The 72,089-nt window shown below is 36.0% G+C and overlaps 1 protein-coding gene across 1 annotated transcript; it reads left to right on the forward strand.

The window, feature by feature from the left end:
* The first annotated feature begins 19,131 nt into the window (after positions 1-19,131).
* LOC149173651 (subtilisin-like protease SBT5.3) lies at positions 19,132-44,413 on the forward strand. Its single transcript, XM_089426783.1, has 13 exons — positions 19,132-19,471; positions 24,993-25,188; positions 32,834-32,933; positions 33,142-33,239; positions 38,218-38,315; positions 38,486-38,668; positions 38,786-38,897; positions 39,897-40,452; positions 41,421-41,518; positions 41,628-41,873; positions 41,991-42,102; positions 42,195-42,408; positions 43,869-44,413. Exons 1-13 carry the CDS (start codon positions 19,132-19,134, stop codon positions 44,411-44,413), a joined length of 2,898 nt encoding a protein of 965 aa, XP_089282909.1.
* The last annotated feature ends 27,676 nt before the right edge of the window (positions 44,414-72,089 follow it).

Consider the following 72,089-nt stretch of genomic DNA (forward strand, 5'->3'; position numbering starts at 1 on the left):
TCTTAAAGACAAAAGGTAGCAGAAGTGAAACCAATGGCGTGTAGACTCGACTCAAACCACTACAAAGATGCACCTAAGATGATTTACGCTACTTTCCTTTGTCAATGAAATTCTTAACTAAGAGAGTTGAGAGATGCAAATTTTATAGAAAACCACTTCCTTAGAAAAGACAATCAAAGAAACAATTCTCTTTATCTTTTCAAGCATACAAACATGACCACTCCTTACGTGCACGAAAAACTCTTTTTCTTTCAAAACTTTTCAAAGCTACTTGAAACAAAACTTTTCAAAGGAGATGTTTTTGTATTTTCTCTTTTTAATTAAGCATATAAACCTATCTTAACAAAAAACAATCTCAAAAGCTATAAAATCTATGAAAACTGGACTCACAAGCAAATCAAAAGGGAAATTACTCTAAGCAAACCTAACAAGGCAAAAGCTCACAAAGATGATTCTAGGTTGTTTTACTTGACCAAAATCAAATCAAGGACCAGCTAATGCAGAATCAAAAGACTAATCAAAACAAAACTCAAATATTTTTGTTCTTTTTTGTAAAATGGAATTCAAGACTTAAACAACAAGCACTTCGAAATTTGCCCAAAGAGGCAACTCAATGGTAAGTTTCTCTCACAGGTAGACTTTATGACAGGTCTGACTTCTTAGAATGCTGACAAAACCAGAGAGAACTAAGGCTTGACAACTTCTACCGCCAAAGTCACTACAAGACCTACTCAAAATCAAACCCTAGGGCTTAAACTTCCATGAAATCCACTAAAACACTCAATGCTATCGAAACAAGTTCAAGTGAAGATCTTTGACAAGGGACTAATGAATCTGGGCAGTAAAAACTAAGAAAAAACAAAATCTAAGAGAAAAAATGCAAAAAATGGAATTTTCTCAAATTTTAACAGGGGACGCAGGCGACCCGTTAGAACAGGTGCGGGCCCGCTCTGTGCACACAGCGACAGTGCGTCCAGGGACGCACTGTGCAACACTCAGAGGGTGCGTCCTACTGAAAAACTCAAGAAAAACCAAAATGAATCTAATCCTAAGCTAACCCACCCAAAGACAAAGTCACAGAGCCAAAACCAGAAAAATAAACCAATTTTCTCAGAGCAAAGTTCACACAAAGGAAAAGACTTTTCACATCAATGGAGTCCCCAGTGGAGTCGCCAATTTGTCAGGCGGAAAGAGTCGATTGTGCGGACACAACCAACCTCCCTAGGAGCCTAAGACTCTCTAGTGACAAACAAGACAAACAAGAGCAATCCTTCTCTAAACATGCATTTACTATACGGGAAATCAAGTGTTTAGATCCTACCTGTAATCCAACGCTGTTGTAGCAGTCCAGCTCCGCTGATCCGGATGAGCTCCTCCTTCAATTTGAAACCTGCATACACTAACAATCAAACGATTAAATAGCACTTGATAATCTCATAGAATAAAACATATTTAACACATAGACCAAGGAGTACATGAAATAACTCATAAATAACAAGTTATTGAGAAGAATGGACTCATTTGCATTAATAGGTAACAAAAGGAACAAATACAACTTGAGCCTTGGTGTTGTGCAAGTCCCTCCCAGGGTCCATCAAGAGTTCTCCTTTACTTTGACAAAGCTCACCCACTTCCAAATAGAACAAGCAAAGATGGCAATCTCTCCTCACAAGCTTCTAAATGGGAGTCCTAATTCCTGCAGCATTTACCCTTAGAAACGTATAGCTTTCAACCTCCTCTCCTTCTGGCCCAATGCCTGTATCTATAGTGCTCAAGAAAAAGTTAATCAGGTCCCCTATTGATGGGATAAGTTCCTCTTTGGTAGGAGTGCATGAACCATCTGGAGGCACTCAATACACGTCGAACAACCTTCTAGAATGCTCTAGAACTGACCACAAGTGACTTTTTAAAGATGAAACTTGCGCATTTTAACCTTTACAGGGGGACGCACCTGCCCCTTTACATACAGAGCGTCCAAAGACGCAGCTTTTGTGAACATTGGGTGCGTACCCGCAGGTAAGGGTGAGAGAACCTGCGTCCCCAAAGATAAATGCATTTAGAAAGACTTTCTCTCTTTTTTGGAATTTGACATGGAGAGCAGAGGCATAAGACTTGCTTAAGAGGGTAGTATGACTGTTGATAGAGCCATACTAACTGTAAATAGTCATGGTGACATTTTTTAGTGTAACACATATGCTTTCCCTTCTTAGTTCATTCTTGTTGACATGCTCACAAATCTTTGTTATTTCCTCCTTGGTCAACTTCCTTTTGATTAGTTTGATGTTTTGTTTGACCAACTCCTCAACTAGTTCATAGGCAACAGGTCATACAATTAGCTCCTTCCTCCAAATGGCCAGAAATTTGAACCTTAATTGTTTGTAGATTGCCTTATCTTCTCCTAAGATTAGGGACATGATAATTTGCATGTCTGTTTTGACAAATTTTGGATGGCATGTTGTAATGCTAGTGCAAAAGCATTGAAGCATCTGAAGGATTAAGTCATCACATTCTAGATTCAGCGTAAGTATAAAGAACCTGGATTTTTCCATGCATTCTAAAATTTCTCACCTATGAAAGAAAGTAAGAAGGTGGATATTTTCCAATCCTTGGAGGGCCTCTACTATTACTAGAAAAATCCTCCCCATGACGTAGGGCAGTAGTGGCATTGTTAAGGCTAAGATTTTACTGAGACAAGTGACGACTGTGAGTTTAACCTTTTCACAAGAATGATCCAAGAACCTAGGCTACATCAAAGTAAGCATGGATTTCTTCAAGTCCCAAATTGACCCTTTCCAATCTAATTTCTCTATGACACATAAAGCTATGTATAATTTGTCTATCAATAGGAGGCGATCTTCTAATTTTGTTCTCTCCATTTTGGATCCAAGTTCAAAGAGGAACTTGCTTCTTACATCTTCCTTCTAGATATCCTTTGAACATTGAAGGATAGCATGGATATTCTGAGAGAAAGGCCTATTGTTTTTTCTTTCTTTTGATCTGAATTTTCTTACCATCTTTGATCCATCAAGGTATTGCAGCCTAGATGACCAATAGATGTACTATTATGTTGATTCATGAGTCGTTTCCAAAAGTAAAGAGATGACATTATGGCTTGGAATCAATAGGTTTTGACACTTAGCCTCTGTTCTTTCTCCCCCACTTCTTCAATAAAATTGATTTACCCCAATGAAAGAAATTCCTTTGCACTAATCTGCAAGATCAATCCTCCAATAGCCGGAAGAACATTGATTTTATCTTTTTCTTTCTTTTTTCTTTTTAATATTATAAAACTCAGCCACTTCTGATTTCCCTTTTTAAACCAAAGGTCTTCAACCACTCCATTGCAAATAATTAAATGTCAATAATTGTGTCCAAACAACCTGTATGGAATCCACCAAATATACGTTTATAATGCGTTTGGCTCAAGCAGTACAACAATTTGACCAACAATTTATCTGTGTTGGTGGGTCAACGACACCATGAAATTCAAATTATAACCATGGGCACAATACACAACGTACACTGTGGTGTTAATGCAATGGCTCGGTGAATATGCAATGGAGAATTATGTCGCAGGATTGGGAGCCATGCGTCCTTCACCAAGGTGCTACTTCCTTGTGTAATGGCGCCCTCCTGTATTACACATAGATTACGATATTCTTCTTGATGTGATGGCGCTCCTTTTGTTGATGATGCAGCCAATGAATAAGGTGCCAGATATGTGGTGATGGTCGCCTTCCATCCAACCGGTTCTACGTTCCCACATACTACTGCTCACTTCTCGAGTTCAGATCACCTCTTGTCCCCTTCACGACTATGTAAATCTCTTATGTTTCCCACTGCACTCACACTCCGATGACAAATCGATCCTTACAGTGGTGCAGATCTTCACCATTTTCTATTGGATCCATGTTAGTGTCATGAACATTAATGTGTAGCTCCCTTGCGCTGGTCATAGTGGGGAGGCTGATCCTATGGTTGCAGCACCCAACCTTCTCAATGTAAACATCATGACCCTTTCCAACGTGGCTCAAATGCCTTCTGAGGCTGCATCCCTTTCTTAATCGATTGGTGGCTTTTGGTATACAAATGAGGCTACAGTTCATTCCTTGTACCCGACTCTTACAATGATGCAATTCGATCAACAATCCCTTGACTGTGGTGAAAATTGTTTTAGGATGCGTGAGTCTAATCAACCCTATGATTTTTCAATGCACAGGGCCTTAAGGTAGCCTTGCTCCAATCAACCTGTAGAGAAGCTCCTAAAACAAATATTCTCAACTCAGATAAGGAATAAATGAGCCCTTGACCGGAAATAAGAAATATCGACCCAACTAATGTGACTAATGTGATTCGAGGACCATCAAAACTAGGTTTATTGCCTAGGGTGAAAATCAAATCCAATGAAGTTATCTGGAAGGATCTCTCCTGAAACCCTTCCTCCTTGAAATCTCGCTTGAGCCAGAAGAAAGAAAATCCTATTTTTCTTTTCTTTCCTTGGAATCCTACAGCTGGCCAAGATTGTGGCTCTGATTCCACTGTAAGATTCCCAGCAAGAAAATTTTGAAGGGATTTGGATCACCAAAACGTTCCAATTAACAAAAATTATCATATCTCATTATAATGCATTCATTTACAATTAAAACATCTGAGGAATTAATTTGCGAAAACATGGAACACACGTTAACCCAGAAATAACAACCACTTTATTTAATAAATAGCTATAGCACAATGTATGCCAAGAGGGCTACTAAACAAAAACTCGACCAACTAAATTCTGAAGCACAATCATGGACCTTGTATGGATCCACCAGACAACTACACCCTCGAGGTTTTCGTCCTTCAGATCAAACTCGAACTAACCTTGCCAAGTTATCAACGAAGAAAAAATAAATAGACAACTCAAGATGATCCCAATGCTTAGCTCTTATCCCCTTTATAGGCTCGATGGACCCTCGAGAAGTTTTATTTTATTATTTTCCCTCAAAAAACGAAGGGGAATAGCTGATACCATGGTAAATACTACAATAAATACCCTGGGTAGATTCCATATCTTTTGACCATATCTAGAAAACGGAATATTACAATCATCCTCCTCATTCTCATTATCGTCATTGTCACCACCATCCTCGTCCCCATTTTCATTATCATATTTCTACTCACTATCATTACCATCACCACCACACCATCTTTGTCATCATTGTCATTTTCCTCACCACCCAAGTTACTGGATTTGATGAACAAAATTGATTAAATTTAAAGTTCTTTGAATTTCATTCACTGGCGGACTTATTTGACGAGTTTCACAAGTGATCCAAATGGATCCAAGAACACTTTCTATGTCTTGAAAACTCTTAAAATCATACCAAAGATCAAAATCATTGCATGCCAAGAGCCCTTAATATGGTGGAAAAACACTATCGCGAGGCAAAAACCAGAGAAAACATGTGAAATCAGTGAAAATAAAAGAGTATCAGAGGCGGAGCAAACGAATGCATAGTAACCGTCAGATCTAGTCGATCAACGGTCCAGATCTGATCGGCAATCGCAATCGACATAGGCAAACAGCAAGTATCGACGCATACCACATCACACTTGCGACGGCGACCGATGGAGTCAACCAAGACCGTCGATCAAGTGCGCAGATCGATGACCCACATTGCATCGCATGATCGCTGTCGATGATTACAAAGAGTGCTTACAAATGGCCCAGGGCATGAGCGATGTGCGATTGCGATTAATCGCATCGTGATATCACATCGGAGAAACACCATGGAGTGGGACCTATATGCATGTATATGTTCGATCTAATGAATCGGACCTGACAGTTTTGTCAATGTTATTTCATAAGATTTGGAGATCCATAGATTGGTGTTTTTAAATGTATTTTCACGTATTTCATTATTTAACAAAATACAAAGGATAAGTGCCAATGCAATAAGCCAGATTCAAAAGGGTTCGTGAAGTGAAATGTATATTGTTTCAAGTCCGGGGAAAAGCCATTTCTAATACATTTTCGCAGTTTTGACGTATTTCAAAAATACAAAGGGGAACCTTGGAGCAAGGCTGAAGCGACTTGTGATAGCGATTGAGGACAGACCCGATAGGGGAATAGACCATATTTAAGGACTTTTTGAAGTCCGAATTGAACTGTGTTTTGGCGAAATTTCATAGTCGTGAATGCATTTTCCTGTGTAAAACATAAAATGACTGTGTTTGGGATTCTGAAGGATTTCAAGGGACCGAGGCACTCTTACATTATCAAATTGGTGGCCACCTCCCCTTCAGGCATTATGCAATGATTGTGTAACGCTGAAAGAGGGATTCGAGTAGACAGAGGCTCGGGAGATAGAAAGTCGGGACGGAGAAACGTAGCCCAGATTGGCTTTAAAGCCACAGACATAGAGCAAACAGGACAAGCAGTATTGCACACAAATGCCGAGACAAAGTTAGGACAGAGAAATAGAGCATTAAGAGAGTCTGTGTTCTAAGAGAGGTTTGAGAAGTTCAAGAAAAGCTCTTTTGTTACATCTGTTATGTATTGAGTCTCAAATTGAGCTCATACTATTGTAAAAAAAAAAAAAAAAAACTCTGCTTGAAGACATAATAAAGAGGCCACCACTGAAGGCTGGTCCAGGAGATGTAGCCCAGGAGTATTGGGTGAACTCCCCATTAAATTTGCTATGTTATGTGTTGTCTATTATGATTTTTTTACTGCTTCATTGTTTGTGTATTTCGCAATCTTATCGATCCATTGCATAAAATAACATAGACAAATCCATGCACATGAGTCTATAATACCTTATTAATTATCTTAGATCTCATTATCAGATCAAGTGGTATCATAGCTTCAGGTTTACTAAGGTTAGACAAGCTTGTGTTGGATTGGTGAATGATAACTAGGTCAAAGCTCAAAGTAGGAGAAGGAGAACTGGTTGAAACTAACCCAGAAATTGGTAGAGTCTATCCTAGGAGGAAAATGGCAGAAGAAAATCCCTTGGAATCAAACTCTCAGTTCATGGACAGTTTCATGACCATGAGAGCCATGGTAGAAGAAATGTATAGAGAATGTAAGAAAGGTCGAAGTGAAGATTCTTCAAACTCCAAACAACACGAAGGAATAGAGGAATCTCTTATAGATGGACATTCTGAAGGCAAAGGGAATGGAAAAGAGGCTCCTCTATCCACACCTCCTAATAGCCCTAAAAATAAAAAGAAGAAAACATCTTTGATTAAATTGGATGTTAAATTTGATTTGTCAATATATGATAGAGAATTAAATGCAGAGAATCTAGATAACTAGATTAGACAGATTGATGTGTATTGCAGGGTGCAGAATAATGATTCATATAGGAGTAAAATTCAGCTGGCCAGCCTACACCTTGGAGGAACTGCCTTAGTATGGTGGGAAGGCAAGACACAAGCTGACTTGAAGAAGCATGGTAAAATTCTTTCTGTCTGGAGTAAACTTGTTTATGAAATTAAAAGAAAAATATATCCACTAGCTTATATGCAGCAAGCTATGATGAGTTGGCAAACTCTTCGCCAATTAAAAGGGAAAAGTGTACAAAGCTACACCCAAGAATTTAGAAAAAGAGCTTTGATTCTAGGCATTTCTTTAAACTTACCTGAAACTTTGCTGAAATATATAGGTGGTCTACACAACTATTTGAGGCACACCATTCTCATGTTTAACCCTACTAGCATAAATGAGGTATCTGTTCAGGCTACCCATCTATAGGTTACAGGTAAGAATGTGAACCCAGAGATTGGGGGATCATCAAAACCCACTGCAAGCAAGAATAAGGAAAAGAGGAAGCAAAAATTAAAAGAGAGGAAGGCAAATGTTGTACAAAAGGCCAAACCATCATGCACTCACTGCAAGAAGGATGGACATGATGATGAACATTGTTGGTATTTGCATCCCGAGCTGAAACCCAAGAAGTTTGATGGAAAGAAGAAGAAGCCTACTGTTACTATACAAAAAGATTTGGGGTCAGACTTAGGTGATGAAACAACAATCGCAGCCATAGGTATAAAAGGTAAAAATTCTGAAGCATCTACTAGTAATTCTGCACAAACTATTGATAATAAAGAAAATGAGAGGAAAAGGCATGAGCTTTTTCATAATGGAGTTATTTCCAAGCATCAAAAGATTGATACTTTGTTTAATAGTGGCTCACAAGTAAACTTAATTTCTAAAGCAATTGTAAAGAAATTGGGACTACTAACCACACCTCACAATAAGCCATACCCATTAGGTTGGGTATGTGATAAAGCAAAGCTACAAGTGACTAGACAATGTAAACTTAAGTTTTTTTTGGTCAACATTTGTAGATGAAGTTGAGTTAGATATCATTCCCTTAGATATATGTGGAATTGTCTTAGGAAGTCCTTACTTGTATGATAGAAAATCCATTTTCTATAGAGCTGAAAATAAGTATCAACTCGTTAAAGATGGAATCAAATATATTGTAAGAGCTCATAAACTCAAGAGTAATTATACTCTCGTAAACTCAGGCCAAATGAAAAGAATTGTAAATTCATGCAAGTAATTTTTACTGATGGTTGTAAAGGAAAAGAAACCTGATAAAACCAATGTATTTGAAGGTTGTGATGCTAAACAACAAGCTGATTTAGAAAATGTTGTTTCAGAATATGATATCCTATTTCAAGAACCAAAAGGTCTACCACCCAAAAGGGAAATTGTACATGATATTAATTTGTAGCAAGATGCTCCAATGCCTAACATCGGAATGTACATGTTATCCACTTTAGAGAATGCAGAAATCAAGAAGCAGGTACGGGAGCTGCTTGAGAAAGGGTTCATAAGACCAAGAACATCATCATGTGGATCTCCAATAATGTTGGTGAGGAAGAAAGATGGTTCATGGAGGATGTGCATTGTTTACCAAGCAATGAATAAAAAAATGATCAAGAATTGTTACCCCCTTTCTCGCATTGATGATCTATTGGATCAGTTGAAGGAAGCTGTTTACTTTTCCAAGTTGGACTTGCATAGTGGTTACCATCAGGTCAAAGTAGCAGAGCAAGATGCATGGAAGACTACTTTCAAAACAAAGCAAGGGCTGTATGCATGGCTAGTTATGCCTTTTGGCTTAACTAATGCTCCTGCCACTTTCATGAGAGTTATGAATGATGTACTCAAGCCTTTTATCGATGATTTTGTAATTGTATATTTGGATGACATTCTTGTTTTTAGTAAAACATGGGAATAACATTTGAAGCATGTAAGGTAGAATCTAGATGTTTTGAAAAAATAAAATCTCTATGTTAAATTATCAAAATGTGAATTTGGTAAAACATCTTTGAATTATTTGGGTCATATTGTAGGGGTGGTGAATTGAAGATAGATCCCTGAAAGGTTGCAGCCATTGTAAACTGGCCTAAACCCAAGTCTGCTACAGAAGTTAGAAGCTTCCTAGGAGCAATAAAATATTGGAGAAAGTTTATTACTAACTTCCCCTTAATTGCAGCTCCCTTACATGCTTTAACAGGACTAAACAAGGTGTTTCAGTGGGGAGGCGAACAACAGAAAGCATTCAACACCTTGAAAGAAAAATTAGTACAACACTAGTACTAGCATTGCCAAATCTTCAACAACCATTAGAGATCGAAATAGATGTCAGTGACTATGCTGTAGGAGCAGTGTTGATGCAACATGGTAAACCCATATGCTACCATTCTGAGACTTTTAATTCTGCAGTAGTTAATTATCCTACATATGATAAATAATTGTATGCATTAGTCCAGAGTGTAAAGAAGTGGAAACATTACTTAATGGGCAAATAAACAATTATACATACTGATCATTAGCCACTTCAGTACTTGCACTCACAAACTAAATTGCAGCAATCAAGACACTATAGGTGGATGGGTTTCCTACAGCAGTTTCATTTAGTCATCAAATATAGAAAAGGCATACACAATAAAGTTGCAGATATGTTGTCTAGACCATTCATAAATGCATCTACTATACTTAAGCATAACTCAGTAATGCATGAAAGCTACATTGAAAAATATGCTCAAGATATAGACTTTAAAGATGTATATGGAGCTTTAAGTAATGGAAAAAAGGTAGAAAAATTGGATTACTATGTTAAGGACCAACTCTTGTATCATTTGGGAAAGCTATGCATTCCACAAATAGAAAGAGTTAACATAATTCGGGAGGCACATACTTCTCTGATATCAGGTCATTGTGGTGTGAGTAAAACAGTTGCACAGCTCCAAAGATACTGTTATTGACCAAAAATGCATGAAACAGTTTCTAGATATGTAGGAGGGTGTATCATGCGTGCTAAAAGAAAGCCCAACAATAGAAAACTAGGCTTGTACACTTCACTTCCGGTTCCTTCCCATCCTTGGGAAAGTGTTTCCATGGACTTTATTAGGGGATTGCTAAAATCTAGAAAGGGACATGACAATTTATATGTTATTGTGGACAGGTTCAACAAAATGTGTATTTTAATGCCCTGTAATAAGCATATTACAGCTGAACAAACAACGAAGTTGTTCTTTCATCTTGTCTGGGTGCATTTTGGGTTACCCACTTCCATAGTATATGATCGAGACTCCCGATTTGTTGGGAAGTTTTGGTCAAGTCTGTGGGAATTGATGGACACCAAACTAAAGAAAAGCACAACCTTTCATCCACAAACAAATGGCCAAACAGAGGTAGTCAATAGGATAGTGATCCAATTGCTCAGGGGTTATTGCAGCAAGCATCCCAAGCTTTGGGATGAACATTTATGTTATGTGCAGCATGCTTACAACTGTGCTAAACATTCTTCTACACATACATCTCCTTTTGAGACCTGTTTTGGTTTTATACCAAGGTCTCCCTTGGATTTTGTCTTTGAAAAAGGCATAACAGTTGCTAGACACAGTGATGTGGACAAAGAAACTAGATTCATTGAATAGATCCAACAAATTCACTAGGAAATGCAAGAACAGCTGGAAAAGAGCCAAGCCAAATACAACGCAAGGCATGATAAACATCGGGTGGAGCACAACTTCCAAGTCGGTGATCAAGTCTGGCTGTATATCAGTAAGGACAGAATGTAAGGTGAAGGAAAGAAGCTGAAGCCAATAAGGTATGTGCCTTTTAAGGTACCTGAGAAAATTGGTGAATGCAGAAAATTTAAGATTGTTTGAACCTTATTTAATTGAAGATCTTGAAGAGCAAAGTCAATTGCCTTCCATTGATGATTTTTTGCTTGAATACCTCAAGGAGCTGCAGGAAGATACAGTTCTGGACAGGAAGGTGAGGATTACACATAGAGGGGATGTGGAGTACCTTAGGATCGGGATGAAAGGTTCAAAACCTAGCAATGCCAAATGGATAGAGATTGGGCAAGTGAGGCAGCTCTATCCTCACTTGAGCGATGCTTGAAAACCAACTTTTGGTGCTCCAAAAGCCTTTTTTAGTGGGAAGGCATGATCCAAATGGATCCAAGAACACTTTCTAAGTCTTGAAAACTCTTAAAATCATACCAAAGATCAAAATCATCGCATGCCAAGAGCCCTTAACATGGCAGAAAAACACCGTCAGGTGGAAAAAACTAGAGAAAACATGTGCAATCAGTGAAAATTATATAGTATCAAAGCCGAAGCAAATGGATGCACAGTAGCCATCAGATCTAGCCGATCAACGGTCCAGATCTAATCGGTAATCACAATCAGAATAGCGACAACGGGTATCGGCGCAAACCACATCACACTTGCAACGGTGACCAGCGGAGTCAACTAGGACCGCCGATCAAGCGCGTAGATCGATGACCCACGTTGCATCACATGATCGCTATCAGTGATTACAAAGAGCACTTGCAAATGGCTCGGGGCATGAGCCATGTGTAATTGCGATCAATCGCATCATGATATCACATCAGAGAAACACCATGGAGCGGGACCTATACACATGTATATGTGTGATCCGATGAACTGGACCCAGTGGTTTTATCAATGTTATTTCATAAGATTTTGAGATCTGTAGATTGGCCTTTTTTTATGTATTTTCACATATTTTGTTATTTAACAAAATACAAAGGAGTAGCTTCTATGTGATAAGCCAAACTTGAAAGGGTTCGTGAAGTGAAATGTATATTGTTTCAAATTCGGGGAAAAGCCATTTCTAATTCATTTTCGCAGTTTTGACGTATTTCAAAAATACAAAGGGGAACCTTGGAGCAAGGCCGAAGCGACTTGCGATAGCGATTGAGGATGGACCTGATAGGGGAATAAACCATATTTAAGGACTTTTTGAAGTCCGAATTGAACTGTGTTTTGGCGAAATTTCACAGTTGTGAATGCATTTTCCTGTGTAAAACAGAAAATGACTGCGTTTGGGATTCTGAAGGATTTCAAGGGACCGAGGCACTCTTACGTTGCCGAATAGGTGGCCACCTCCCCTTTAGGCGTTATGTAATGATTGTGTAATGCTGGAAGAGGGATTCGAGCAGACAGAGGCCTGGGAGATAGAAAGTCGGGAAGGAGAAACGCAGCCCAGATTGGCTTTAAAGCCACAAACAAAGAGCAAACAGGACAAGCAGTATTGCAGGCAAATGCCGAGACATAGTTAGGACAAAGACAGAGAGCGTTGAGGAAGTTTGTGTACTCAGAGAGGCTTGAGATGTTCAAGCAAAGCTCTTTTGTTACATTTGTTGTGTATTGAGTCTCAAATTGAGCTCATATTGTTGTAAAAAAAAAACTCTGCTTGAAAACATAATAGAGAGGCCATCACTGAACACTGGACCAGGAGATGTAGCCCAAGAGTGTTGGGTGAACTCCTCATTAAATTTTTTGGGTTATGCATTGTCTATTATGATTTGTTTACTGCTTCATTGTCTCTGTATTTTGCAATCTTATCGATCCATTGCATAAAATAACATAGACAAATCCATGCACATGAGTCTATAATAAATTATTAATTATCCTAGATCTCCTTATCAGATCAACAAGTCTCAACTTGAACATGAACAAGTGAAACATGAACATGAATAATTTCATGAAATTCATCTAAAATTCTATTGAAATTCATTTCAAGTTTATTATGAAATCATAGGAAATTCAAAGAGGTCCGTGACAAAAAATTAAAAAACAATCATTAGGGGAATTTTGAGGTCTAAAATGGGCCTCCTTAGAAAATTATAAAATAATAGTGGAAATAATAAAATAAGATTAGATTACATCATCAAATTTTAGAGGGAAAAAAGGAAAAAACTTTTTTTCAACTCGTGTTTTCAACTTATCTCCCTATGTGTTTACTCAAAATTTGAGCAACACTCGTTGGATGCATAATTTTATTCCTCATCCATGGATTACCCATGTTGCATACCTTCGATGGACCTTGCTACACGAAAAATGGGAAATACATGAAAAACGTGATTGCAATCACGTTTTTCATGTGCAATCACGTTTTTCATGTACTTCCCATTTTTCTTGTAGCAGGGTCCATCGAAAGAATGAAAGATGGGTACTCCTTCGATGAGGAATTAAATTTTGCATTCAATAAGTGATCTTACTCGAAATTTGAGTAAAACCTTAGGGAGATAAGTTGAAAATACAAGTTGAAAAAATGGTTTTAGTATTTTATTATTTTTTAGTCTTTTCGCTTTTTAACTCCAGAAATGGTGAATCATCCCCCATGGTTGACATCATCATCTTGAATCCTATTAGTTCTTATAAATTTTATTTTGGTTGTGCATTTTTCTTAGGAGGCCCATTTTAGGCCTCAAAATTTCCCTAATGAAAACCCTAAAGGTTAAACCCTGCACACTTAAAAAAAAAAAAAATCCATGTTGTCTATATTAATGGAATGTTGTGTCTAAATGTCACAACTAGGGAGAGGCAAACACATGTTAAGTTAGTTTTGGAAGGATACCATTGTTTTGTTAATTTACATAGAACATCCTCACTTTTTTAATAATATTTTTCATGCCTCTTTATCTTTATTTTCACAATTTTGATATATTAAGTTTTGTTTATACCATACACACTTAAATTGTATAAATTTATATATTTATAAATTATTGTAATGGAAGTATAATATTTCAATAATATATAGAAGTTAAATATATAAATAAACATTTATATTAAAAAATATTTTAACCATTAACTTTTGTTGTCATCTGTCACTCTTGATTAATGCTTGTTGAGGTTAATGATGAAATGTCTTAATGGAGTGACAATTCAAACCAAACCTTAGATTAGGAGTTTGTTCCTATTTTCTAGGGTGTTGTTTCAACTTCCCTAATTGTGTGTAAGTTATATATATTTGTCATGTAATGAATGTAAGGCAAAGCATGTTTTGCAGAGGCAGTATCCAAGTGGTGTTCCACACCTGTGAGCTGCTCAGGTTTATTCAATAAATTTGATTTTGTTTTTTTTAACATGGTATCAGAGCTACAGTGCTGAGGACTGCCTGTAACTCTGAATGGAGGAGTTCTAGTGAAGGCTGAGAGGTAGAAATTAGAGCGACACATTTTTAAGGGTGATCAGTGCGGGATCCAGTGCTATAGTCATGCCTATCCAGTTATGGCCTTACGTGATTTTATTTTTCAGAATGGGACGGGTGTGCCATTCTCAAAGAGCATCAATTGTGTGAATCACGAAATTCTCCATATTGTTTTTTGAATCCAATTTTTTTTAATCCAAATTTCGGGTTTTAGATCGCTACTCCAGGAACAATTCTGCCAGGATCATTTTATTTGGCTCGCCTCCTACACTAACTGGAGCAGCTCAATACTCTCAAGAGACACCTGGTTAAGAGACAAAGTTTACACGGCTTGAGAATTATGTTTTTGGATCGCTGCTCCATGAAAAGAGAAGAGGATGAGATCGTTGTCTTGTGCTCTGCAGAACATTGATTCCACCATTACCGCATCCAAACCCGCATGATATGCATGGTGAGAGGTCTAAGATCTGCAAATGCGAGGCCTTTGTGATTTGATTATGAAACCAATGTAAAGGTCACCTAAACTGCCGTGGATGAGGTCGTAGATTAACTAAAACTTTCATTGTGATCTCACCACTAAAGAATCAGTTTCCTCAAACCGAGGATCTACTGATAGAGCCAAGACGTTGGTGGATTCAACGTTAGAGTCAACTCTCTGCACTTGTTTCTTTAGCTTCTCCAAATATTCGATGGCGTCCTCTAAAATCGATGCCTTGTCCATATTGGAAATATTGGGAACCAGAGCCCTCAGAGTGTAGAGAAACTTGTCCATTTCCTGTCGTCGGCGGCACTCGAAAACGACATTCTTGGAGAGCCTGGGTTTCTCATAGTAGAGGATATGTTGAATCCAATTTCTATATCTAACAGCGAAGCTGTATATTTCCGGAGGACAACGACATTTCCCAATCACCAATAGAGAGAACCTTGCATGCTTTGGTGAATAAAGGATATTAGAACTTTTTAATTTAAAATTTTAATTAATTTTTTTTAATTCTTTAATTAAGAAAAGGGGATTATTATTTGATAAAGGGGGTGATTTAATTTTAAGAAGGAATTGGAGTGATCTCTTAAAAATAAAGGGGATCTCGGCTCAGTTTTTTGATTGAAGTTTTCATTGGATCTAACATTTGCAGTAATTTTTAAGATATGGGGTTATTGTTTTTTTAAGTTGCTAGGGTTGAAGTTTTTTTATTCATTCAAGATGAATAATCAGTTAGCAGAAGCATACCTCAATGGGAATAACAAGCTAGATGGATCCAATTATTTTGGTTGGAAACTTAAATTGCAGACCCTACTTGAAGGACACAATGCATGCGAAATTGTGAATAATGATGACGTGAAGCTGAACATGCTTGCAGGAGGAACAAAAGCAACAATCCAAGATTGGGATAAGTTGGAGACTAAGGTGAGAATGATCCTGAAATTGACGGTCAAACATTTCATTATTCTCCATATTCGTGATTGCAAGACTGCGCCAAAAATTTGGAAGACGCTCAAGGATCTCTATGAGGTCAAGAACACCGATCGATTGTTGTTCTTGAAGAGCAATATTCTCTCCATCAAGATGGAGGAGAATGAGACAGTTGTAGCATTTATTTCGTAGATCAAGGAGATCAAGAACAATCTTGGTGACATTAGTGAACAATCTTGGTGACCTAATAATGCAATAGACTAAAGCAAAATACTTGATCTACTTCTACAACCAATTTAGTGGAAACTTAATCGAACATGAGCAACATCAATAAGAACACATATAACTGATAAAAAGGAATCAATCACACATAACACAAAATATATAACCCGGAGAAAGCACCAGCCTAAAACCCCATCTCTGTATTATCATACAAGTGGAAATATAGCCAGTATTACAAAAAGAATCAGTTCAAAAGCTATCATGCTCTCTCTACAATACCTCTGCTGCTCATAGACAGTCAAAGGTCTCTATCCAACTTCTGATCTGCCCTCCAAGCCTCCTATTTCTTTTTGCAATTTTGATTGGGGTCAAGTGCAGCCACTCGTGTGAATTGGTCTTTTCACACACTCACTAACCTCTGGTCCAACTACGCAGTCCTGAAGAAGATAAATCCTCATCATGGATGAGCTTCCTTTATAGGAAAAATATTCATCCAATTGATAGTGCACTGTCCCTTCTCTAATCTCAATTGGGTCTCTGTCTGAACTGACATGCATGAGTTATCCATGAGTGAATACTCAGTTATCTGAAATACAGTAGTTACATACATGCAAGCATTAACTAACCGAACTCTCATTAATTTAAAAAACTGTTAAATTAATTTAAGTGGACTTGACTCAGTTAACTGAGCCAACTAATTACAACTCAATATTACAACTCATCATATCTCTTTAACTGATGGATAAATTCCTCAATTAATAGATAAACTGTTGCATGTCCTCACATAGATTTCAAGTTTGATTTTCCTTAACTAATTAACTCAAGATGAATGAATTAATTAATTTTCAAACTGCTCTTAATATCAAATTCGAATTTTACTTCCTATTTTTAGTCCAGGGACTAACTAAAATAGGAATCGATCCTAAACTGCTAAAAATAGAATGCTATTTTAGCACTTCCATTTTTCATTCCCTATTGCCCAATCCAGCACGGGTACCCAAACTACTATTTTTAGCAGTGCTATTTTTAGTAGTGCTATTTTTAGCACTTCTATTTTTAGCATTTCTTGTCGCCATTTTCAACACTCCCTCTCAACAAGAAAGGCTTCAACTCAAACCTGATCCTGTACCTCAGGAATGTTCTGCATGCAACACTTCTACATAGTGTGATTGCTCCAACAACTCTCAGAACAAAAAAAAACTCCCAACTAACCTCTCTGTTGGGCTAGAAACATACTCTGATGCTGAAGCTCTACCTACTACTGACAAGTGCTCCCTCTCTGACCTCTACGCTACTACAATATCTCCATGCATCTTACACCGTTGCACACCTATCTGTGCCATCTTGCACTGGTGCAACACACTTGTGCCTCTCGCATTGCTGCAACCTGCTAGCTCTACACTGTCTTGGGATTCCTGCACGGTAGCTCTCTCTGCTGGTCCATCTGCATCTGTCTCTACCCAATCAGTCAGTTCTGCTACTCCTCGTCGGGGCTCCTGTAGCAAAGTCGAATCAAAGAGGTTGGGTACCTCAAGGATCCTGCCCATCCTCCTTGGGAGAATCACTCCACATTGCCCCACCTCCTACCTGGAGGTATGGTTGTATGTGATCCCTCTACCCACCTGACTCGAAGTTTCCCCCTACTGAAGGTCTCTGCATGAGTAGATGTCTCTACTCGATCTCCACTCATCATCTCCAATTGTGGCTCCTCCACAATTGTCTGAGACTTCTTCTGGGTATGCATGTTGAGAGGTAATGTACTCTCCCTCTCAACCACCAAGTATCTAACCTTTACCTTGCTCCTCAAGGCTTTGCATGCATCTTGTATCTCAAGTGCATATAGGTTCTTGGCTCAGCACACCAATCTATTTCCACTTTCCCCTGTCACGAAATTTTCTGGAAAAAGAGCTGATTTTAAATCAGTGATATCTCCCTCATCTGAACCTCAATTTGGCTGATTTGTTTTTTGAATTTGGGTCTTTTTCCGCAAGGAATCCAAATCTGCTATTTGTTTCTGAAAATTTTCTACAAAAATTTTTAGATCTGCTCTCCAAACTCTCGGCCCAAAACTCAAAATTTTGAAATCTCCTCTCAGTATACTATTCTTCTTTAATCACCTTTGCTTTGATACCATGTAGTAATTCCCACCTGCAGATCACTTGATAATGCAATAGACTAAAGCAAAATACTTGATCTACTTCTACCACAAATTTAGTGGAAGTTTAATCGAACATGAGCAACATCAATAAGAACACATATAACTGATAAGAAGGAATCAATCACACATAACACAAACGATATAACCCAGGGAAAACACCAACCTAAAACCCCATCTATATATTATCATACAAGTGGAAATATAGCCAATATTACAAAAAGAATCAGCTCAAAAGCTATCCTGCTCTCTCTGCAATACCTCTACTATTCATAGACAGCCAAAGGCCTCTATCCAACATCTAATCTGCCCTCCAAGCCTCCTATTTCTTTACGCAATTTTGATTGGGGTCCAGTGAAGCCACTTGTGTGAATTGGCCTCTTCATACACTCACTAACCTCTGATCCAACTACGTAGTCCTGAAGAAGATAAATCCTCATCATGGATGAGCTTCCTTTATAGGAAAAATATTCATCCAACTGATAGTACACTGTCCCTTCTTTGATCTCAACTGGGTCTCTATCTGAACTGACATGCATGAGTTATCCATGAGTGAATACTCAGTTATTTGAAATACAGTAGTTACATGCATGCAAGCATTAACTAACTCAACTCTTATTAATTTAACAAACTATTAAATTAATCTAACTAGACTTGACTTAGTTAACTGAGCCAACTAAATATAACTCAATATTACAACTCATCTTTATCTCTTTAACTAATGGATAAATTTATCAATTAATAGATAAATTGTTGCGTGTCCCCACATAGACTTCAAGTTTTATTTTCCTTAACTAATCAACTCAAGATGAATGAATTAATTAATTTTCAAACTACTCTAATATCAAATTCGAAGAGGACTGAACGATGAACCCTAACATCCTTGATGCCGCCTCCCTTCCTTCGGCTGCCGTCTGGCCTCTCCTTGGCCCGGCTGTTGACGGAGACGCACGATACAGTTATGGAATGTTGGCTTTCCCCTTCATCGGTGAACTGCAGGTCTTCCAATTGCTTCTGAGCGCCGCCCTCTCCCCTTTTTGTTTTGTTCAGATCTCTGAGGTTGCTAGATTGCGGCCCTCTGTTGCTGCTTCTCGCACCCGCCGCCCCCTTCAGATTGCAAACGCAATGGTTAAGGACGAGCAGGTAGATTTTACCCACGCTTCTCCTCAGATGGCAGCTACTGGGAAGACATTTTATGATCTGGAAGGTTGCTCAATCTTATTACTACCTCCTCTATCCCCCAAGAATAGCCAATACTCTATTTTTAATCTTCAGAATTCCCTCAGATCCCTGGATCTACCAGGATGGTCCTTCTAGAAGCTTTATGGGGTAGAATGCATCGACAGACTCATCAACGATGGGATTTTCCCATCATCTCCTCACATACCCCTGCGGCAAGTTCAGAAAAAGAAAGCCCTGCAAAGATCCTGCCTCCTCTCGTCTCAGATCTGCAGAGAAAAGAGGAACTTTGATCCTTCTGCCTCGTTTCAGATCCAAATCAAGCTCATCTCTAGCAAAACTCTGCTACAATGGGTGAGCTCCTCGGATCTAGTGCAGGACCTCAAGCATGCTCTGGAACTCAAGCTGGGGATACCTTTTGCAGCTCAACGACTTCTCCACGAAGGCAAACAACTTGAGGATCTCAGCCCTCTTTCTTTTCACATCATTAAGAGAAATGCCTCCATTATTTTTTCCCTTCGTTTGAGAGTGATCTGAAAATGGAATGTACTTGTTTAAGGGTGCAATATATCCATTCTCAATAATTTTCAACTGTGAGCTAGACACTCCAAATGACATCTAAAAATGTATAAACTTCTTATTTCTTATACAGAGATAGACTGTAGGGGCATTCACCAGACATGTCACCTCTAAAAAGAGGATGAGTTCCAGAGGCTACCTGGCCCTCTACAGGCTCTGCCTAAAGAAATAACAAAGTGAACACTTAGAAGCCTTTGACATACACATACTTGAAGTTTTATATCTTGCGGAAAAAGACAAATAACTTTCTGTAGCTGAATAGGTGATTATGTGTGTATGCAAGTTATGTATATTTGCTGTTTAAAACTTTATATCAGATTTGTTTACCATATCATCTTCAGCAAATAAAGACATCAAAATGATAAAGCAGTTCACCCCCTCCTGAGCTACATCTGCTGGACCAAGCCTCTCCAACTAGGCTTGTCCTCTTCTATTAAAATTGCTACAAAGGATAATACAAGAATATGGGTGTCTCAAAGGACAGATCTGACTGTAAATACAGAATCAGAAGATAGGAATTAGCTAAACATGCTCTTTCCCAACACTAAACAGTGAAAATTGTACCTTCATACAGTACTTTCCCCAATTGGCCCTGGTGGCTCTTCAAACTTGAATGGAGAATTTCGAGGTGAAGATGACCTCAATTGGTTCTGAAACCTCTTCCATTAGGCTCAGAAGGTCGAAAATAATAGACATAGGCTTTTGAATCACCAAAAACGGATGAACATAGCCCCCAAACAGCTCATGCACTGAAATGGCCCTGAAAGCTTCCCTGAAGCTAAACAGTGAAAATAATGCCTCAAAAGGAAAAACGAGCTGTAGAAATGGATTCATAAGGCTGGAAAACTTCAGGATTGACCTTCGTTCCACATTCACTGGCTACACAATTCCCAATGCAGCTCCCAAACTGATTTGGCCCTTGTGGCTCCTGGAACTTCCACGAAGCTAAAACACCTGCAAATGACCTCAGATGGCTATGAAACCTGTGCCAATGGCTTCAGAAGGTCGAAGAGACCCAAAATCAAAAAAATATTCGTCCAAAACGGACTTTCCTAGCCAAAGTTATGGCCATTTACTCCTGACTGCTAGTTTGGCCTAACAAAACCCCAGTTACATTTAGTGACGGCCAGTTAGGCCCGCCAAATATGGCGGGACCGCCCAAATTTGGCGCTCCGCCAAAAACTCCGCCAACTTAACTGCAGTGATAAATGCGCATGTGACCGGAATTTTCGATTGGCGGTTAGCATTGGATTGCGCACTGGAGGTTAGGGGTTAGCCCACGGTTCTGGGCACCCGGTCATATGGTGTGCGGGGGCTGGCGCTTAGGGGCTGGCCCCCTTAATTTTCCCGCCCGTAGCACAGTTTTAAATTTAAATCAAGTTTGCTTGCTCAGCCTTTCAAGTCCCGCTCCTGTGGCCTAACGGTGAGGCGTAAGGCTTGTGGCAGGCAGGTCATGGGTTCAAACCTTGCCCATGCCACCCAAAATTTTAGTATGCGCCCATACACTTGATGACGTCACCCAGGGCGTTGCTAAAAAGGAATATTCCAAATAATATTCCTTGGAATATTCTTTTTTTACTTTTTTTAAAAATTCAAATTTCTAAAGTTATTCAGCAATTCTTATTTTTGGCATAACTTTCTCATACGGCGACCGTTTTTCGAACCGTTTGCGGCGCAGGAATGGGGAAGATGAGAACTTTCCAATCATTCAAGTTTCAATCAGTTCTAAGAACTTTCATTTTTGACCATTTTACGACACTTGGTCCTGAGCCCCTGATCAGAGAGGGGGAGCTGTAGGACAGTCATCCTCAGCCAAGGCATTTTCATACAAAGATGATGTCCATGCACAGAAGTAGGAGAAGACAGTTCCACCAGTTCAGGCCCCCAAACCTTTTCTGGTGGACAAACTGGAGGAAACCCCCTCCATTGAAATAGTGCATCCAACGTTCGATGAGCAATCCCAAAAGTTTGCAGAGCATGATTTGCAGGTTCAATGGGCTATGGCCACGCACAGCAGACCTCTACCAATGGATTCACTCTAACTGGACCAACAATTGTAAGGTTCTGTTATGCTCAAAGGGCTTTTTCATTATAGTGTTTGCTTTTGATGAGGACTACCGAAGAGTCTTAAAAGCAGGGCCATGGTTCTGGGGCTCAGCAGGTCTATTCCTCACCCCCTAGTTCCGAGACTTCAATCTATCTACAACAATCATCACCAAGCTCCCAATCTGGGTCAGACTTCCTAATCTCCTGGTGCATTTATGGAACTTTGCTATATTCCAAGGGATCGGCAATTCTCTAGGCCGCTTTCTAGACACAGAGATTTATAGAGGGGAAAAGGGCCTATAAACCTTTGCCAGAATCTGTGCAGAAATAGACATGAGCAAAGGTCTCCCTGACAAGATCAATCTCAAAATTGGAGACTTTCATTGGACTCAGAACTTGGATTACGAGAACACAGCCTTCCGTTGCCGCAACTGCCATCACACAGGGCACCTTCAAAGCTCTTGTCCCTTGATGCCTACCCAAAAGAAGAAATCCAATCCTAAGAAAAAATCCAAAAGCTGGAAGCCTCATGACCCTCCCCCCATGGACGATTTTGATTTTAGCTCGGATGAAGAGGAGGAGGGTGAGGAAGGAAGCAAAGATGGCACAAGATCCACCCTTGACTGAGCCTGAGGATTTGTCTGTCCAGCCAAACTCTCAGAAAAGGATTCATGAATCCTCTACCTCGGATTCAGATAAGGAAACCTCTCAGTCAGCCCAGCTCAGTTTGCAAATCATGCCAGCGCAGTAGTGCCCTCCTGAATGGGTCAAAGTTGGTAAAAAGAAAGGGAAAAAATGCCGAATAGTTGATTCTTCCCATGTTGGGTAGAATCCTATGCTCTGTTTTTGCTCCCTGGTTCTTCTAGTTACTTCCTGCTCTCTTCTACTCTCTTCTCTTTTCTTCTAGGAGCCGAGGTGGATAGCCTATCCTTTCCGGCTGCCTGTGTTCTTGCTTCTCTTGGCTGTAACTTCTTACTGTACTATACGTTCTCTTAATAGATTTAGTTTTTACCGAGAAAAAACAAAATATCAAATTCGAATTTTACTTCCTATTTTTAGTCGAGGGACTAACTAAAATAGGAATCCATCCTGAATTTCTAAAAATAGAATGCTATTTTTAGCACTTCCATTTTTCATTCCCAATTTCCCAATGCAGCACTGGTACCCAAATTTCTATTTTTAGTAGTGTTATTTTTAGCACTTCTATTTTTAGCATTTCCTGTTGCCATTTTCAACAATTCGGTCACGATTACCATGAATGGTGTCATTTGACGAGTATTAGATGTTTATCACTGGCTTGAATGCAAGAGAAAAAGGCCCTATGTTTGAAGAATTGACAAGGATCCTCATGTGAGAGGAGGAAAGGCGGCTGACCCATAAACCTAAAAGTTTAGATCTTGCCTTAATGGCGAAGAAGAAGCCTTTCAAAGGAAAGCCAAATGCAGCATAGAAGAGCAGTGCAACCCCACAGAGAAAGATGCCCCCACCTCACAGTATGTCTTTCAATAGAAATGACTCTACGACCAAATGTTTTTATTGTGTTAGAACTGGCCATATAGCTAGATATTGCATGAAGAAGAAGTCTGATGAAGTCGGGAGGAGACACAAACAACATGCATGTCATTTTATTAATGAGGAATAGAGTCAGAACCTCAGATTGTAAATATCTGACTCTACGTTTTCGGCTAAGGATGATGAAGCATATACCTGGTTTGTGGACTCAGGTGCATCGATCCACATGAAAGCGAATAGACAGTGGTTTGAAGACTTCAAAGAGAGCAATAGTGGAGAAAACATCTACCTTGGCGATAATAGAGGGTATCAAATCAAAGGTTATGGTAATATTCATGTTGTTTTGCCTCATGGAAACATTAGACATATTCATAATGTGATGTATGTACTCAGGATCAAAAAGAATTTGATCTATGTCTCTACATTAACTAATCATAATCTCAAGGCAGAATTTTATAAATCATATTGTATTATTAAAGTACAAATCTTATTGCATCAGGTATTCGTGTGGGAGGATTGTACAAGGTAAATGTCAAAAGCATACCACATTAGGCATTGACATCATCTGCTATGACTATAATGGACTTATGGCATCAGAGGTTTGGCCATATTAACTTCAATGATCTGTTGTTATTATAGAAAAGAGGTATGGTCGAAGGTCTTCCTATTTTAAAGCCTGTTCATATTGATTGCGATGCATGTGCACTTGGAATGTTGCACAAAGATGAATTTCCTGTGAATGTTGATAGAAGGAGGAGCGATATACTTGAGATGGTACACACAGATTTATGTGGACCTATGTAGACAAGGTCATTAGGTGGTGCATACTATTTTTTACTGTTTATTGATGACTGTACTAAATTTACTTGGGTGTATTTCCTCAGGAAGCAGAGACACACTTTTGAATACTTCAAGGAGTTTAGAAGTATGGTTGAAAAGCAAACAGGTAAAAGCATCAAGATTCTCTGCTTAGATCAATGTGGAGACTACAAGAAAGCTTGTGTTCTCAAACACTGCAAAGCTCGTGGGATACAACAGCAGTTTACAGTACCCCACAGTCCTCAACAGAACAAGGTTGTAGAGAGGAAGAACAAGACCCTTGTGGAGTGTGCTCATAGTATGTTAAAGATAAGAATCTTTCTAATGGGTTTTGGGCTAAAGCAATTAATATTACAGTATATCTAAAGAATAGGAGTCCAATAAGAAGTTTAGATTTCAAAACTCCTTTTGAAGCTTTATTTGGCTATAAGGCCTGCAGTTAAGAATTTGAGAGTTTTTGGAAGTAAATCCTTTTCTCATGTCCCAAAGGAATATGGAAAGAAACTGGATTCAAAGGCCATAAAATGTATTTTTTTTTGGGTATTGTACAAAATTTAAGGTTTACAAACTATTTAATCCCTATACTCATAAAGTTTTTGCGAGCAGACATGTAGTGTTTCATGACCAGGTCAATGATGGAAGCCATGAGAGTGCTAATGAAGAATGGGATGTGCCCTTGCTGGTAGAAGAAGGAAGTGATGAATCAAGTGACAACAATGAGAAGCAGTACGAAGGGGAAGAAGATGATGCAGTTTTCAAGCCAAGTCCACAAAAGGATGATCAAACAAGGTTTAAATCTACCCCACCACTCAGGAGATCAAGTAGTAATATTCAGTTACCAACAAGATATAGGGAGAATGCTTTTATAACTAGTATGATGAATGTTGTTGAACCCTCTAGTTATAAAGAAGTCAAACAATATAGTGAATGGAGGACTGCTATGGAAGAGGAATATGGGTCAATCCTCAAAAACAAAACTTGGTATTTAGTTAAACTACTTGAAGGCAAACAACCCATAGGATGCAAATGGATGTATAAGCCTAAATTTAAAGAAGATGGGAGCATAGATAAATATAAAGCTAGGCTGGTTGCAAAGGGATATTCACAGCAAGAAGGCATAAATTATGATGAAACATTTACCCTTGTAGCTAAATTAAATGCAATCAGAATGATAATTTCTTTAGCTACCAAACACCATTTGATGATTCACCAGCTAGATGTTAAATCTTCTTTTTTAAATGGGGACTTAAATGAAGAAGTCTACTTAGTGAAACCTAAGGGGTTTGTCAAACAAGGTGAAGAACATTTAGTTTGCAAGTTGAAGAAAGCATTGTATGGATTAAAACAGGCACCGAGGTCATGGTATGACAAAATTGATTCATTTTTCCTGCAGCATGGTTATAAAAGAAGCAAAAATGACCCTAATCTTTATATCGTGTTTGATAAAGATGGGAGGATTGTTTTGATTTCTTTATATGTAGATGATCTAATCTTTATAAGGAATGTTGATAACCTCATTAAAAAAATCAAGGAGCAAATGTCACAAGTCTTTGAGATGAAAGACCTTGGGGAGCTACATTACTGTTTGGGTTTAGAAGTCCAGAGGGATTTTGGACAAACTTTTCTATCACAAAGTAAGTATGTCAGGAGCTTACTAGAAAAGTTCAGAATGGATTAGTGCAAAGCTGCAACAGTACCTTTACAACAGAATATAAAACTTCAGAATGATGATGGATCTAAAGAGGCAGATGCGACTTTGTATAGACAATTGGTAGGGAGTCTAATCTACTTGACTACAACTAGGCCAGATTTGGCTTATGCAGTCAGTGCATTGAGCCAATTTATGTCAAATCCCCTTGAGAGCCATTAGATTGCAACAAAGGGTGTTTTAAGGTATCTCCAGGGAACCTTAGATTTTGGTATTGTTTATACTGATTCATGTGATGTTAAATTGACAGATTTTTCAGACTTCGATTGGTCTGGAAATGTACATGACAAACGATCCATAAAAAGCTATGAATTTAGCATTGGATCTGGGGTCATTACATGGAGCAACAAAAATCAGAACACAATATCCTTGTCTTCTGCGGAAGCTGAATATCAAGCTATGTGTGCTGCAACATGTGAAGCAGTTTGGTTGAGGAGACTTCTCCATGATGCTGGAGAAGAATAAAATGTTGCAACAATGATCAAATGCGACAACCAGAGCTCCATCAAGCTTGCAAATAATCCCCTATTTCATAAGAACACAAAGCATATCGATCCACAATTTCATTTTGTCAGGGAGAAAGTTCAGTAAAAAGAAATCCATATTGAGTATTGTAATAGTTCTAACAATGTTGTTGATATTTTTACCAAACCTCTTGGTAGAATCAAGTTTGAATTGTTTAGGGAAGTGTTAGGTATATGTGTGAATCCATTTTTCCATTAAGGGGGAGTGTTGAGATTAATGATAAAATGTCTTAATGGAGCGATGGTTCAAACTGAACCTTAGATTAAGAGTTTGTTCCTGTTTTCTAGGGTGTTGTTTCAACTTTCCTAATTGTGTGTATATTATATATATTTCTCATGTAATGAATGTAAGGCAAAGCGTCTTCTATAGAGGCAGTCTCCAGGTGGTTTTCCACACCTGTGAGCTGCTCAGGTTTATTCAATAAATTTGATTTTGTAGTTTTTAACAGTGCTAAGAAGAAAATGAACAATGCAAAGATAAGAATCAATTCTCACGAGCTTCGAAGTGAAACTAGAGGTTGGCCTATTCCCAAAACACCTTGGGATGAAAGAATCTCTCAACTATTTGATACTAAGAGGGTTGAAAATGAAAAACATTTTTTCTTGGATTGCATTGCTCTTACTCATGCTCGTTCTCATTTCCAAAACATTTTTCACATTGTCAGCCTTCTTGACTTTCTTAGTCAACATAACTTTATAGTGATCGAGGAACAATTTTTCCCTTCCCTTTGATCATAAAAATAAAATATTAAAAAATCTTATTTAATCTCTTACAAAATTTTCTAAATAGATGTTAATCATCATCATCTTTTTCTTCATTTATTACTATTTTTTATCTTTTAAAATATAGAAGAGAATTACGATAATTCAATGTAAAATTTAATATATTAAACTTTTTTAATTATTATATGTTAAAAAGAGATATTTGAATTAATAAAAAATAGCCATTGGTTAGCTCTACGACAAAGAGTGTGAACCAGGAGGGTCTAGCTCTATAGAACACTCTACATACTCAATGTACATCACACATTATATGGCAAACACTGTTGAAAAATGTGCAACAAGAAATGTTAAATTTAGAATGTGCTAAAAATAGACCTGCTAAAAATAGCATGTCTAAAAATAGCAATTTGGCCAGTGAGGTCATTGGCCACATTGGGTGAGAGGTGAAACTGGTAAAAATAGAAAGTTCTAAAAGTAGCATTTCTGAGTCCATTCCTATTTATAGCAGCCCGCAGTCTCTCTATAGGAAGTAAAATTAATTTTGGTCTTAACAACAGTTGGAAATATTAATTGATTAATTCAGTTGAGTTAATTAGTTAAGGAAATTTGAATTTGAAGTCTTTGTGAGCATGCACATGAGTTGTCCCACTGATTGAGGAATTTATCCTTAACTTCCTCCACTCATTGAGGGAATAAGTATGAGTTCTATAATGAGAGAATCAGTTGACTTAGTTCTAACTAGTCAAGTCCAATTAGATTATTTTAACAAGTTGTTAAAATAATAAAATATAGTTTGTTAATGCTTGCATGCATGTGACAACTATTATTTTAGATAACTGAGGATTCACTCGTGGATAACTATTGCATGTCAGTTCTGTTAGAGACCTAGTTGAGATCAGATGTGGGACAATGTACTATCAGATGCTTGGATATTTCTAGTAAGCATTCCTTGCATGGAGAAGGATCTATTATAGGAGATTGGAGGACTTGTGGCCTATATATTGAGGCATAGGTAGTCCATGATTTTCATCTTCTGATTGAAGATCATCAAAGTAAAGAGAGAGAAGGATAGCTATTGAACTAATTCTTTTTGTATTGTGAAGAGGATTTCCACTTGATTGATAATACAATGTTGGGGTTTTATGCTAGTGCTTTCTCAAGTGATATATTCTGTGTTATGTGTGGTTGATGTCTCTTGATTAGTTATGCATGTTTCTACTTGATATTACTCATGAATTCGATTATGCTTCCACTTAATGTTTTGTAGAAGTAAAACAAGTATTATGCTTTAGGGCATTACATATATTGGTTTGTTCTACATGTGAAATTTCTACATGATATCGGAGTATAGGTGAGCAAGGAAGAACAATATACAAAAAGAGGAGATTTTAAAATTTTGAATTTTGGGTCGAGAGTTTGCAGAGCAGATCTGAAAATTTCTATACAAAATTTTCAAAAATAAATAGCAGATTTGGATTTCTTGCGGAAAAATACCCATAATAATAATAATAATAATAAAATCCGCTGAATCAGAGTTCGAATGAGGGAGATATCACTGATTTAAAATCAGCGCTTTTTCTAGAAAATTTCATGATGGCAGGAAAGTGGAAATAGATTAGTGTGCTAGCCAAGAACCTGTATGCATTTGAGGTACAAGATGCATGCAAAGCTTTGAGGAGCAAGGCAAAGGTTAGATACTTGGTGGTTGAGAGGGAGAGTAAATTACCTCTCAATATGCAGCCCTAGAAAAGGTCTCAGACGATTGTAGAGGAGCCATGATTGGTGCAGCAACTTCAAGAGGTTGTGGAGTAGCCACAACAGGGGAAGCTAAATGGAGATCGAGTAGAGACATCTACTCATGCAAAGACCTCTAGTGGAGGGAAACTTCGAGCCAGGTGGGTAGAGGGATCACATGCAGCCATACCTCCAGGTAGGAGGTAGGGCGATATAGAGTGATCGTCCCAAGGAGGAGGGGCAGGATCCTTAAGGTACCCAACCTCTTGGATGAGACCTTGCTACAGGAGCCCCGATTTGGAGTAGCAGGAATTGACTGATTGGGTAGAGATAGATGCAGATGGAGTGGCATAGAGAGCGACAGTGCAGGGAATCCCAGGACAACGCATAACTACCAGGCTGCAGCAATGCGAGAGGCACAAGTGTTTTGCACAGTGCTAGGTGGCACAGAGAGGTGTGAAATGGTGCGAGATGCATGGAGATATTGCAGTAGCGCAGATATTAGATAAGGAGCACTTGTCAGCAACAGGTAGAGCTTCAGCATCAGAGTATGTTCCCATCCCAACAGAGTGGTTAGTTGGGAGTGTTTTTGTTCCAAGTGTTGTTGGAGCAAGTGCACCGGGTAGATGTATTGCATACAAAACATTCCAGAGTTACAGGATCGGGTTCGAGAGAAAGCCTTTCTTGTTGAGAGGGAGTGTTGAAAAATGTGCAACAAAAAATGTTAAATTTAGAATGTGCTAAAAAAAGACCTGTTAAAAATAGCATGTCTAAAAATAGTAGTTTGGCCAGTGAGGTCATTGGTCACATTGGGTGAGAGGTGAAACTTCTAAAAATAGAAAGTTCTAAAAATAGCATTTTTGGGTCACTTCCTATTTATAGCAGTCCCTAGTCTCTCTATAGGTATTAAAATTAATTTTGGTCTTAATAGCAGTTGGAAATATTAATTAATTAATTTAGTGAAGTTAATTAGTTAAGGAAATTCGAATTTGAACTCTTTCTGAGCATGCACATGAGTTGTCCTGCTAATTGAGGAATTTATCCTTAATTTCCTCCACTCATTGAGGGAATAAGTATGAGTTCTATAATAAGAGAATCAGTTGACTTAGTTCTAACTAGTCAAGTCCTGTTAGATTATTTTAACAAGTTGTTAAAATAATAAAATATAGTTTGTTAATGCTTGCATGCATGTGACAACTATTATTTTAGATCACTGAGGATTCAGTCATGGATAACTGTTGCATGTCAGTTTTGTCAATGACCCAGTTGAGATCAGAGGTGGGACAGTGTACTATCAAATGCTTTGATATTTTTAGTAAGTATTCCTTGCATGGAGAAGGATCTATTATAGGAGATTGGAGGACATGTGGCCTATATATTGAGGTCTAGGTAGTCCATGATTTTTGTCTTCTGATTGAAGATCATCAAAGTACAGAGAGAACAGGATATCTATTGAGCTAATTTTTTTGTATTGTGAAGAGGATTTCCACTTGATTGATAATACAGTGTTGGGGTTTTATGCTGGTGCTTTCCCCAGTGATATATTTTATGTTATGTGTGATTGATGTCTTTTGATCATTTATGCATGTCTCTACTTGATGTTGCTCATGAATTCGAATATCCTTCCGCTTAATGTTTTGTAGAAGTAGAACAAGTATTATGCTTTAGGACATTGCATATATCATTGTTCTACAGGTGAAATTTCTACAAATACCATGATGAAAACTGAATATATTAACTAAATGGTTCTCCAAGTGAGATACCTGGAGAGTGTACAAATACTCATACAAGCCCACTTACATTGAGTCAAATGGGCCTCAAATATATAAGCTTTCACACTAATGAGATGGTTTCAACCACTCCCTAGATATTAGGATATGAGGTCTAAGATTAGAGTCTCAAACCTATCATCATCATAACAATAATCTAGGTTTAGCTTTCTCCATTAATTCCAACACTCCCCCTTAATGGAGAAAGGGTACTGAATAATAACATACGCCTACTGGTTTAGTCTCAGCTGGGCTTACAATTAAAACATGAAAAACTTGGTAACAGAGATTTTCATTTTGGTCTTTTTTCATGTGAGTCCATACTTGTTCATCTTGAGTCGAAGCTTCGTCTTCACTTTCCTCACCATGAGGTAGTGATGTATCTTCCCCTCATTTCTACCCCAGTGATGGAAAGCTTGAATTCTTATTCTTGCCCTTCTCAAAAGTATGACAGGATGGATGGGAGAATTTTCCCTAACTATTTCTGGTGTCAACCATCTGAACGTCAGCTATGATGTCTTCATCATTCATCGATGTAATGTCTACACACAGAAATATTAATGAGATCATCACAATTTAAATTCTCTCGAGCTTTGTCTTCTTCTGCCATGTCTTTGAAATCAGCGTCATGTGGCTCGTCCAATTGATCTTCAACACTTTGTTCCTCTTTACACCCTTCTTGAAGATCAGCTCGTGTGTCTTCAATTTCAAGATCTTGCACAACAGATTGTGCCTCTTGATTCTCGTGGTCATCAAGAGAACCACATTGTTTTTCTGAAATCTAACTTGAACATACTACTCATGCTAATGCCTTTAAATGACCACATGAGAAAATCATCATCATTACAATCAAAAATATCTAAAAATATGGACATGTTGTTAAAGTCCGTCGTATCTCGCTTTATCTTGCTCTGGGATTTCTTTTGACTCCACACAGTCCTCTAATGAGCTCCAACAACCTCGTTACCATACAGGCGGGAGACTTCTTCCTTTGGCAGCTCTTCAACTATAGAACCTTGGGGTGCACGTTGTGGCTTCTATGCCACACAACCAAATCTGAAACAAATCACCAAGACAACGAAAAGAATAACAAAGAAATTTATTCGATCATTACAAAATGAATTCGACCTTTTCAAACCTGGACTCCATCAAGACACTTAAAACAAGTAGCAACAAAAATAAAACTCAACGAAAAATTGCACATCTAGAAGAGTGATCTTTGTTTCCTCAGTCTCCTCTACGCCACCTTTTTATGAAATAATAAGCCCCTTTCTTTATATCAATAAAGAGCCTCCATATTTTTTTATAATTAAAGAATTGAAACTTTAATTTAAAAAAAAAAAAAAAACTTAAAAATCACCCATCCAACTCAAATGTTGGTTTCCTCGGAGCATAATAAAGTTTTCCATGCCATTGGAACGTTATCGGTGAAGAGAGAGCGAAGCGGCATATATATGATAATTTTTAAATATATTAAATTTAAAACCGAATCTTATTTTCAAAATGTTGACTTTTGCATTTTTCTTAGCCTTGAAAGTTCTAACCACTTGACTTCATCTACCTCTACCACTCCCGCTATCCATCCTCACCGTTAATTTTCGACGTCGTCCCTGCTATCGTTGGCCTCATGTTTAGACAATTGATACTCCTTATGGATTTCTACGAATCTTACAACTGCATCCACACTAATCCATTGCCTCCTCGATTTACTGAATCTCACAGTTATGTTTACACACTCCTATTTTAAGACGGAAACCATCCAAAATATGCCCGTCGCATATAATTCTCGCACACTAGAAGGCATGCCACCCTGTGTGTCAAGTAATCAGAATTCTATGCAGTCGAGAATGCCCTCAAAACCGATCATTTGCATTAGACACGCCACATTTATATCTTGGAATTCCGATTATCGGTTCATACATCGCCAAGGTCTTTGTATAAAAGGCTTTGAAATAATTGTGCACCATGCATCACAGAGAAGCAGCAGCAGCAGCCATGGTTGGGAAAACAAATTCATTAGTTTTTCTGGTCCTCTTTTTATCGCCATTCATAGATTCAACTGCGGGGGCTAAGAAGGCAAGAAGAAATGGCTTGTACTCTACTCTTATTTTATAGGTTCTAATGTCATCACATTATCAAAGATATGTTGTTGGTATATTTGTTTGTTAAATTCTTTTAAGAACACAATAATTTGACACTTAGAAAACAATATTTCATGAATAGGTGTTTTTTCTCTGGCTGAAACCATAGTGGGAATTACTGATCATTGTTCTTCCTGTTGCAGTCATATGTGGTATACTTGGGAGGACAACATGATGACAATGCAGACCACCAACAGGTAGCTGATTCACATCATGGGCTTCTGGGATCAGTGTTGGAAAGGTAATTGACTGAACCAATTAACATATAAATGAATATTTTTTTATAATATATTCCTATCAGTAGTGAGAAAGTAATTAACTGAACCAATTAATGTATAAATGAATATTTTTCCATAATATATTCTTAGTATTAATAAGAATGCCTTTCGTTACTTTTCCATCAATGTGTTAATAACAGTACATAATTTGTGGCTCATTTTTAGCATAATCATACTTCTGAGTGATTTTTAAAGGACGGGCCGAAGTTGTTGCCTATGAAATACCTCAGATGCACAATCATAACTGTATGTTTTAGATCGTATCCTTGTTCATGTTGTTGAATTCTTTTGTTTCACTTTAATTTTATTTAGGGTTTTTTAATGTTGATTTATAATGAATATGGTTGATTATTAAATTTTTTTTATTTAATAGTATAATTTTAATGAAAAAGTTATAAAATAAATGAAAAAATTATAATTTTTTTGAAAATGAACACTCAAAAAGTTTGAAAGTCTGTTCGGGGACAGCATAAGCCAGTCCATATTTAGGTGTTTAGTTTAACTTCCAGTTTTGGGAACAAAATATTTAAGGAATTTTGACATAGGATGGTTATACTTAAGAGGATGTAATGTTGAAAGAATAATTCTTATAATTACAAAAATGAAAAATCAAATTTACTGTATCTTTTAAAGAATTATATAAAATTATTTTTGAAAAGAAAAATAAGGTTGGTTAAAGTATACTCCTGAAAGAAATAAGTTAAGATGGATTTTGGAGTTATAATTATTTGTTGTAATAATAAATTAAACTCTTATATTTTATTAAATTAATCATTAAAAAAATGATATGGATTTTGGTTTTATTTTTGGAATAGAGATTCATTTTTGGGAGGGAGTTTTTGGTTGTCACATTTTTTTAAGAATCTTGAAAGAAATTGATCTTAATATAGGAGCTAATTAAAGAAGTTATTTTATTGTTTTTGCATATATATTGACAATTTTTTTTACATATATATTGACAAGTTAAAAGATTGTTTGAAAAAAGAAGATTGGTTTGGCGTAATTCTAATTAGTATAATAATGGTTTTTATTTTATTTTGTAGGCTAACGATATTATATCTCAACACAACAATTAATATATGTTAACGATTTATTATATAGTACAATGTTTATAGAGTGTAATGTAAGTGAATTAACATTGACAGGTTATGATAATTAAATTTTGAAAGAACACTTACACTAATTTCACTTATGATAAGGACCGGGTTAGGAATCAATCTTTATCTGAAGTTTAACTACAAATATAACATTGAGAAAATGATAAATAAAGGGTGAAAAACTTATTATGAATTTGAAAACAATCATAAATGAGTGACCCTTTAGCTATGAGGTAAAAAGAAACTCCCCTTTGAAACTATTGTTCATTTAGTATACTATATAGTTGTGGAATTTATGATATAACGTCTCTAAAGAATTGTGAAAAAAGATAAAACAAACCAAAATTACCAATCTTTTGTCGTTTCGAACCAACCAGTGTGGTTCATCGTCAGGACAAGTTGGTTCGAAACGTGTCGACAAAAGATTGGTTATGTGATTTTGCCGAAGATATCTAAACAATGTTATGGATCACAGAAGTCTAAATTCCTTAAACCAAAATTATGTTATAACAAATTTAAAGACAATCTATCCTATCCTATCTTTCTTATAAAATTGAGCCTTATCCCCATTGAGAAAATGACTATACAAAAAGCTTTTTGATAGATTTCAAAAGCTTATCATTAACAATGCTAAATCTTGGCTACATCATTGGAGGCTAGAGGAAAATGTGACATTGTAGAATAATTATAATATCAAAATTGTTACTACATAAAAAAATTAAAGAGAAAATGTGGTGCCATAAATTTTTTGAGGATAATAGAAAATTAAGATATGGTGAAGAGGTGATCAATCATAATCTAGAAAATCAAAAGTATATCTTTGTTTTGATTGGTGCAAACAAGAAAATCAACCTTACTAAAATAAGAGCAAACTAACACAAATTCCATCCTAAAGTAACATGTTATGCAATTCCTAAAATATCAGGGGCAAGAATTTATCATCCTTATAAAACTAAGATATTTTGAATATAAATCACTTTCCCTTCAAATGTCTTATGTACACCAAAATATTTATTACAAGCCTAAAATTTTATCCCATCAAAACTATGTTGATTTAACAAAACAAATTAACCAAAAAATTATTATATTTATTAAAATTTCGTAAATCAAAATTAATTTCTATAAATATTAAACATCATAATTAGCACTATAACAAATTATTTAATTATCCCTATAACATATAAAAATAAATATGTTGTAACAAATTAAAATTAATCCATTTAATAAAATAACATTTATATTTTATAATAATAATAAATAATTTCTTTTTAATAAATATTCAATTTTCATCCAAATTATTAATAATAAACAATAATAAGATTTTCACTAACCAACAATAATAATGCCATTTTGAATGTGTTCTTTTTGGGTCACACTTCTTTTATATATATATATATATTCTTGTTTATGAAGATTTCATTTTATTTGAATATATTTTTATGTATAGAGATTTATAGAAGTGGTGTTATTTTATTTTTGTAATTTTGAGAGAGAGAAGAAGGGAAGATTGTGTATTTACTTTATATAAAATAACTACTTTTTATTTTAATCTAATTTTTCTTTCTAATTGAGGTTTATTCTCCTACTCCACTATTACCTCGACCTCTCTTAATACTATCTCTTCCTCACTTCATTCTCCTACTCCACTATTACCTCGACCTCTCTTAATACTATCTCTTCCTCACTTCCTACTACCACCTTAACCGTATCATCCATCTTTTTAACAATTACTTCACATTTCCAACCCACTACTATTTGGGTTAATCATTTGGGTGTTCTTAGGTTTATAAAATATGTTTTTTTCATTACTAAATTTTTACCATAATTTTTTTATTAATCTCCTTTATATAGTATTTCTAATAAGTTATGTTTTATTTCGTAATTATTCATCTTCAATTTTTTTATTTTTTTTTTAAATTTATTTTTTTTTCCAAAATATTAAACTTTCTTATACACTATTTACTTCATTTGGTAAACATTCTTCTTTAATTTTCTTTTTTCTAAATTCATAATTTTTTTTCCAAAATACTAATCCTTATCATACACTATTTACTTCCATTACTCATATATTTGCAAACACATTTTTTTATTCATCATACTTTATATCTTAATTCCCACTTCATCTGATTAAAATACTTTCTAAAATGTTTTTGCATTTATTTTTTTAAAATGCAATCTTCATGCATTGTGTTAGATGTTTCTCCACACAAGTAATCCAACTAACGGTACTTGCAACAAAATAAACGACTCCAATTTGTCACCGGCTATATAATGTTATACAAAACCGGTTATTTGTTACTAGTCTTTTGGTTCGTTTACATTAATTTTTTTTTTTTTAACGGTTCGTAAAAGCATTTTCATATAAATAAAATTATTTTTTGTTACTTAATTGAATTTTTTTTCCATTTTATTTAAGTTTTATTTTAGCAATTATATCACAATACTTAACAAGATAAACAAAGCAAACATAAATAAGATACTTTTCCTTACCCATTGACAAATAAAACATAAATAAAATGCTTTGTCTTACCATTTCTTTATAATAATTGTAAGTGTTATAATAATTGTAAGTGTTATAAGTGATAAATGGTTGAGTACAATGCTTTGTCTTACCATTTCTTTATAATAATTGTAAGTGTTATAAGTGATAAATGGTTGAGTACTTGTACAAAAATCTAGTTGGTCAAGCATCTCGACATACCATTTAGTTATTTTTTTCATTAGAATGTTTCCAGATGATTTGGCAAAATAGGGCTATTTACCATGATAGTTCTATAAATTTCTCATGTATTATTTAAATCACAATCTTTGTGAATGAGTATCAATTAGCTAAGAGTTTCATATGCAGTGATTTCCTATAATCTTGAGAAGTGCATGCAAAGGTATACCTCTATCTCATTCTACCATTTCAATAAAATAAAGAGTTGCAATTTATTTATTTTTAGTTTATTGGGAGAATCTGAGATTTGTTTTACTAATAGTTAAATTTCAGAGTACATTTTAGAAAATATACAAATAAATATTTTTACATGGTTTTCTTACTCTTTTTATTTTATTGCTTGATCTTTATTTTTAGTTTTATATTATTTTTTAAATATAGCCATCAACTTTATAAAATTGATATAATTGCAATCCAAGTAAATACATTATGTATCTTTTCTTTTTGTTATTACTATTATATAGTTAAATTTCAGAGTACATTTTAGAAAATATACAAATAAATATTTTTACATGGTTTTCTTACTCTTTTTATTTTATTGCTTGATCTTTATTTTTAGTTTTATATTATTTTTTAAATATAGCCATAAACTTTATAAAATTGATATAATTGCAATCCAAGTAAATACATTATGTATCTTTTCTTTTTGTTATTACTATTATATTTATAATGGAAAATATTATAAATTTTGCTATAATAGTTAAATTCCTTTTTCAAAAATCTAATTTATTAACCTGGATTTTCATTTAATTTTAAATATAAATCTATTTTCATGTTAAGAGAGTGAAATATGAAACATCAAAAATACATAATAAAAATATTAATTATTATTTAATTTTTAAATTTGAGATTGATGTATTATAAATTAATTATTTTGATATAAATTAATATTGATGTGTAATGATTAAAAACACAAATTTCGTTTATAAATACTATTAATTCCATCCCAGTGTGTAAAATATGTACAAGAAAATGTAGAATATATAGGTAACATCCTTTAAGTTCTGTGTCCACAGAAAAAGAAAAATGTGTAACTAGGCTAAAACCTAAAACATTCAAATTACATAATTATTATTATCATACTGATTATGTTTATATTTATATTTTTTCACTGAAAAATTGCAGCAAGGATGCAGCAAGGGAGGCTATCTTCTACTCATACACCAGAAGCGTGAACGGTTTTGCTGCTATTCTTGAAGAAGAACATGCTCTTTCTCTCTCAAGTGAATTATTTACCATTAATGCTTATTTTCACTCTTTCACATTGAATGAATGCGAAGAATTTTCGATAGTTTTTGAGTGAATTACTTACCATTAATACTTGTTTTTCACTCTTAGATATATAGAAACTGAATTGAATTTGGAGTCCTTACTGTTGGGTGCTATTATTCAGAACTCCCTGAGGTATTGTCTGTATTTCCTAACCAAGCAAGAAGCCTACACACAACTCGTTCATGGGGATTCCTTGGCTTAGAAGCCGGAGCTGGACAATCTGAGAATGTAGATATTCCTGCGAGATCGCTATGGAGAAAGGGGCATTTCGGAAAGGATGTTATTATTGCTCACATTGATACAGGTAGCAACCCACCTCAGTAGCCTTGGAAATAGCTGTGTGTGTGCCTGTTAATATATTCTTTAGGTGAGTTCATTTTATTTGTTATTGATTCTGATGCTACATTTCTTCTGCATTCAGGGGTATGGCCAGAATCTGCAAGTTTTCATGACAAGGATATAGGGCCTATTCCTTCTCGATGGAAGGGGTCCTGCAAAAGGGGAACACAATTCGGTCCAGAATACTGCAACAGGTGCGTTGGTGAGGGGTCAGAGTAGTTTTCAGTTTGTTTAACCATACTTGCATATCGGATAACATTCTCTTCAGATTTTTAAGAGAAGTTTTATATTCATATCTATAGACTGAGAAATACAAGATATCTTAGTATATCAAGTTTGCCTTTTCTATACATTGGAAATTCTCCAATATTTTGGAAATATGATGGACATGACTGAAGTAAAAGAGTTAGACTAACTCGTTTACATCAAATTTTAAAAATATTTTGGAATGTACTATCCAAATAAGAATGGCCTTCCGAAGTTGAACACAAGGCCAGAGAAGATGAAGAATTTCAAATGGTTTAGGAAGGATTACAGTTTCCCAATAGTATGTTTGAGTTTGTATTCTTTTGTAGTAGTATAATTTGTAAGTGTTTATTGATGGCCGGTTTTAAGCACTTTCCTAGAACCCTTGCAGTAACATGAAGTGATTGTTTTCATTTTTATTTTTTTTTAAGGACTTTGTAAATATGCCATATTTGAGGTGAGTAACTTGTCACTTCAATGATTCAGCATGATTTTGAGGTAAGTAATGTTAGAGTAATTGTCACACTCATTTTATTGAAAATTGATGATAGTAAAGATTTAGAAATTTACCAATGCAATAAAGATTTAAAAGTTTACTAACGCAAGCACGATTCTAAGATTTAAAAGTCCCTGCATTCTTATTTGTTCTTCTTTTACTGCTTGCAGTCTATTGTGGTTATTATTTCTTGCAATACATTGCCTAGAAAGAAAACACTTCGAACTTGCTTGTTGGAGAATGCTCAATATCTGTATTTGTTTCTTTGTTTGTTGATGTATAGTAGAAGCCAACCCCATTGTAAAATATCCATTTTTGAACAAGTGGGACATGGTACCCAATTCTTAGAATCATTGTTTACCCTGAGTGTTTTGCAATAACAATTTGGTTGGAGAGCAAGCCCTTTACAATGGAAGCAAAGTTTCACTCTCCAAATGGCTGTCTGCAACAGGAAATTGATTGGGGGAAAATATTACATCAAGGGGCGTGATGCTGAAAATAAGCCTTTGAATCTCTCTGAAACAGGGGAATTTCTTTCTGCGCGAGACAAAGGTGGACATGGAACTCATACTTTGTCTACAGCAGGAGGGAATTTCGTGAAAAATGCAAGTATATATCGACATGCAAAAGGGATTGCAAAGGGAGGAGCCCCTCATGCTAGAGTTGCAAGTTATAAAGTTTGTTGGCCTATAGATTCAGGCGGTTCCAATTGCTATGATGCAGATATTCTTGCAGCATTCGATGAAGGGATACATGACGGAGTTGATGTGTTCTCAGTTTCTCTGGGAGGTGTACCTCCCATTCCGGATTATTTTCAAGATTCAATTTCAATTGGATCGTTCCATGCAGTTCAAAGAGGGAAGGTTGTCGTCTGTTCCGCCGCAAATCTTGGTCCAACACCGGCGACAGTTCAAAATGTGGCACCCTGGATCATAACTGTGGGAGCAAGCAGCATCGACAGAGCATACCCTTCGAGTGTTCATCTCGGAAACAACATAACATATATAGTAAGTACAGTTTATTGGCATTCCTAATTATTTTATGTTTTACCATTTTTTTAGTTTTCTGAAGAATTTTTATTTGGATTATATTTTTTTGTTTTTTAGATGTGTTTTTGAATTTAGTGTTGTATCCACTGTTATATATTTGGACCACTACCTTAATAACATGAGACTAACTACCTAATCAAAATAATAATAAAGGTTCTGAAATTTACTAAGGCCTACAATTTAACAAGATATCACAACCTTGACCGGTATTAGATTCCCAAGTCACCTAGAATTAGGGTGTTGGAAGAACAGAAAAACCCCATAGCACTGATAATTTACAAACTTCATAGATTAAACCTATGATTCAAATAAATCCTAAAAACATATGCAAATAATGGTGAAGGTTTGGTATTACTAAGGCTTGCGGGTAAACACAACATTCAGTGGCTTTAAAAACTCTGTAACACCATTTTTTTTAAAGCTCATGAATCCCACAAATCTGTACCAATTTTCAAGTAAATTTGACAACAAAGAGGCAAAAATTTCTTCAAAAGGTAGAACAGTTGCACTACGGACGGCAGGCTGGCTTAGTGCTTCTTCTCTAGTTAAGTAATGAAGCGCGTTTAATTCATCTTATGAAATTCCATTTACCAGTATTCCCATAAGGCCCGAGGGTGGAAATCTATCCCTGCAACATGGAACGGCTAAATATATTTCATCATGTTTTCTTGGAAAGCATTGTTAGATTTAATTGTTTATTGATTATGAGGATAATTGTTAGTACTGTACACGTCTCTTTTCATAGAGAATTTCAAGAGGGCAATAATGCATATTGAAAATTTCTCTTTGTTTCAGTCCATAAAATTGAAAATTTGATAATGTAATTTTTTCTCGCAATGAAGGGCATTGAAATCAATAAATCAGATCCTTGAAGTTTTGCTAGAAAAGTTGATTATGTTACTCTCTGTGTTTTTGTTTGAGGGCAGGGACAAAGCCTAGCCCAGTTCCAATTACGAAAGGGAAAGCTTTATCCACTGGTATCATCAGCGAGGGTGAAAGCCCGACATGCAAATAAAACTGCTGCGTATGCTGCATACTATTACCTTTTACCAAAGAATAGTATTTCAATCCCATCAAAGTCACACTTCTTTCTGATATTGTGTTTTAACAGTTTCAATCGCTAATATTTTCAGGCAACTCTGTTTCCCGGGATCGTTAGATCCCAAAAAAGTTAAAGGAAAAATTGTCGCCTGCCTTCGTGGTATCTCTGACAGAGTTGAGAAAAGTTTAACCGTTCGATTAGCAGGAGGAGTAGGTCTGATTCTCGCCAACGCACCCAAAGGCGACACAGACGTTGATGCAGACCCTCATTTTCTTCCTGCTGCACATTTGAATGCAACTGATGGAGCGGCAGTTTTTCAATACATCAAATCGACAGCGTAGGATTTAAATCAAACTTTTTAACTTTTAGGATTTCAATGTAACATTTTAACTTGTACTAAAACCTGGTTGTTGCATGAAAAACATTAATGCCCAATTAAATTATGCTCATTCAGGTCCCCTGTCGCTTCCATTTTATCAAGAACTCAATTAGAGGTAAAGCCAGCTCCGATTATGGCAGGATTTTCTTCTCTGGGTCCAAATTCTCTTACTCCAGACATACTCAAGGTTATCATTCAATCCCCACAAATCCATTTCCATTGTAAGGAATCGTAATATTTTGAAAAAAAAAGTTGACTGTTTCTGTTTCTCCAATGCAGCCTGATATTACAGCTCCAGGGGTGAGCATCCTTGCAGCATATTCAGAAGCAACAACTGCAACTAGCTATAAATATGATAATAGATCTGTACCTTTCAATATATTATCTGGCACGTCTATGGCGTGCCCGCATGTTGCTGGTATTGCAGCTTTACTGAAGAGGGCACATCCTGATTGGAGCGCAGCAGCCATCTTGTCTGCCATTGTAACTACAGGTATCAGTATCTTCGTATACATACAAAGTTTGGTAGGATTTTTCATTTTGAGAGCGCATTAGGTGCTCAGACATTTCAGGGCAAATAACTAATTTTTCATGTCTTTTCTGAGAAAAAAAAGACGTAAATTTCTTTCTTCTTAACCACAATTAACTAGTATAAGATTTAAAATATTCATTAAAATATTGAAAATTTTACAAATATAGTAAAAAAATTAAAATATTCAAAATTTTATAATATTTTATAAAATTATTGAAGTCTAATATTTTTTTTAAAATAATTAAAAATAATTATAAAAATTTCAGATCTTTCTAAACTTCAACATAAATTTCTATCCTTTACAATTTTGATTGAAAATATCAATGATGCTGGATTTTTTTTTGGAATTAAGTTGAATTTTTTTTATTTAAAGTGTGCCCGGTTCTTTCCAAACCTCTAACATTTCAAGTAGATATCCAAAATAAAAAACAACTAAAGTTATAGTTATTTGCTTTTTATTCATCTACTACATCTTTTAGTTGTATTCAACATAAGTGGAATGGCTATTCTAAGGACGAGATGTTTAAAAATTCTTTCACAATTTGTGATTTTGAAAATGTAAAAAAATTTCAATACTCAAATATCCATATTATTCTATTTATCCCTTTTAACATGATAAGTTTTATAAAAAAAATCAATTAAATTAAAAAATGTTTTATTTTGTAATATTTTATATAGATAAATATATAAATTAGTCTAGTTATATAGATTAAATGACTTGTAAGTCTATGCAAATCAATGCTTATATATCTATAAGTATCAATTTATAATAAGTATCTAAAAACTTCGATTTTATAATATACTTGAAATCATTAAAATTTAAAAAATTATAAAAAGTTAACTAACTTATAATTTTATTTAAAACAAATTATTATAATTATTAATGAAAATTATATATATATATAACATTTAATAATATTTTTTATTATGGAAATTCATTCTATTAACTTATTTCATATGATGTTTTTTTAATTAATGAATTTAATTAAAAAGAAAAAATGTATATAACTATTTTGAAAATAAATTATTACATCTTTTTAACTAAAGAATTAAATGAATAACTGTTTTATAAATAAATTTCATTCTTTAATTTATGTATACTATTAAAAATATACTAATATATTCTATGAAAATTAAAAGCTATAATTATTGATAATAAAATTAAAATTTTAAAAATTTTAATATACTAATATATTCTATGAAAATTAAAAGCGATAATTATTGATAATAAAATTAAAATTTTAAAAATTTTATTCCAAATTAAATATATTAACATAATAAAAATTGGATTCTATATACCGCTATAGATATTTGAATATATATTTAAAGATTAGATCTTCATATGTTTTGCCAATTTTATTTTTTTAAATAAATTTAATATTTGTTAACCTTCTTTCTGTTTTAATATTTTGAAATCACAGCTCAAAAGATGGACAACACCATAACGGCAATTAAAGATTCAACACTGCAAACAGCAGGTCCTTTCAACTATGGGGCAGGTCATGTGTATCCAAATAAGGCTGTAGATCCTGGCCTAGTCTATGATGTGTCACTCAGAGACTACAACACATTCTTTTGCAGCTTGCACTATAATTCAACCCAGCTCAAGGCCATAATAGGAAGGGCATTCCCTTGTCCAGCACGACCCCCTAACATCTATAACCTCAACTATCCCTCCATCACTGTCTCGGCACTGAGAGGGTCAGCAACTGTGAGAAGAACTGTGACAAATGTAGCAGAGGGACCGGTGACTTATAAAGCATACGTGCGGTCTCCTGCTGGAGTTTCGGTGTCAGTTGAGCCTGAAGAACTTCACTTTTCTACCAGCGGGGAAAAGAGAAGATTTATTGTGTCGCTGAAAGCCGTGAAGAGTTTGGGTCAGTACGCATTTGGGTCCCTTACATGGAAACATGGCAAGTATTCGGTTGCAAGTCCCATTGTTGTGAATGTAACCAGTGTGAATTAAGGTGCTGAATATAGATTTTGTAAACAATAATTGCATTAACTATTAACTATTATTTATTTTTTATGATGGATATTGTAATCTTTAAGATATACATAATTGGCAATTATAGAAATATCTATATTTTTTTAAGTATTTTTTATATATTATTCAAAGATAATTAAAAAACAAAAATGTATTTAACTTATTCATTTATTTTGAATTTCAATATGATATCTAGTTCACTATTACTAATTACACTAAATAATAGTTTAGTATAATTTATCCTTTTTCTTGGGTGAATATATTTTTATTTGTTTTTTTTCTCTTAATTATTTATTGGAATCAGAAATTATATATATCTTTATAACCTATTTCAAAAATTTATTGAAGTTATCCATTTCTTTATTTAATAATGAGATAAAAAAGAATCAAATTATTTTTTTAATTAAATCATATTTTAAAATCAAAATGTTAGAAATCCATATATCTAATAAATAAAAAACGTTAACCATAATCAATCAAAGTTTAATTTAAAGTGAAAATCTCCAAAACTTACCATGAAAACAATTAACTTTTATTAACTTGGTCCAAAATCTTGTAAAACCTTTCAATAGATTAAAAGAGGATAATAACACACTTCTAAATTTACTAAAATTGATCAGAAATATCAAAGTTTAATTTAAAGTGAAAATCTCCAAAACTTACCATGAAAACAATTAACTTTTATTAACTTGGTCCAAAATCTTGTAAAACCTTTCACTAGATTAAAAGAGAATAATAACACACTTCTAAATTTACTAAAATTGATCAGAAATATCGTCACCCTACTATTGCTAAATTGAATAATTTAAGAAATTACATAGGAATAATAACAAACGTTCACCAATTGATTTATTTAGTCTAAAAAAATTGAAATCACATTGTTATTTGCTTGCGTGATCCTCTTAATTAGTGTCATTGCAATGGATTTAATGTGTAACAATGCTCTAGAATTTTCCATATGTGAGAGTTTCTTAAACCTACCATACTCATAAATGTAGCAGCTGAAAAAGACGATCATCCAATAGCATATGGAACTTGACTTGATGGTCCTCACAAGCTTCTAGTAACAACTAACTCAAAGGCCAAGGCATACAAAGCCACCACTGTAGAGAAAAATAACTGGCTGCGTTATTGAGGAAGGACAACCTCCCGTTGGCGGATTACAAAGTTATAATGATTACTTAATAAGATGAAGAGCGGAACAACCAATTAAGTTCATGAAAATTAAAATAATTGATTTTAAAAATCTAAATCAAATTAAATTGTTAATGTTAACTTTAGCAAATATGATTTAATTTTTAGTTAACTTATGGAGGAAGAGGCATGGACGAGTGGCCTTAGTTAACTTATGGAGGAAGAGGCATGGACGAGTGGCCTTGAGGGGGAAATTACATATTGATGTGACTTGTTGGGCAACATACATGGTGGAAAGGCTTCTCGTGAGAGGCCGAGTAGTAAAGTGTTGCGGTGAGGCATCAGAAGGTGTGAGGTGTTCCTTGTGGTGGAGGAAACCGACAACTTTCAGTGTGTTGTGGGGTTGGAACCTGGTGGAGGACACCAACACTCGTACCTAATGTGAAGGGGAAGACGAAAAATTATAATGTGAAAGCTGAGGATTTGGGCAGTGTTGTGAAGCTGTTGAGTTGCATTTTCATGTGAAATAGTTGGCCACTTGGGACTAGAGCTTTAAGTCACCATTTCTTGGTGAATGTCTGGCGAAGGCAACCCGAAAGGTTGTGGAGTCGCATGGCTCAAAGCCACTATTAAGATCTGGTGTGGCATATCTGTGTCAGAGAAGTCTGCATGGGGAGATGGAGTGTGAGCATAGTTGGTAAACTGTGGAAGAGCGCATTTTTTATCGACTCCTCTTCTGAATTGGACAACGAATTGTGTGTTGTAATTATTGAACAACGAGTTGATCTATTCTTGCAGTGACTGGTGAAAGGAGTCTTGTGTTATGTTGAATGTTGTGTGGTCTAGATCATATAGCGATGTGTGGATGTGAGAAGTGGGGTTGTGTGTTGTCGTGAGATCAAGTCTGAGAGTGAGGAGATTGTGTTGAGCTTTCCATTGTTGAGTTTGGATAAATCTCAGTGTGGTGTGGCATGGATCGATATTAGTGTGTGCGGTGAGCGAGCAAGAGAAAGCGGCTGGTTTGAGAAGAAGTGACCTAGAGAACTCACGGCATGTGGACAAGCGTGGTGGTGTGATAGAGCTGCGAGCCTAAGGAGTTGTGTTGAGTTGATTGAGTTTAGCGTTATGGATATAAGTCTAGCGTTGTTGACTTAAGTGGAGACCCCTGAGGAGGTCGAGCCATGGGAGGAGGAGAATGTAGTTGAAATTAATGGAGAAAGTTCATTTCATGGTTGTCTGTGTGTGTCTTAGTTTAGACTTAGCTCCTATTTTCTAGGAGATAGTTGTGATCCCCCTAAATTGAATGTACACTTACTTATTTCTAATTTTATGATCAATGGAAAAGTGCGGTACTATTTGGGAAGTTTCTAGGTGTAGCTTGACTCACATGTGAACTACTAGTTTTAGTTTGTAAGTTTCTTTTTTTTCTTGAAGCAAGAGTCGGTCCTTCTATTCAATTGAATTGAAAAAACAAATTACATAAATTACAACATTCCCAAAGGAGTTGTGGGTCATAGAGTTAACCAGCCACACAAAGCCTTGGGAAATGAGCCAAAGGCTCAAAATCCGTGCCAAGGGCCAAAAACAAAACTATGAGACCTTCAAAATACAAGCAATTGCTAAGACTGTTTGATCCACCTTCAAAGATCTGACGGACGAGGCTCCATATTGGAACGTAAACATGCAAACTCTTTAATTCTTGAATCGGACCCAATGAGGAAATAGAGACCGCAATAAAAGGATTTTGAGTCTGCGTGGGGGGATAACCCTCGAGCATGTAGTCTACCCAAAATCCACCAATCCCAACTTTGAAGCAAAACAAGCAGGGAATATAACACTACACCCGGACCCAAATCAAATAAAGCCATCATTTAAGTTAAGTGCAGGTCCAACAGGCATGGTAACCCCCTTACAAGTTGCCATGCAAAATACCTAGGATAACTACAAATTTTCCTACCTGCTAGCACGTTAACCCAACACCCGACAAAGCAAAATCTTCTTTGGAGAATTAAGTTTTCATGAAAAGACTCGACTTATAAAGAATTTAGTTTTCTTTAGAGAATTTAGTTATCATGAAAAGACTCGTCTTTTAAATAGAATACTTCCTGTTAACTTTGGGGATGAATAGTTCAGGGTAAGAATTTCTGCTTGAAGTCCAGATGTCCATGCACTCCTTGAGCATAAAAGATCCAAATTTCCCTATTTCCCGTAGTCAACTTACTTTTAGCTTCCCTTGATTTGATAGAGCTCCATGTCCGCACTCGCTTATCTGAGACACTCTTCCCTCAATCTTCCTTGGGGGGTCTCTATCCAATCATAAATTTTATTGCTCGTAGCATAGCGCATGCCTTCATTAACTAATATGTCTGCTACTTCGTTGGTTGTTTGGCGCACATGAGTAAAACTAAGGGTTCTCCTATTCTGCATGTGGGATTAAATCCGTTGATATACTTGCAAAATCCGCCAATGTCTCGAGACTTTATCTAGAGCAGAGCCATAACAAATTTTCTTGACCGGATTAATAGTCAATTTGGAATCAACTTCAATTATGGTATTATGTAGATTTGAGTCCCTCAAGATTTCTAGACATTTCTCCAGGGCCATAAGCTCTAAGACCTGCTAGATGGACTTTGTGCAAAGATCACCGCACTAGCAGAGTGACTCGAGACGAATCACAATGATTGTGTTGGGGGCCTGTTGGGCAATGGATCCCCCCACAACATGTTTTTGGGGCGTAAAGCCTGAGTTTTGGTCAATGTAATGTAAAGACTTCGTGAAATGTGGGCGCGGAGCGCGAAAGTCTAGGATGGGTCATAGGGTTGTTCACCCTAAAATAATGTAATTTAATGTAAAGTTGTGTCGGCCTACCCATGGTTCGCGGACCATGGGATTATATAAATAGAGCGAGGCTCTAAGTGTAAAGTGAAGTTTTGGAACAAGCAAGTAGATAGATGCAAAGGCATGGTTAGAGGATAGAAATGGATCTGAAGTGTAGTGGGTCAGAGTAGTAGGAAGAGGCTCTGCAGCTTAGTGTACAGAGGCCTAGTAGAGTTCGTAGCTGAGTGCACGGACCCCTTTAGTTGAGTGCACAAGGTAGAGTCAGGTCTGTAATTGAACTAAACATGAAAAGGACTATTAATAAAGATAAGTTGGATTCAAAATACTGTGCATCTGGTCGTGGATCTATATGTTTGATATTATGCATTAATTTTTATCTAGTTATTTATATGTGCACACTTGTTCAACACTATCTGAATGTTTATGTATGAAAATATTCTAAGTAATTAGCGAACAGAACCTAATTAAGGAAGACTTGGGTAATTAACACGGGTCACGCTACGGCTAGAGTTGCGCGAAGGTAGTAACACAACACACAATGTGCCCACTGGTGCACGTAGCCCAGTAAGTGCTAAGGTTGGATCGCGTACCTATCGCCACATATCAGACATCCCTAGGGTGCGGAAAACTGGTTCCAACACCCTCCCATACTACTTCGAGTGAGACCTCAGTCCGCGCTTCGTGGACTGTTGCCGAAAGGGTCAGTAGTACCAAGATTTTCTTGGCTAAATCACTTCTGAACTTGGGTCAAGCCCCACGTAGCCAACAATGATCCCTACACTTCCAATCTCATCCCTGCAGGTGGTGAGCTTGTTCAGATATGTAGAGATTGTGTCGCCCTTTTCACACTTGATTTTCCAAAGCTTGTCTTTCAGCACCAGCTTTATCTGATAGTTGATGTTCTGATATAGATCTTTCAATGTTTTCCACATTGAAAACAGTGTCTCCTTCCCATGGAGACTCGAGCCTATGTGGTCTCAAACTCCCTCTAGAAGAATCCTCCTCGCTCTAGCCACACATTTCTTCCATTCTGCCAATTCTGTAGCATTAGCTGTTGCTAGCTTGGGGACTTCTTGATTAATGAAGTCCTTCAAACCATTGTCCTCTAATATTGCTTCCATGCGATCCTTCCAAGCTATATAATTTTAGCTACCATCAAGGGCATACTCGAGTCTCAAACTGTTGAACGCCATTGGTGAAATTTGAGATGCGATAAGAATTCAAATTCTATAATTAGGAACTTCAACCTTCGAACTTCTCCCTTCGTTCTATATTGTTCTTCTCTTTGATCACCTTTTCTCTGATACCATGTAGAAATTCTCACTGTATATCAATAGATTATGCAATATACTAAAGCAAAATACTTGATCTACTTCTACAAACAAACTTGCGGAAGCTTAATCGATTTTGAGCAAGATCAAATAGAACACATATAACAGAGAATATGAAATCAATCACACATGAACAGAGAAGAATACTCTGGGGAAAGGATCAGCTAAAAACCCCAATCTCTGTATTATCATACAAGTGGAAATATGTCCGGGTTACAGAAAGCTTTAGCTCACAAGCTATCCAGCTCTCAGTACAATCCCTCAATGCTGCTCATAGACTGAATAGACACAACATATGCCTTCCTCCAGTCCTCCAAGCCTCCTATTTCCTTTCGCAGGTTCTCCTGGGTCCTCTGGTTGCCACCTATGTGAATTGAATTCTCACACAACTCATCAAACTCGAAAGTAACTACGCAATCTCCAAGGATGAATTCATTTTGCATGAAAGAGATATCTTCAATGGAATATTCTTTCAATTGATAGTACATTGTCCCATCATCTAATCTCAACTGGGTCTCTGACTAAACTGACATGCATGAGTTATTTATGAGAGAATATTCAGTTATCTAAAGTGCAGTAGTTACATGCATGCATGCATTAACTAACTGAACTCACAATTAGTTCCACAAACTGTTGGAACTAATCTAATTGGACTTAACTCAGTTAAATGAGCTAACTAATTACAACTCAAAGTACAACTCATCCTGATCTCCTTAATCAAGGGATAACTTCCTCAATCAAAGCGGAAACTATTGCATGTCTCCACATAGACTTCATGTTTGATTTTCTACAACTAATTAACTCAAGATGAATTAATTAATTATTTTACAAACAACTGCTAAGATCAAACTTGAATTTTAATTCTCAATTTTAGTTCAGGGACTAACTAAAATTGGAATGTATCCCGAAATGCTATTTATTGCAGTGCTATTTTTAGCATTTTTTGTTGTTGTTTTCAACAGAGCCTTATAAAATGTTTATTTTGAGTATAAATTTAGTGTTTCAACATTGAAGCTTTGTGATTTCAAGTAATTTTAACTTCTTCTTCCCCATTCAATGTTTCCAAAATCTTTTCAATAATTTTTTTTTTAATACATTCAAATTATATTAACTTCATAATTCAAATTAGCAATTTTCATACATGCATATTGAGAATAACAACCATAAATTAATTATATGGATAAGATTGTTCATAAAATTAGAGGTAGCAAATTTTGAATAAACTTCAATTTGATTAGTGAGATTGCTAAAGTAAATGCATCTTCAATTTATGATGTTAAGTGAATGGAAGATTCAATATTTGACTTTGTCCATAGAAACTTTAGAAGACATTACTCATCATTTGTCTTTGTTTATAAATGTAGAAGTATTAGGGAAAAATATACTCTTAAATATCATAAAATTGCTTATTCTAAAAGTACTTCCATAATTGAATTTTTGCATTGTGGTGATTCAGATATCATTTCTCAACTTTATTTTTTGAACTTATATTTTTAATGGTTTCACTGTTGGTATAATGAAAGAAATTTAGTGCCTTTATTTTTTTTCAATCAATATGACTAACAACTATTAGTCATATTAGTGATAATCATTGAAAATAAAATCAAGGTATCAATTTTTTTTCATTATACCAATATCTTAAAATTATTTAAAATATCCCTACTGAAAATGAAGTGGATAATAACTTATATGCAAAAGTTTGAGCAACTAAGTATTTTGGGAATAAGCAATTTATGATCAGTATATTTGTTTAGTTAGTTATTATTTTACATTTATTGGAAAAAAAAACTAAATGATAAGTAATCTTTTGATTAGCACTTTTTTTACATTTAAAAGCAAAAAAAAGGTAAACACTTTATTTTTTTATTTTTATTTTTATTTAAATTTTATGATATATTTTTTTTAAATTGTTTAAATTATATTGTTAATATAAAAGTCGACTCAGTATGAAAACAAAATTTAATATTTTGAATGAATTATATAAAAAATTAAAATTTCTTTAAAACCGTGAAGGAAGCAGCCAAGGCTTATAAGAAAGCTCACCTTTCCTACCCAAAATTTTTGCTTGAAGAAATTTTCCAGACTCTCAGACCTCCCTGCAACCCTAATACAATCCTTTCTAGCCTTTCTATCCTTAGCCCTGAGCACAATGCACCCCTCCCTATTATCTTCTATGCCCTCCATCCTTTCCAACCTCAAAGCAAAGCTACCGGGCCACTCTCTCTCGCTACTACTGCTTTGTTTGCACAACATAACCTCTACGCGAGGTATCTCCTCCCCTCCCTAACCCAAGTTCCTTCCCCCCCCCCCCATCATACTGAATTTTCTTTTGCAAATTACATAAAAAAGGCAGTAAACATACCCAAGGTTGCTCTTCCTGCTTGTTGGATGCGTGTTTGGCTTGTCTGCTACTCTCCTTCGCCTTCTCCCTTGCAATCTATCCCTCCTTCTTTCCTTACCCCCGCTTTCATATTCTGTTGCACCTACCTGCCATCCCATCCTCCTTATGTCGTCCTCCTTACCACCTCTCTTCTTCCCAACATTCCTAACGCCACTTCTCCCGTCTGACATCTCTCTTGGTATGCAGTACCCCTCCACGTTTTGCAATATAATCATGCAAGCTACAGTAAGCAGTCCTCTCACCTCCTGGATTCTGACATCGCCATTACTTTTGATTACCTACTCCATCACCCTGATCGGGGGATAACATCAACTAATTATTATTTCCATTTTAAGATATATTTTTCATAGATTTTATTAAAAATACAGAGTGAAAATATTGATGATTATGATATAGATATTGAAAATATATATATCTTTTTAAATTTTTAAGCATTATTATAAATGTTTTTACTTTACATTAAAAAAATATTACGAACACTAATAGATCTCTATATCATCAACATGTGTTAAATCTTATATCATTGGTTTTTTGTGCCACGTATTTATTTCCCATTTTTTTGTCATTTTGAGATTTGATAAATGCAATTCTTCTCAAGTTCACACAGAAATGACAAAATTGATAAGGGAAAGCTAGGCTATGAAGTAGCCAAGAATGTCTCTTTGTATTACCTTCTCGCCTTTCAGTTTTCTCTTACATTCATATATAAAAACAAGCCATCAATTATTATGGGATGTAAACATTTGGTTTCTTTTTCTTTATTTAATTCTATGATACTGTTTTTTTTAAGCTATTTGAATAGTATTTTTAATATAAAAAATGATTTAAGATAAAAAAATAATTTAGTATTTTGAAAAAACTTCATACAAAATAAATTTTAGAAATTTTATAATTTAAAATTATATTTTTTTAATAAAATTAATTAAAACTAATCAAACATAAGCTAAATTTAGTATTCCAATTTTAGGTTATATTCTTTATTCAATTTATATATATATATATATATATAAATTGAAAATATTGATGGCCATGATATACATATTGAAAATAGGTAAAACATTCTCAAATTCAGAGAACCCTAGAACAATAGGTAAAACATTCTCAAATTCAGAGAAACCTAGAACAAATGAAGTGGGAGAGAATTTTTCTTTGTCTTAGCTTTTATTACTTTTCACGTAGTAACATAGTACAAATAGGAATTAGAAATAAATAGAATAAATATTTTAATTCCAATGAAAAATAGTATTAATATATATAAATAAGAATAATAATATATGCTTTAATTGAAAATAAAATTATTAATAAAAAATAAAATTTGAAGTTCTATTCATTTTAAAAGATATTAACATTAATATGGTTAATATAAAGTGTATTGATATTAATATTAATAAATAACATTAAGAATATTTATATTTAAATTATTTTAATCAAATGTGGTCAAATATTGTCGATACTATCAATCATTGTTATTCACAATCAACTATGGTTGAGTGTCACATTGTGACTAGGATTGTCTCACCATGAAAATAAACCATGTTTATTTTAGTATTTGTAATATTTATATTTGGGTTTACCAATGTTCGGTTTATGATATTAGTCCCTTGGGTTTAATACTATTCTGCTGGGGTTTTAGTATTAATCCCTGGGTTTATGTTTCCCTTTGGTTCATTATATCAATCCCTTAGGTTTATTATTAACTTGGGTTTATAATATCAATCGTGGTCAACCATAGTCAATCATAACAAACCATGGTCAACTGTAGTCAATGATGGTCCGATCTCTCAATATGACAAAAATTGTCTCCACTTAGGGTTTATATACCTTGGGTTTCTAATATTAGTCCCTTGGGTTTAATATTATTCCCTTAGTTTCATAGTCCCTTGGGTTTTTAGTATTAATCCCTTGGGTTTATTGTTCCTTTGGGTTTATAATATCAATCACTTGGGTTTATTATTCCCCGGTCAAACCATGCTTTATTATGATGTCAACATGGTCAACCATGGTCCAACATGGAATTGTGATAAGGATTGTCTCAATATTACAATCAATGCTGGTCAATCATGTTTATTTTATTGTTTATAATTTTTTATCTTAGGGTTTATATACGTTGGGTTTATAATATTAGTCCCTTGGGTTTAATGGTATTCCCTTGGGTTCATACTCCCTTGGGGTTTTAGTATTAATCCCTTGGGTTTATTATTACTTTGGGTTTATAATATCAATCATGGTCAACCATAACAAACCATGGTCAACTGTGGTCAATAATGGTTCGATCTCACATTATGACAAAAATTGTCTCCACTTAGGGTTTATATACCTTGAGTTTATAATATTAGTCCCTTGGGTTTAATATTATTCCTTTAGGTTGATAATCCCTTGGGTTTACTGTTCCTTTCGGTTTATAATATCAATCGCTTGGGTTTATATTCCCCAGTCAACCATGGTTTATTATGATGTCAACCATGGTCAAACATGAAATTGAGACAAGCATTGTCTCAATATGACAATCAATGATGTTCAATAATGTTTATTTTAGTGTTTATAATATTTATCTTAGGGTTTTTATATGTTGGGTTTATAACATTAGTCCCTTGGGTTTATTATTCCTTTGGGTTTATAATATCAATCCCTTGGGTTTATTATTCCCTTAGTTTTATAATATGAATCATAGTTAATCATTTTTAATCATAGCCAACCATGGTCAACCATGATTGAATGTCGCATTATGACCAACATTGTCTCACCATGAAAATAAACCATGTTCCAACATGAAAATTAACCATGGTTCAACATGGAATTGTGATAAGGATTGTCTCAATATGAAAATAAACCATGGTCAATCATGTTTACTTTAGTGTTTATAAAATTTATCTTAGGGTTTATATATGTTGGGTATATAATTTTTTTTTGGTTGATAAGTGGGTGAATCCTGAAAATCACTCTTACCCTGTGGTTGAGAGGCCACAACTCAGAGGCGTCTAAGCCGTCAAAGTCACCCAAGAATCACACCCAGCTTGAGTCGTACCAGCGGAAACCATGCTGGATTTTTTGGTATCGGCGAGACTAGAACAGGTGACCTTTACTTACAGAGCGCCTTAACAACGTGCTCCTTCACCGATTGTTCTAAATCTCTTTGATACGTTGGGTATATAATATTAGTCCCTTGGGTTTAATCTTATTACATTGGGTTCATAATCCCTTGGGGTTTTAGTATTAATCCCTTGGGTTTATAATATCAATCCATTAGGTTTTTAATATTAATCATGGTAAACCATGGTCAATCATAGCCAACCATGTTCAACCATCATCAAACCATATGGATATGGAAATCGACCATGGTCAACCATGGTTAACCATGGTCCAACATTGCATTGTGACAACGATTGTCTCTATATGGAAATCAAAAATGGTCAACCAAGGTCATCCATGTTTATTTTAGGGTTTATAAAATTCATGTTAGGGTTTATATACCTTGGGTTTATCACTTTTATACCTTCAGTTTATTATTCCCTTGGGTTTATAATATCAATTCCTTTGGTTTATTTATGCAAGCATTCATATTCCTAGGGTTTAATATTATTCAACAATGGTCATCCATGGTCCAATGTCACATTATGACAAAGATTGTCTCAATATGAAAATCAATCATGCTCAACCATGTTTATTTTAGTATTTTTAATATTTATCTTAGGGTTTTTATACCTTGGTTTTATAATATTAGTCCCTTGGGTTTAATATCCTTAGGTTCATTTTTTTAATGCAAAATGATGCATCATGGAAAGTATTAGGAGGGCGGAAACGAAGGTGAGGGTTTCACAGTCGAGGGTTTCGTCAAAGGTAGGGTAGAAGGGTCGCCGAACGCTAGAGCAGCGCACTAGGGCAGAACACAGGCTTGAGAACAAGAAGTATAGGAACTAGAGCAAGAAAAGGCCAAAAACCAAAAGTCTGGGGGGTAAATAGAAGCTCAAGATCTGAAGGAAAGAAATGGAAACGGCACAGGGGAGGGGAGAGATCCCCTCCTTCAAAGCAGTGATAACGGGAGAAGCGAGGAAGGAACGGCAGAAGGAAGGAGACAGAACAAATGAAGGAGAGACTTCAGCAGCAGGAACGCAAAGGAGAATGGGAGCAACAAGTAAATGTCTGCCGAGGGCGACGAACAAACCCAGGTTCGTAATACCGCATAATAGATTAGAGAAATATAGAAGTTACATGAAGGATTATGCTTTGATCTGTAAGTTTGTAGGATACTGGCCAGCAGAGAAAGATCTTCTCAGATGGATCCAGCAAAGGTGGAAACCAAAAGGACATGTGGAAATAAAGCTGGGGGCAAAGGGCTTTTTTACAGTCATATTCTCCAATCTAGAAGACAGGGAAAGGATCTTTGAGGAAGGACCCTACTTCATGAACAATGCTGGATTATTTATGAGACAGTGGGTAGACTGCTACAACCCAGATAAGGAAAGAATGTTAGCAGCCCCAGTATGGATCAGACTCTTTGGCTTACCAACAGAATTCTGGGACCCAGAGATCCTTGAGGGTATAGGTAACGCAATACGATCTTTTGTGAAAGTGGCAGAGTCGAAAAAGAGGGGTAGATATACAACATACGCAAGAATATGCGCATATATGAACATAACAGAGCCACTTCCAGACACAATAGAGTTGGAATATCACGATGAGATTTGGCATCAACCAATTGATTACGAACACATTCCCTTTCGTTGCAGAAGATGCCATGAGTATGGACATCTATACCGAGAATGCCCTATCACATTATCAGAAAAGGAAAAGGAAGCAGAAAATGAGAGGAGAAACGCGACAAAGAAATCAGGAAAGGAGGATGAGAACTTCAGAGAAGTGCAGAGGAAGAAAAAAAGAGGGAACAACAAGACATAGACAGACAAACAAAAAGGAATCCATATTATAGAATCCCAAAACAAGTTCCAAGTATTACAGGACGAAGAAGTAGAAACAGAGGAGAATGAAGATGAGGAAATAGAAGGAATGGAAGTCATAAAGGAAAATGAAGATAAAGAGGCAGATCAAGTAGATAAAGGGAAAGAGGGTACAGAGGATCCAATAGAAAACCAAGAGGATCAACGAAGAATGGAAATAGACCCACAGAAAACAAAAGGAGAGGAAGAAGAACAAGTAATGACGAAGCTCTTGTAGGAATGGAAGAGGCTCGATGAAAGATTTATTCCAGAGGATCAGAAATAGATGTACAAAGAAGCCTTTCAAAGATACAAAGAGAAAAAAGGAATAACTGAAGATCGAAGAGGTGGGAAAATGGAGATGCAGGAAACCCAAAATCTAGGAATGAGTAGTACTGGCAAGGGAGGGAAAAAAAGAGGTAGAAGAACAATGAGTGAAACAATTCAAGAAGTTGGAGAAATGTTAGTTAATTCAGGAAGAGTTATACCTCTCTCAGAGGTATTTCAAACCCCTCCGAAACTTTTGCGATGATCATCACAAGCTGGAACATAAGAGGCCTCAACAGTAGAGGCAAACAGAGGTATTTAAATGACAGACTGAAAAAAGATAAGCCTAGCATAATGATAGTACAAGAAACAAAAATAAGTACTGAGAAAATGAGAGATATTTTGAATAGAAACAAGAATAGATATGAAATGATGGGACAGGATGCGATTGGGAGTGCGGGGGGTTTGGTAATAATTTGGAACCCTGAAGAAATACAATTAGACAATTGGATAAGCTTCCCAAGAATTCTAACAGGAACTGCAAAGATTATAGGAACAACAGAGGAGGTTATTATAACAGGTGTTTACGGACCCCATACCCAAGGAGAACGGGAAAACTTTCTGCAAAATCTAAAAGCAGTGAGGAATCTAATCCCTGGAAAACAGTGGATAGTAGGAGGGGATTTCAATCTGATTAAAAGCTTAGCGGAGAAAAGAGGAGGGCTAAGGAGAATGGATACAGCTATGGAACAGTTCGGAGATATGATAAGGGAGCAGGGACTGATCGATATTCAAACTATAAATGGAAATCATACTTGGAACAACCAAAGAGGGGGAGTTAATCAAATTGCTTCTCGACTTGACAGGTTCTTAATCTCCGAACAAATAATGATGAAAGATGTTTTCATAGAAGCCACAATCTTACCGGTTGAAGGATCGGATCACTGGCCGATTAAAATGGAAATAGATCTCAAACAAAAACCAAATAACAAACCTTTTAGATTAGAAGCATTTTGGCTTAGAAATGAGGGGTTGATAGAGAAACTTGAAGAATGGTGGAAGAAGAGTGAACAAAAGGGGAAAAATAAAATGCACACCTTCCAACTCAAATTAAAGGGGCTGAGAGACAGAATAAAAAAATGGAATAAAGAAGAATTTGGAAATATACTGAAAGAGAAACAGCGCCTAGAGCAAAGAATGGAAGAGCTGCAACAGATGGATATTCTAGAAGGTATACAGGAAGATAGAATAAAGGAAGAAGGAATTATAATAAATCAACTAGAAGAGAGAAGGAAACAAGAAGAGATCTTATGGAGACAGAAGTCAAGGGTTCAATGGCTTAGAGAAGGGGAAAGGAATACTAAGTTCTTCCATAAAGCAATGATACAGCATAGACAAAGAAACAGAATTTTCTCCATTAAGAACCAAGAAGGTCAGTGTGTCCTCCAACATGAGGAAATAGAAAAAGTTCTGGTTAATCATTTCAAAAATTTGCTAAATGAAACTCAAGATAATAGAACAGAGGCTATAATGAAGATAAGCAAGGAGATCCCTAAACTGGTAACCAGAGAACAGAATTTGGCACTGATGAGGAAAATTACTATGGAAGAAGTGGAGGAAACAGTCAGGAATATCAAAAGGAATAAAGCCCCTAGGCCAGATGGGTACACGGTAGAATTATACCAAGCAGGATGGCACTTTCTTGCTGAAGAAGTCCTAGAAGTGGTGGAGGAAGCTAGAATCCATCAAAGAATATGGCCAGGTATAAACTCAACCATGTTAACCCTCATTCCAAAAACTAACCAAGCAGATCAAGTTGAAGGTTTTTTCCCTATAGCTTTATGTAACATTATCTATAAGATAGTGGCATCAGTGGTGGCCCAGAGGCTGAAATCCATTCTCCCGAACATAATATCCCCAGAACAAACTGGGTTTGTAGAAGGAAGACAGATTCTGGATGGATTAGTGGTGGCTCAAGAAGTAATCCATACACTAAAAATGAAAAAGGAAAAAGGAATGCTGATTAAATTAGATCTGTCAAAAGCCTATGACAGATTAAATTGGAGATATTTAGAAGCCATCCTTCAAGCCTTTGGATTTTGTGACAGATGGGTGAAGTGGGTCTTAAGTATGATTTCCACGCCGAATTTCTCCATCCTTCTAAATGGAGCCCCATCTACTACTTTTAATTCTTCAAGAGGTCTTTGACAGGGGGATCCCCTATCCCCCTTTCTCTTCATACTAGCAGCAGAAGGATTAGGTAGATATTTCAAAAAAGAATTAAGAGAAGGGAAAATACAGGGTCTGAGATTATGGGGCAAGCATACTACAGTCACTCACCAACAGTTCGTGGATGACATCATGATATATTGTAAAGTATCCCTGAATGAGGTGAGAAGGATAAAGAGAATTCTAGAGGTGTTTATGAAAGGTTCAGGTATGGAGGTAAATAATGAAAAATCAAGAACGTTCTTTTTTAATACAGTGGAACCCATCAAAAATCACTTAACCGGGACCTTGGGCTATAGAAAAGGGGAGCTTCCAACAAAGTATTTAGGAACTATGCTAGACTCATCATCCCTAAAAATAGGAAACTAGAGATCCATTTTGGAAAAGATCATGAAAAGACTTGAAAATTGGTGTTTCCGTACTCTGAATCTTGCTGCAAGGGTCGTTTTGCTCAAATCAACCATTCAGGTGATCCCGATATATCCATTATCAATAATGGCAGCACCAAAAGGGATATGCAATAAGCTGATAGAGATATACAGAAAATTCCTATGGGGAGGGCCCAAGCAACAAAATAAATGGGCATTCTGCTCATGGGATAGCCTAACTAAACCAAAAGAAAAAGGCGGACTAGGTCTAAGGGACCCATCTGTTCTAAATCAAGTTCTAGCAGCCAAATTAAGATGGAGATGGATGTAAGGAGGGAAGGACCTGTGGAAAGAAATATGGACAGCAAAATATCATATGCCATCAACTCCTAAAGAAATATTAAGGAAATAAGAAACACCAAGAGGATCAGACATATGGAACCTGACTAATCAAAGCAGAGAATTAGTTGATGGAAATATATTTTGGGAAATCAGAGGGGGCCAGAATGCGAGATTTTGGGAGGAAGCGTGGCAGCAAAGGGAGAAAATGGTGAATATACAGGGAATGCAGGATATCTACAGAACAGGGATGGACAGAGAACTCATTTTGGTCAAATATTATTGGATAGAAGGAAGAGAAAATGAAGAATGGAGGGAATGGAAAACAATGGAAGACTGGAACAGGAATGCAACGGAGGAACAAAAAACCTTGTTTAGTAAGGAATTAGAGTCCAGGAAAATAAAAAACAGAGAAGGAAATGATATTCTACGATGGGGAAAAGAAGCTAAAGGAACTTTCACTATTAGGGAAGCTTATAATATAAAAATCCAACAAGAGCAAAGGGAAGACGAGCAGAAATGGAGGAAACTTTGGAAAAATAAATGGTGGCCGAAGATAAATATGTTCGTGTGGTTGGTAGGGAGGAAACGTATTCTAACCTAGGATCAAATCCAAAAAAGAGGATTCTCAGGCCCATCAAGATGTTGTCTCTGCAACCAAGACGAAGAAGACCAGGAACACCTACTAAATGGTTGCAGAATGGCCCAATTCCAATGGGGTAAGACTAAAGATCTATTTTCAACAATTGAACGAAATCCACATGATATCATACAAACTCTGTGTAATTGGGGAGAAGGAAATTTTAAAAGCCCGGTGGTTAGAAGAGCCTGGAACATGGTGGCAGGTTTCAATGTGTGGAATATTTGGAAAGAGAGAAATGGAAGAATTTTCCAAGGGAAAATATCAAATCCGGAAGAAGTTTGGCAAAGGACCCTGAGACAAATTAGGGAATCAATCCTTGCAAAAGTTTGGATAGAGGAAGACTGGAAGACCTCTAAGGAAGAAACAGAAATCCTAAGAAGGCTGAACCTGGAACAAGGGATGGTCTTTCAACAAAACACAAAGCAACAACAGCCTATCACTGCCCAAAGTCTTGCAGTCTTCCGAAGGCCATAGGAAGGGTTTCTCAAGCTTAACTTTGACGGAGCGGCTAAGGGGAATCCAGGTCCAGCAGGATATGGAGGAATCGTTAGAAACAGACAAGGAGATGTAGAATGGATCTATGCAGAGCATGGAGGAACTATGAGTAATAATGAAGCGGAATTTATGGTGGCTTATCAGGGCCTCAAAATTGCGACAAGAAATGGATATAGGAAGATAGAGATCGAAGGTGATTCAGCCCTGGTCATAAACACCATTAAAAAATTAATACAAGGGAAACAGTGGGAGCAGGTTGTCAAAAGTTGGAGAACAGCGAGCATAGTCCAAGAAATTGAAGAAACATTGAAAGACATTGAATACAAGATCACCTCTCATGTCAGGAGAGAAGGAAATAAGCCCGCGGATTGCTTGGCCAATTGGGGAAGTAAGGAATTAATGGGGAAAGTGGATGACAGTTGGACAAATCAAATGGTGATGACAAGATGGGATAGTTTAAAACAACTCATAGACAACGATAACCATGAAACAACATAATGGTAATCAAAAAACCGTGAAGATCCGAAACGGGAAGATAAGGCAGGTGTATTCGGCAGCAAAGATAGGACAGAAGGACAGCAGCCACACCTCCCTGACTATAGCAATTAATGATAATTCAGAGCAGCAGGTACGCAATCCAAAACAAATCTCAGAAAACACCGAAGAGAGCATCATTCAAGTTACAAGAGAGAAAGGAAGTGGAGGACAAACTCATCATAAAAGGAAAGGTGGCGAGAAATCTATAAGGCGGAACAAGAGAAGGATGAAAGACAACAAGAAGTTGAAGAAGGTGACGAGGAAAGGAGAGACCTTGTAGAGGAACCAAAATCAACGTCTTAAATGAAGCAAGATGGCAGCGAGCTAGGATAAAGGAGTCCAGGCAGAGCGGGAGGAATTCGGAGACAGACATTTTGAGCAAAGCAGAATAAAAATTGAAGTCGAAAGCTCAGAAGACATGGAGATTAACCAGGATGAGGGTTTTCGGAGTAAGACTTTTGAAACAGGACAGAGTAGCAAAGGTGCTAAAGGAGGTAGAACAGACGGAAGAAGGAAAGCTCGTGAACAAAGAGGTAGAGGTCGACTCCGGCAAGCAAACAACATAGAGGAGGGAAACCAGCCTCAGGGAAGGCGGAAAAGCGGAAGGAAATCTATCCGCAGGACAGTTCATGAGGCAGAGCAGGCTTACAATCAAGAAACGAATGAAGACATCTGGAAAATCATTGAAGTTATGGAAAACAGAGTCCTGGAAGAACCATCGGACCCTGAGATGGAAGAATGGACAACCCAGATGCCTGATCTAGGCAATACCAGAGGCAGACTAACCCTATACCATCGAGCTCTTCACACGTACTGGGTCCTGAAGCACCTTTTAGCAAAGGCAATGGAACAAGTCGCTGCAGAAATGGTGGAGATGGCTCAGGAAGTGATGGCAGCAAGAAAGGAGGTGGCGAATGTTGAAGGTATAATGCGTCAATAGAACGAACAGATTAAGGAGATTCGGGAGATGCTGAAGGAGTTGGTAAAGACCAAAGACAACAATGAAATCAAAAGGGGAAGCGTGGAGAATTGAGAGGCTTGTTAACTATCTCTTTTTGAATTTTGATGCTACTGCTCTGTTTTTTGGGAATTCAATTGCATGCCTCATTAACCAGTAGTGAAGATAGGTCTTTAGTAGATCTTAGAAAGAATAGTTTCTGGAAACATTCTGATTACAAAGGTTTAATGTCTTGCAAGTTTTTTCTGACAGTATGTAAAATGAAAAATAGTATCGAATGTTTGATGAAGAGGAACCAACAGATCCGGTTTCCCATATGGGCGGGTTGAGGTTCCTTAGTATGTATTTTTAAGTTTGTTGTAGATAATAGAAATGCCTTAGTTTACAAAAAAAAAATATCCTTAGGTTCATAATCCCTTAGGGTTTCAATATTAATCCCTCAGTTTTACTGTTCCTTCAGGTTTATAATATCAATCGGTTGGAGTTATTATTCCTCAGTCAACCATTTTTTATTATGATGGCAACCATGGTCAATCATGGTCCAACATGGAATTGTGATAAGGATTGTCTCAATATGAAAGTCGACGACGCTCAATAATGTTTATTTTAGTGTCTATAATATTTATCTTCGGTTTGATATACATTGGGTTTATAATATTAGTCCCTTGGGTTTAATATTATTCCCTTGGGGTTTTAGTATTAACCCCTTGAGTTTATTATTCCTTTGGATTTGTAATATCAATCATTTGGGTTTATTATTTGCTTAGGTTTATAATATCAATCATGATTAACCATTTTCAATCATAGCCAACCATGGTCAACCATGATCGAATGTTGCATTGTGACAAGGATTGTCTCACCATGAAAATAAACCATGTTTATGTTAGCATTTATAATATTTCTATTAGGTTTACCAATGTTGGGTTTATAATATTAGTCCATTGGTTTTAATATTATTTCCTTGGGTTCATAATCCACTGGGTTTTAGTATTAATCCCTTGGGTTTATGTTTCCCTTGGGTTCATAATATCAATCCCTTGGTTTTATTATTAACTTGGGTTTATAAGATCAATCATGGTCAACCATGGTTAACCATAACCAACCACAGTCAGCTATGGTCAATCATGATCCGATCTCACATTATGAAAAAATTTGTCTCTATATAAAAATAATTGACAATCATGGACAATCATGGACAATCATGGTCAACCATGGTCAACGATGGTTGATAATGTTAAACCATGCTTTATATAGTCAAACATGGTCAACCATTGTCAATTGTCGTCAAACATGTTTGAACGTCGTGTTGTGACAAAAATTGTCTTGATATGAAAATCAATCATGATCAACCATAGTCCAACATCGTAGTGTGACAAAGATTGTCTCGATATGAAAATTAGCCATGGTCAACAATGGTCGAACATGGCATTGTGACAAGGATTGTATCAATATAAAAATAAAAATAAAATATTTTAGTGTTTGTAATATTTATATTTGGGTTTACCAATGTTCAGTTTATAATATTAGTCCCTTGGTTTAATATTTTTCCCTTGGATTCATGTTGGGGTTTTAGTATTAATCGCTTGGGTTTATGTTTCCCTTGGGTTCATAATATCAATCCCTTGGGTTTATTATTAACTTGGGTTGATAATGTCAATCATGGTCAACCATATTCAACCATAGTCAACCATAACCAACCATGGTCACTTATGGTCAATAATGGTCCGATCTAGCATTATGACAAAAATTTTCTCCACTTAGGGTTTATATACTTTGGGTTTATAATATTAGTCCCTTGAGTTTAATATTATTCCCTTAGGTTCATAGTCCCTTGGGTTTTTAGTATTAATTCCTTAGGTTTATTGTTACTTTGGGTTTATAATATCAATTGCTCGAGTTTATTATTCCTCAGTCAATTATGGTTTATTATGATGTCAACCATGGTCCAACATGGAATTGTGATAAGGATTGTCCCAATATTACAATCAATGATGGTCAGTCATGTTTATTTTAGTGTTTATAATTTTTATCTTAGGGTTTATATATGTTGGGTTTTTAATATTAGTCCCCTTGGGTTTAATATTATTCACTTGGGTTCATAATCCCTTGGGGTTTTAGTATTAATCACTTGGGGTTTATTACTACTTTGGGTTTATAATATCAATCCCTTGGGTTTATTATTCCCTTACGTTTATAATAACAATCATGGTCAACCATTGTCAATCATAGCGAACCATGGTTGAATGTCCCATTGTGATAGGGATTGTCTCACTATGAAAATAAACCATGTTTATTTTAGTGTTTGTAATATTTATATTTGGGTTTACCAATGTTCAGTTTATAATATTAGCCCCACTGGTTTAATATTATTCCCTTGGGTTCATAGTCACTTGATGTTTTAGTATTAATCGATTGGGTTTATATTTCTCTTGGGTTCATAAAACCAATCCCTTGGGTTTATAATATCAATCATGGTCAACCATGATCAACCATAACCAACCATGGTCAACTGTGGTCAATGATGGTTCGGTCTCACATTATGACAAAAATTGCCTCTACTTAGAATTTATACACCTCGGGTTTATAATATTTGTCCCTTGGTTTTAATATCATTCCCTTAGATTCATAATCCCTTGGGTTCTTAGTATTAATCCCTTCTGTTTATTGTTCCTTTGTGTTTATAATATCAATTTCCTTGGTTTATTCTTCTCCAGTCAACCATGGTCAACGATGGTCCAACATGGAATTGTGATAAGGATTTTCTCAATATGATAATCAATGATGGTCAATAATGTTTATTTTAGTGTTTGTAATAGTCATCTTAGGGTTTAAATACATTGGGTTCATAATATTAGTCCCTTGGGTTTAATATTATTCCCTTTGTTTAATATTATTCTTTTGGGTTCATAATCCCTTAGGGTTTTAGTATTAATCCATTGAGTTTATTATTCCTTTGGGTTTATAATATCAATCCCTTGGGGTTTATTATTCCCTTAGGTTTATAATATCAATCATGGTTAACCTTTGTCAATCATAGCCAACCATGTTTGAATGTCGCATTGCGACAAGGATTGTTTCACCATGAAAATAAACCATGTTTATTTTAGTGTTTATAATATTTATATTAGGGTTTACCAATGTTGGGTTTATAATATTAGTCCCTTGGGTTTAATATTATTCCCGTGGGTTCATAATCCCTTGTGGTTTTAGTATTAATCCCTTGGGTTTATGTTTCCCTTGTGTTCATAATATCAATCCCTTGGATTTATTATTAACTTGGGTTTATAATATCAATCATGGTCAACCATGTTCAAACATAATCAACCATGGTCAACCATGGTCAGCCATGGTTTATGATGGTCAACCATGGGGAACCATGGTTTATGATGGTCAACCATGTTTTATAGAATCAAACATGGTCAACAATTGTCAATTATGGTCAAACATGTTTGAACATCGCGTTGTGACAAAAACTGTCTCAATATGAAAATCAACCATGATCAACCATGGTCCAAGGTCGCATTGTGAAAAAGATTATCTAGATATCAAAATTAACCATGGTCAACCCTGGTCCAACATGGCATTGTCATAAGGATTGTCTCAATATGAAAATAAACCATGTCCAATCATGTTTACTTTAGTGTTTATAAAATTTATCTTAGGTTTTATATATGTTGGGTTTATAATATTAGTCCCTCGGGTTTAATATTATTCCCTTGGGTTCATAATCCCTTGGGTTTTGAGTATTAATCCTTTGGGTTTATAATATCAATCCATTAGGTTTATAATATTAATCATTGTAAACCATGGTCAATCATAGTGAACCATGTTCAACCATAGTCAAGCCATATGGATATGGAAATCGACCATGGTCAAGCATGATCCAACGTTGTGTTCTGACAAAGATTGTCTCGATATGAAAATCCATGGTTAACCATGGCCCAACGTTGCACTGTGACAACGATTGTCTCTATATGGAAATCAACAATGGTCAACCACGTTTATTTTAGGGTTTATAATATTCATGTTAGGGTTTATATACCTTGGGTTTATAATTTTTATACCTTCGGTTTATTATTCCCTTGGGTTTATAATATCAATCCCTTGGGTTTATTGATGCAAGCATTCATATTCCTAGGGTTTAATATTATTCAACAATGGTCAACCATGTTCAACCATGGTCAACCATGGTCCAATGTCGCATTGTGACAAGGATTGTCTCAATATGAAAATCAATCATGCTCAACCATGTTTATTTTAGTATTTTTAATATTTATCTTAGGGATTTTATACCTTGGGTTTATAATATTAGTCCCTTGGGTTTAATATTATGCCCTTAGGTTCATAATCCCTTGGGGTTTTAGTATTAATCCCTTAGGTTTATTGTTCCTTTGGGTTTATAATATCAATCGGTTGGGTTTATTATTCCCTGGTCAACCATGGTTTATTATGATGTCAACCATGGTCAACCATGGTCCAACATGGAATTGTGAGAAGGTTTGTCTCAATATTAAAATCAACGATGCTGAATAATGTTTATTTTAGTGTATATAATATTTATCTTAGGGTTTATATACATTGGGTTTATAATATTAGTCCATTGGGTTTAATATTATTCCCTTGGGTTCATAATCCCTTGGGGTTTTAGTATTAATCCCTTGGGTGTATTACTCCTTTGGGTTTATAATATCGATCCATTGGGTTTATAATATCAATTTTTGGATTTCAGAGATCTGTGGTTTGAGCTTTTTGAATTTTTGACCGGAGAACCCACAGTAATGGAATTTTTACACCAATGTTTCGAATCCCAAATGGGATCCATCATCAGGGTAAGAGAAAGATGATAAAAGAAGAGCCAGATGGAAGAAATAAATACTTATGAGGGAATGAATAATAAAGGAGCAACACAGGTCGGCAAGAGAGATTTTTATAATGAAACCTAAATTTAATTTTAATTTTATAAATTAATATCATTTATTTAATTTTTATAAATACATATCATTTATTTAATTTTTATAAATTAATACTATTTATTTAATTTTAATTATATAAATTAATATCATTTATTTAATTTTTATAAATTAATATCATTAATTTAATTTAATTTAATTTTATAAATAATATTAATTTATAAAATTAAATTAAATTAATAATATAATTTTATAAATAATATTAATTTATAAAATTAAATTAAATTAATAATATCAATTTATAAATGATATTAATTTATAAAAATTAAATAAATGATATTAATTTATATAATTAAAATTAAATAAATAGTATTAATTTATAAAAATTAAATAAATGATATGTATTTATAAAAATTAAATAAATGATATTAATTTATAAAATTAAAATTAAATTTAGGTTTCATTATAAAAATCTCTCTTGCCGACCTGTGTTGCTCCTTTACTATTCATTCCCTCATAAGTATTTATTTCTTCCATCTGGCTCTTCTTTTATCATCTTTCTCTTACCCTGATGATGGATCCCATTTGGGATTCGAAACGTTGGTGTAAAAATTCCATTACTGTGGGTTCTCCGGTAAAAAATTCAAAAATATCAATTTTTGTTAACCGTGCTCAATCATAACCAACCATGGTCAAACAAGGTTAGATATGGAAATCAAGCATGGTCAACCATGGTCTAACGTTGCATCCCACAAATATTGTCTCGATATGAAAATAAATCATGGTCAATAATGGTTTATCATGGCCCAATGTTGCTTTGTGACAAGGATTGTCTCTATATGGAAATCAACCATAGTCAACCATGGTCAACCATGGTCCATTGTCACATTGTGACAAAGATCGCATTAATATGAGAATGAATCATGCTTAACCATGTTTATTTTAGTATTTTTAATATTTATCTTAGGGATTTTATACCTTGGGTTTATAATATTAGTCCCTTGGGTTTAATATTATTCCCTTGTGTTCATAATTCCTAGGGGTTTTAGTATTAATCCCTTGGGCTTATTATTCCTTTGGGTTTATAATATCAATCCCTTGGGTTTATTATTCTCTTAGGTTTATAATACCAGTCATGGTGAACCATTGTCAACCATGGTCAATCATGGGGTTTTAGTATTAATCCATTGGGTTTATTTTTCCCTTGGGTTCATAATATCAATCCCTTGGGATTATTATTAACTTGGATTTACAATATCAATCATGGTCAACCATAACCAACCATGGTAGGATGTCGCATTATGAAAAAAATAGTCTCCATATAAAAATTATCGACAATCATTGTCAACCATGGTCACCCATGGTTGATCATTGTCAAGCATGTTTTATAGAATAAAAAATGGACAACCATGGTCAATCTTTGGTTTTTTGTATTAATCCATATGGTTTGTTATTCCTTTAGGTCAAACATAGTGAATCATAGTCAATCATGGTCAACCATGCTCAAATGTCTCTTTTTGACAAAGATTGTCTCAATAGGAAAATCAACCATGGTCAACCACAATCAATCATAGTCCAACATCACATTGTGACAAAGTATTAATTATTATTATTATGTAAAGATGAGTTAATTATTATTATTATTATTATTATTTAATAATATTTAATTAAAAGGCCCGAGATTTTTTTTTACCAAACTTCTCGATTGAAAAACTTGTCAAACGCGAAAAAACTAGATTGGAGACGGAGCGGCTGCGAGCTCTGAAGAAGGCGATCTGAACCAGACTCCTGTGCCCGCCGTCTGGCCCTGCCCCAGGCCCCTGCCTGGCAGGTTTGCTTCCATCTGCGCCCCTCTGGGCCTCTCGTAGTCCCCCTTCACCCCTCGGGCCTCCTGCTCACCTCAGCACTGTGACTCTCCCCTTCTGCCTCTTTCTTCACCCGGAAGCGCCTGCACTCTGGCTCCCTTCGCCTTAATGGTTGCGTCTGATCCCCCCCCCCCACCAGACCTGGAAGATCATGAAAAATTGTTTGCATCTCTCATCCCAGAGAATGCATCAACAAGAATCTGCCCATCTGCGACAAAGTGTGTCAAAAAACTGGATGAAATCCCTGAAGTTTCTCTTCCTCCTACCCTTCCGAGGAAGGCAGCAATCGCCTTAGTTGAAAGAGGCCTTGTCAGCCAGTTCACTAGCCTTTGGCCTTCACCCAGATCAGTCCAAAAATGGGTAGAACGCAACTGGAGCGCAATGACACAAGGAAAAATAGCTATCAGGTTCTGCGGAAGGGGCTTCTACACCTTCCTATTTGAATCAAAAGAGGACAGGAACCTCATCTTCAGAAACGGCCCTTATTTCATGGATTCAAGAGGCCTTTATCTGAACAGATGGACTCCAGACTTTGATCCAGAAATGGACATCCCAAACACAGTCCCGGTTTGGGTCCGCCTGCCTCATCTGCCGCTTCACTGCTAGGGAGACGAATCTGTAAAGGCTATTGGGAACGCAGTTGGCAAATACATCGACAGATCTGAGCCAAAGGAGAACATGCATGCATGTGCAAGGATATGCGTCGAAGTCGACCTCGGGAAAGGCCTGCCGGAAGCCATCAAGATCAAGGTAGATCAATGGATACACATCCAACAACTAGACTATGAGCAGCTACCCTTCAAATGCAAGGTATGTCACGAATATGGACACTTCGCAAATAGATGTAGCAAGTCAAAATTAAATGAGCCTAATAGTAATGCAGAAATCTCTGAAGGTCCCTGGGAACAAGTTAAAAAGAAAAAACCCACTCCCTCATAAGGACCAAGCTCCAAGCCCCTCCTAGAAATCCCCTCCCCTCCTCCCCCTCCACCCTCCTATTCAGAACCCCCCTTCCCCTCTTCCTCTAACCCCTTTGAATCCCTATCAGTTGAAGATCCCATATCCCCTCCCCCCTCCCCCCGAGACACTGCCCTAGCAGTCATCTCCTCCCCATCGAAACCCCCACCCTCACCCCCCCCAACCATCGAGCGAATACTCACTCGAAATAAATCAAAAGAAGCAGGCCTCTCCTCTGACCCTCCGAGAAAGGCAGGCAGGAAGTCAAACAAAGAGATCAGAGATGAAACAACAGCGAAAGAAATGGCCACCGGTACCCAGCAACCTATGGATACATATCTTGATAGACAAAAAGGAAGTGGAGAAAAACTAAAGGAGAAGAGCGGGCACCAATTAAAAATTGGAAAATGATGATAGTGGTCTCTTGGAATTGCAGGGGGTTGGGCTCCTCCTTAAAAACAAATGCAGTCCGGGATATAATTAAACAGGAGCAACCAGACCTTCTCCTCATCCAGGAGACCAAAATTTCTGAGAACGATTTCCAAAAGCAAACCACAAAATACAAAAACTACTCTGGTACATCAATAGGAGCAGCAGGCGCATCAGGAGGTATAGGAACTCTATGGAATAAGAACAAATGGGACCCCATCAATATAAACTCTTGCAATTGGTGGGTAAGATCAGATCTCAGAAACAAAACATCAAAAGAAATCTACACTATATACAACATCTACGCTCCGAATCACTATAGGGATAAAGCTCTCTGTTGGGATTCTTTAACCACAGACATACAGTCAGTTCAAGACAGGAATATTCTCTTGAGAGGATACCTGAATCTAATAAGAAATGCTGAGGAAATAGTAGGTGGGAACTTCCACACAGACCCCTCAAGAGATTCGTTGGAATCAATAATCCAGAATCACAATCTCATAGACATTCCTCCTTACAATGGGAAATTTACGTGGAGTAACAAAAGAATCGGCATCCACAACATCAAGGAGAGATTAGACAGAATCCTTGTTCATGAAAGAATTGTTGCAGGATTTTCCTCTATCAAATCCAAAATCATTCAAGCCTCGGCCTCAGACCATAAACCAGTGGCCATAATGCTAGACAAGGGAAGAAATCTGGGGCCCCTCCCCTTCAAATACAACAAAATCTGGGACGCTAAAGAAGACTTCCGCAACCTCATCCAAGCCCAGTGGGCTAAGGAAGTTATAGGCTCGCCTCATTATATCTGGGAAACCAAGCTAAAGTCTCTAAGAACAGCTATAAAGCAGTGGGCAAGAGAAAACACAGCTAAGGAAAAAAAAAAAGTAGACCTTCACAAGCAGCTGGAACAGTGGAGCCAGGCAAAAGAGAATACTCAATACACAAAGGAGGACCAAACACAAGAAAACGAAATGTACAGGGAACTGTATAGACAAAACAGGGTAGAGGAGGAAGAAC

This window comes from Pinus tabuliformis, chromosome 4_2 (assembly GCF_031772625.1).
Source record: "Pinus tabuliformis cultivar Carrire ecotype Pingquan chromosome 4_2, CPIR1, whole genome shotgun sequence".
Taxonomy (NCBI): Eukaryota; Viridiplantae; Streptophyta; class Pinopsida; order Pinales; family Pinaceae; genus Pinus; species Pinus tabuliformis.

Coding starts and splice junctions, on each gene's coding strand:
- LOC149173651 (XM_089426783.1), top strand. CDS start 19,132: ATGAACCCTAACATCCTTGATGCCGCCTCCCTTCCTTCGGCTGCCGTC. Junction 38,316..38,485: donor ACATGCTCTTTCTCTCTCAA/GTGAATTATTTA, acceptor GCTATTATTCAG/AACTCCCTGAGGTATTGTCT. Junction 40,453..41,420: donor GAAACAACATAACATATATA/GTAAGTACAGTT, acceptor GTTTGAGGGCAG/GGACAAAGCCTAGCCCAGTT.